Here is a 72,089-nt window from a genome sequence, read left to right on the forward strand (position 1 = left end):
GGCCTATTTAGCCTTTTTGGGGAGTGATAGAGAGCAACTTTGGGGGCATGAGGAATGGGTGGTGAATTTCCTGATGTCCTTACGTAAGGCTGGGAAATCGGTGGCTACGGCCCAGAGGCATCGTGCTGCCATTTCCTTTATTGCCAGAGCACACGCTATCCAGGACCCAACAGCGTCTTTCGTTGTACAGAAAGCGCTGCGTGGGTGGCAACGCCTTGAGGGTCGCAGAGTAGATGTCAGGCGCCCGATAGGTTTGGATAGATTGTCCCAGTTGTTGGCTACACTTCCTGCCACATGTTCATCTCAGTTTGAGGCAGTGCTGTTCCGAGCCGCGTTTACGCTAGCATTTCACGGAGCAATGCGAGTTAGCGAACTAGTTGCAAGGAACAAACTGGATGTGGCGGGGGGTTTGTGCCGGGAACATGTTCAGATCAGGGGAGAAACGATGACTGTCTCCTTTGTTAGGTCTAAGACTGACCAAGATGGGATGGGTGACTGCGTCGTCGTACGCAGGATTCCTGGGTCCTCCATATGTCCGGTAAAGTGTTTAGAGGATTACCTAGCACGAAGGGTGGCATCATGGGGGGGGACGTTGTTAAGACACGCGGACGCCACCCCACTGACGAAATTTCAGTTTCAGCGGGTGCTTGCGATGTCAGTTGCCGCTGCGGGCTTGAACCCGGGCGAATTTGGGACCCATTCCTTTCGGATAGGGGCTGCTACGGAAGCTACAGCAAGGGGTCTTGATGTTGAGCAAGTGAAACGAATGGGGCGTTGGTCCTCCAATTGTTATAAAAGATATGTGCGGTTGCACATGTTGTGAAGCTGTAATTAAGTACTTTGCACTCACGCTTCTTGTTTTTTGTTTGGTTTCAGTTACGCAAGCCTACGAGGCGGGGCGGACTATGCAGTCGACCCTACACCGGGCCAGCGGTCAGACATCACCGGCTGTGAAAAAGGAGGTGTGGGTCGTGGGCCACTCATACGTGAGGCGTGCCGCGGACGTATTCAAAGCAGGTGACATGATTCACGTGGCTGGGGAATACGGGTACAGGATGTCCTTCTACGGAAGGGGCGGTCTCTGTATTGACCAGTTTCAAGCATTCTTTGAGGGTTTGTTAGGGCGGACAAGGTCACCGCCGTCTATAGTAATAGTGCATGTTGGGGGCAATGATTTGGTCACCATCGGTAGACGACTACTCCTGGAGGCAATGCTTTCCACTGTAAGTTGGTTGGCGAGGAGAGTTCCGGGGTGCACATTTGCATGGTCCCATTTGATTCCACGAAAGGTGTGGCGGGGGGCTATCTCTATACCTGCTTTGAATCACTCTGTTAGAAAACTTAATAATAAAGTGAATAGGTTGTTCCGTTCCAGGACATTGCATTCTATTTCTCATAGCTGTATTAATGATGACAGGATGTATTCGGGGGATGGTGTGCATTTGTCTTGGGTGGGGAATGAGTTGTTCTTAGGGGACCTCTTAGCATGGTTGAAATCTTTGAAACATGACCTTTAGGTAGGAGTTTTTTGGGGGGTCCGGATAGCCGGTCAACTATCCGGCCTGTGGCGGTAAGGTCATGATCGGTGAGCACTAATTGGAAGATCCCTATGAGTGGGCGTCACCCAACACGGATGGGAATGCTCGGGGGAGGTGGCCTTTGGCCCCTCAACGGGGAGGCGGTCCCTTCTAAGGATGGGTCGCCGGAAGAAGAGGAAAGGCGGTCAAGGCCCCTTCCTGTGTAGGAGGGGTTACAGCCCCCTCCAGGGGAATTTCCCGGGGCCAGGGCCATCTGCGACGGCAGATGCGGTAAGTTGTGTGGGGTTGGGGGGAGGTCTACGATACCTTCTAGATACCTCACACGAGTCTTCGAACGACCTTTAAATGGCGTCGAGTTGATAAGTGCCCCCGTCAAGACAAGGGAAATTGTAGTAGTTGCACGTGAGTACGCCTCAGTGCTGTCGCCCCTCCCAAGTGGGCGGGGTATGTCTGGTTAGGGATCTTGACACCGGTTACGACCTTGCCGTTGGCCCTTAAACGTTAGGATGTACAATTTCAATATTTCAAGTAAATGTTTTGTAGGATGTTAGATCGGCTAGGAGAACCTCTGTATTAGAGAATCTGTTAAGGTTAGCCAAACATCGCAGTGTGGTATGAAATTGTACATTAATGTTTAAATGTTTTAATATTTTGTTTTAATAAATACGGCCGGGAGGGTCACTCCCTCCCACTTCCAAAAACTTCAAGAACTGTTTCCGGTTTCCCTCATTTGGGGATTGTGTTGAGAGGGGGTGGCGGGTATCTCAGCCATATGGAAAGGGGCGACCACTCGGTCCCCCCGAACGTATGGCAGAGTGCCTCGATCCCCCCGGGAAGCCATTTTGGGCGGGAGGCGCGTCTCGGCTGGTATGCCCGAAGCGGCGTAGCCGGGGCGCGCTTTTTTCCCGCCCTTGAGTGGGCTGGCCTAGACACGGACGCCGCCGGCCACGCCCTCGGGGCAGGCAGGGGCGGGTTTACGCCCGCCCTGAAGATGGATAAAAAGAGACGCAAGACCAGAAGACATCCTCTTGTTCCTGTGCTCTGAAGCTGCACCTCCCCGCTGCACGTGAGCTCGAGACGGAACGAAGAGCCAATTTTGACCCACCCACCAGCCCCTGAGGACAGCTAGTTGTTTTAAGAAAGTTGATCAGTTAATCTATTTCGTTTTCAGGTTGTTTTGGTGTTATGGTGATATTTGATGTGTAATAAAGATTGGTGTAATGTTACAAGTTGATGATTAAAGAATGTCGGATTTAAAAGTCCATTTAGACACAGGTTTTTTCGGTCATAGTGGCCAATGTAGTTTCGTTTAGTTAGCACTTGTCGTATTTATTTCAGTCGGTAGGCGGTAAGGTCATGATCGGTGAGCACTAATTGGAAGATCCCTATGAGTGGGCGTCACCCAACACGGATGGGAACGCTCGGGGGAGGTGGCCTTTGGCCCCTCAACGGGGAGGCGGTCCCTTCTAAGGATGGGTCGCCGGAAGAAGAGGAAAGGCGGTCAAGGCCCCTTCCTGTGTAGGAGGGGTTACAGCCCCCTCCAGGGGAATTTCCCGGGGCCAGGGCCATCTGCGACGGCAGATGCGGTAAGTTGTGTGGGGTTGGGGGGAGGTCTACGATACCTTCTAGATACCTCACACGAGTCTTCGAACGACCTTTAAATGGCGTCGAGTTGATAAGTGCCCCCGTCAAGACAAGGGAAATTGTAGTAGTTGCACGTGAGTACGCCTCAGTGCTGTCGCCCCTCCCAAGTGGGCGGGGTATGTCTGGTTAGGGATCTTGACACCGGTTACGACCTTGCCGTTGGCCCTTAAACGTTAGGATGTACAATTTCAATATTTCAAGTAAATGTTTTGTAGGATGTTAGATCGGCTAGGAGAACCTCTGTATTAGAGAATCTGTTAAGGTTAGCCAAACATCGCAGTGTGGTATGAAATTGTACATTAATGTTTAAATGTTTTAATATTTTGTTTTAATAAATACGGCCGGGAGGGTCACTCCCTCCCACTTCCAAAAACTTCAAGAACTGTTTCCGGTTTCCCTCATTTGGGGATTGTGTTGAGAGGGGGTGGCGGGTATCTCAGCCATATATGAAAAAGATAAAAAGTGGTGGAAGGAAGAGAGAAATGCAGACAGTTCCAATTAAATTGAGAAGTTGTGAATGAAGTGCAGTAAAGAAACAGCGATGAAAAAAGAGTGTAAATTAGTAAAGAGAGGTAAATAAGGGTGAAAATGGAAAATTAGTGTGAGACAATGTGAACACAAAATAAATTACACAATGCAAACTACACAATAACTTCTACAATATGTTACATTATTTATTTTTGCTGTTCTCAGAATATATTGAATTTCACTTAAATTAGTGAGTTCAAAGTCTTCATCATTTAACAGCGGGAAAAAAAACACAATCTAAAAGATTGTTTTAAAAAAACCCATTCAAACATACATCTCATATATGTACACTAATCTTTGATTCACTTACTTTTCCGTGAGGCCAAATAGAAGATAGTGAAGGTCCTTTTGGTGGAAAAAAAGTCTGCTGTGCTCTATAACTTCCATTTCATCGACTTCCTATGAAAAAAGATCTGAGAACATCATACCTTACACTTTCCTCATGGCCAATTTGTGTCAGATATATCAGTATTTATTACTTTGAGATCCACTTAAAGTATGTACATGAGATACATAATTTAAAATATTAGATTAACTAACTAACTAACTAACTAACTTTTAGTATCTATTCCCGACTTCAAAGGCCAATTCCCTTTACTAAAACTTTGGTTTTAAAAACACTAGATAATAATTTGTAGAGTCATAAGGCAAACGTTTTTTATAAGTTAAATGAGAATCATTGCAGTAACTCCATCCTTTTTCAGATTTTAAGTAGCATGTATAATGTCCTGAGGTTGTCGAAGAACCGTCATGATAAATAATATCTTCAGTTGTAAAGGTTCTTCCTGAAATTGTTAACTGAGAAGCCACAACATTTTTAATAGAAGTTGTCAATTTAGTTCCATCAGGTCTACATCATTGCAAAACTAAAATGATATACTGCCCATAACTTTGTTTAAATAATGTGGACAGTATTGTACAGTTACATTAGGTACACACCATATTATGATCTGCTGCTTTAACTACATTTTTAAATGACACTGATTTACAGTCAGGTAAAGTCAAATATATAAATCTTTCAGTGTCTATTCTAGTAGTACTTGATAAACTACAATTGTGGCAGTCATGCTGCCATTGAAAAGAAAGGCTGAAAAGATTTTCTACATCTACACCTTCATCTTCCAAAACACCAAACATATACATTAAAAATTCCTGACAATCCTGCTGAATGTTCTGTGAAAATGTATCTTGACCAGAACACATATCTAAAATATTTCGAATTTCTGTTACACTTTGTATTTCTGCTGTATCACTGCTACATTTGTCAAACACAGAATTCAATAAACCACACAATCTTTGATCCCGATTTTCAACAATCTGTTCTTGTAAACTTTTAAGGAAAAAAACAACATTAACCACTACATTAGCATAGCAGTTGACACCAGAACTATTTTCAAACTGAAATCCAACAACATTTTCTTCACAATTCTTTTTCTTCCTGTTTTCAATTACAATTTTCTCTACTTTTTGTCTTTTGCAACTACCTCACTGCAATTATCCTCATTTCTTCTTTTTCGGCCTACCACACGTTTTTCAAACAGAGGATATTGAGGCAAATGTGGAGCATATTCTCTTCTTAACCTATTGTATTCTTTAACACAATCTAGATCTGCACAAATTTTTGTCTCATCACACTCAATCAAGTACAATCCTGATAAAGTTCTGACTCGGGATAATGCCACATATGCCATACCCTCTTTAAACACAGATCGTCCAATGTTCACTAAAGCATTATCTACACTTAAACCTTGAGATTTATGAATTGTTACTGCATATGCCAAACATACAGGAAACTGTTTTCGGTGAACATATAAGTCTTTTACAAGTAAAAATCTAGCAGAACCACAACTTATTTGTTGTACTTGTTCAATGCCATCAAATTTTATTTTTAAAAATTCAATTCCATCTCTATTTCTGTAATTCACAAAATCAACAACATAACCCATTGCTCCATTTACCAGACCTCTTTCAACATTTAAATTCCTTCTCAAAATGATACGACAATTTAAACACACATTCAGAGTCTTTTCAAAACCAGCTGTTTTAGAAATACTTTTCTCTAATGAATCCAATTTAGTTTTCAAATTTTCAGACAAAACAATTGTTGCACCCATGTGCTCTATTTTATCTATTGCTTCCAGTTTCACAATCTATTCATTTTCTAACTCTAACATTTTGTTGTTGAAGATGGAACATTCTTGCAGAGTTGGCATCAAACATATCCCAGATTTCTTCTCAGTCATTTTTTTAAAAATATTTTCTGGAAGAATGTTTTCATTTGGATACAAATTTGAAATTAATTGATCTTGTAAAGCTTTTTTCCCAAGATTGCTTACTTTTCCAATTCTTACATCTTGTAGAATATTTTTATAATCTTCATCCTTTGCCTGTCGCATATTTTGAAGCAGTTCAGCATATTTAAAATTTAACCATATATTAATGTTTCCAATGCTTCCAAGGGACTTCCTGGTATCTTCATGTGTGAGCATTTTAAACACTGGTTGTCCTTTTACTGGAGTCAACTGCAATAGATCTCCAAAAACAATAATGTGTTTTCCTCCAAATAACACATCATACTCTGTTCTAAGAATTTCTTGCATTCTCAAATGCACAAAAGCAAGCATTAGATTTGAGACCATGCTTACTTCATCAATGATAAGAAGTTTCATTTTCTTCAAGACTCTTGAAACTTCAGAACAAGCATCTCCAGATAACTTGTTGTAATGCAATTTATTATCATGCTCAACTGGCAGCATCAGTAAACGATGTAGAGTAATCCATTTAATATTATGTGCAGCTAAACCAGTTGGAGCAGTTACAACACAAGACAGCGGTGAATCAGTCTTTTTCTGTAGATAACTTGCAATGGCTTTAATTAGAAAACTTTTTCCTGTCCCTGCTTCTCCACTTACGTACAGTCGGACAGGGTCAAATGATGTGCATGAACACTCTTTTTTCTCATGTCTGAATCCATGTTCAATTTGCTCTGTGACTTCGTCATATATCTTTTTCTGCTCAACGTTTAGTTGCTTTACCAAATCTTCTAAGTTCACTCCATCCTCTTGAGCTTGTTCCATAGCTCTTTCCACCTCATCCATGTCAGTGGCAGCTTCATTTTGGATAATAGGTCCTCCTAGTGGATCCTGAGACAATGAAGTAGAACTCTGACTATCTTGAGAACTGTCTCTAGCTATCTCTTCAGCAATTGTGGTTTCTTGCTCCATTTCTTCATTCAACATTTGCAGATAATTTAGAAAAATAGGACATACTATGGTATCCTTAGTTGCATTAAAAGAGTCTTCATAACAGAGAAAATCTCCAAGTAGTTCCTCTTCTGTACGCCATGGCTTAAAGAGTTGCAAAAGAGCTAAATAGTAAAATTCTCTTTTGTCTGGAGCTTCACAACTCAATTTTCGATGATTAATCAAATGGCCTTTTTTCTGTTTCACTAGACATCCTTCATAGCCAATGACTGCATATTTTCCATTATTGATATCTTCTGTGATGTTCCTCTTATAACTGTAGTTTTGCAGAACTTCATACAAACAAGTGTTCTCAAGGTGAGTACTTCTATTTGGATAGTATGTATCCAACATATTTGTCTTCAAAATATCTGTACTGTTTGGTTCTTTTTCCGCCAAATATTCAATTTCTTGTACAGATTTCAAAACTCGGTTTCGTGTTGCAGCAAGACCTAGACTCACCCAAATGATTGTTCTTGATTTGGCATAGAGACTTGCTGATGATAACCGATCAGAACATTCATATGCTCCAATTTCTCGATGCGACAACATCTTCAGACTGAAACTGTATAATTTCTTGCTTAGACTCTTTTCATGTGAAATGTCCTCCCACATTTCCTTCAGTTCTGTCTTTTCTTTTTTGGTGATGTAAGATGTCACATATCGAGCCACAGCAATAGAGTTATCAGCAACGAACTGAATATCCATGTTAGCATTCCACATGGACAAAATCACTGGGTTGTAATCGTTGATGTACTTAGATTCTTCATTTCTTTTCAAATTGTATGTATTTTTGGGAGATTTCCTCGTCACAGTATGTCGTAGAGATGACATCAAATTATTTACTCTTCCCTTAGAAATCACTGGTCGTGGAAATGCAAAACGACATTTCGTGTAGTACTTTTCCTTGTTTTTAAATTTTCGACGACAGTACTTTCCACAACGATGAGATTGAAAACGTAAAACTTGTTGCCTTAAACTATTTTCTACAGTAGATTTTGGAACAGCACATGTTGAATACTCTTCAATGAAACTCATCACTGTTTCATCTGAATCTGATCCAAATTTGGGTGCATCTTTAATCCACAACAACATATGTATATGAGGAGCACCTCTCGCTTCATATTCCTTCCTCCAAAAGAAATCCAAAACCTCTCCAAGGGGAGGATTTTTTTTGTTGGTAATAAAAGACATCATAGCTTCAAATCTATGATTAAAATATCTGCAAACATTCACTGGATCCAAAGAACACAGTTCTCCAGGTGTTTTCAATTCTATATTTGGTATGTTTCCATTTGCCTCTCGTAGAAATTCAAGTAAGTCGTCCCATGCATACTCAGCACAGCTAAGAGTGAGGAACCATGTAGGAGTTCCTAAGTTTCTTAGCATACATTTCAATTCCCCATGACGACGGAACCAATACTCAATGGTTCCACGTTGACATGCCATGAGATTGATTAGCTGAGATTCCAAAATACTATCTTGCAGATTAACTTTCTCCATAAAGTCCCTTGCAGAAACATTTTGCAAATGAGCTCCACTTTTTAGTATATGATTAACTGCATAAGAAAGCCCAGATAAATCACTTTCAAACAGTAGATGAAACAAATATGGAATGCATTGACGAAACCTTGGATCTTCAGCATATAATCTTAAAGTCCGGTATTCAGCTGCAGGAATTTGAACTGGTCAATCATCATATCGTCCACCACGACCTGTTGGAAATAATTGTGGAAAACAACGAGCTTCCAAACTTTCTTCCTATACACTAATGGGACTTCCTTTTGCTGCTTTCATTTGAAACAAGTCAATTGCATTTCCCATTACTTCTTTGGAATGCAAAGGATGAACAGTATAATGTTCATATATTTCTTCACTTCTAGACACATCAACTTTTTCAATTTGACCAACTGAACAATCACTGTCTTCTTCTGTAGCTGTTTCCTCTGCTCCAACACTTACATCTTTGTAGTACTCATTGTTTTTGACCAAATACAACGTTGCCTTTTTGACTTTTCTAACATCCACTGAATCTTGCCAGATTTTCTTACTCTTTATCGGAACCCCATTAACTAGAATAACTAGAGGATCCTCTTCTACTCTTTCTATACCAATTGTATCAATATTTTTCTTTACATCTAGAGGCAAATAAACAACTCTTCCCTTTAATCCTCTCTGTAAATCTGATGGAGGCAATTTCCCTGTCTTAGGTTCCATGCGTACAATAGCCTGAAAAGGATGGACACATTGAATCAAAATAGATTCATAAGTATTTAGATCCATCAATTCAGAAGGAATATCTATCAACTGAAGATTATTATGAACTGCTCTAGCAGGCATTCTATTTTCATTTAACTTTTTTAAACAATAATTACAAATACACTGATCAAAACTCAAATCAAAAGAATTCTCCACCAACAAATAACTTACAAAATCCTTCCATTCACTATTATTTTCCAATTCACTTTTTGCATATAAATCAACTAACCTAGTCTGAATCTTATCATGAGTCCGTCGACAACACACACAAGTTAAATTAGGCCTTTCACTTGATTTCACCTTAAACTTGGTAATTTCCTCGTCAAACTTTTCTATACTTGAAATCTGTCCATTGTCTTCCACATTATCATCCATTACTATATCTATTTCTACACTGTCCTCTTTGTTCCCAAAATAACAAAACTCAATTTCTTCACAAATAGTCTTCACATCCACTTCAGATCCATGCAAAAGAGCACTGTTTAACTGTTTAAGCTTAAGTGCTGGACTTTCTGCATAATACAACTTTCTAACTAATTTCCTCACCTTATTATGATGCACTGCTAACATCCTAAAATGATGAAAAACACTCTGGCATACTTTTCTAGAAAGACAAGCTAGTGAATGCCCATGCAAACCTGTGCTTTCTCTCACTCTGCAAGGATCTAACTCTTGCAAGATCTTCATTTTTTGTTTGAGACTTTTCTTACTATATGTACGTAAGAAATTTCGAAGCAAATCGATTGAATCCTGTCGCACACTACAAACACTACTACACTTCTATGTGTACACTGGACCCTTAGTACGTCTCCCTAAAACTTCATCAGCTAACACCTCTTCTGCATCTCTAGACACAAGTTTCTCTTTTTCCATCACACAACCATCTTTCACCTCATATGCTCGACCACTGGTGTCAACTGCATGCACCAAATCATTTTCCTGAAAGTAACTCTCCTCATTGAAAAAAGGCTCAGAACTTGAACTATGCATCCATTCACCAGAAAATACTTCACAAAAATTACTCCGATTAATAATTCTTTTCCATCTACTGTTCGATTTGAAAACATCAATTGCCTTATTAAGTATCCTAATTCTATTGATTATTAAAATAAATAATTTTTTCTTAACTTCAAAAGCCTGATCAACAATCTTTTCTACACTTTTCTTTTTCTTGTAAAAAGCAGCTCTCAGTTTACTTTTCTTATCATTTTTTAGCAATTTTAAAACTACCCTATTGCGAAACATTCGCCTACGAATGTCCCTAAACAGATTTACCCTTCTATTGCTATCCATTCTCTTCTCTCCTGCTGCAATCGAGACATTTTTTGTGGGCCTCTCCTTCCTTTTTAGATTTGTTGACTTTTTCTGAATATTCACATTAGCAATATCATTTTTTTTCTACGACATATGTTGCGAAGAAAAGACTTAATTGGCTTACCAGAAGCTTTTCTGGTGTTTTTTGAAGTTGTTGTTGTAGAGGATTCCATAAACTCTGTTGTTGATGTTCTCCTTTTCCGTATGGTATTTTTGATAATTCTTTGCCTTGAAGGCATTTTTGCTTGCTTTTCAGAAGTTGATTTGAATCTGTTGTTCTGTTAAAAAAAAACACATGAAAGACCACTATTAGCAAACAACAAAGTAATGTCAAAAAGCAAACAATATAAACAATAAATTGCAACATATTTAAGTTTATACAATAGCAACTCAGGGCTTTATTTATAAAGGCCTTGCGCCACCAGTGCGTCACTTATTACCCATGTTTAAAGTGATGCATCAGCTGCACAAGGCAATCATAAAAAAGGTCCAAATGCAAATACCAATCAATTGCACCCAAAAATCGTTTTTTGAATAACATATAAGAAACACTGCGCAGAACCTATGTACAACCACTCAATATCAGCAAACAAAGTCAGGGCCTTATTTATGAAGGTCTTGCGCCACAAGAGTATCACTTATTTCCCATGTATAAAGTGATGCACCAGTTGCATAAGGCAATCATAAATAAGGGCCAAATGAAAATACCATTCATTTGCACCCAAAATCGTTTTTAGAATAACATTTAAAATACACTGCGCAGAACCTATGTAAAAGCACAGAATATCACTTTTGAAACGTCACTGTTTCCCCAAATACAAATCCTCTATCTTTCAAATATTGATATCAAGCATTATCAAAAATCCAAAAACAAATCAACAGCAAACAAAGGGGTCGATTAGGATCGCGGACGGAAACGTGTTCCGTCCGCCGAGGAAGGTGGCAAGATACTCCGGACCTGTCCGCGGAAAAACCGCAATAGCGATTAGGATGAAATGTGATAGAAACGCCGATCGCGGCGGACGGAGCACAACAATCTCCGTCCGCGGCGGTCGAAGTACACCTGAGGCCGCGGCAGGCGGACAGAACCTAAAAAACACCGACCGCCGCGTACGCACATGACCAGGAGAACAACAACCTCCCCCGCGATACCTGCGTAGTGTCCGTGTCCGCAATTAGGATAACTCCGCAAGTACCCCGGTAGCCACCGCGATCCACGTACCAATGCTAGGAGAAACCGTGCACCACAGCGGAAGTCCAACATCCCTACAGTCAAACCAATGGCATACATAGCGACAGAATTCATCACCAAACACAGGAAAATGAACGACCACCCACCTGACACATCTAAACCAAACACAAGACACAATGACCCACCCCCAAGAACTGCATAAACCACACCTGCCAACACACCCACCTATCACCTGACTGCCAATCAACATTCACACAGGGCCAACACACAGACTATAAATTAACTCCCACCCACTCCAGAAATCCTCTGCATCACAGCATAGCTGCTAGCAGGAGACACCACTTAGCCAGCAGCATAAAATAGATATCATACACATAACACACACCCAAACACACCCTGTACACAAAGACTCACTACACCATACCCAAACACCACACACCAGCACCTCCTAATTCACACAAACACACACCCCGAGCACCATGGCACCCAAGAAAAATCCGAAATTCACCGACACCGAGCTCAGGGTTATGGTCGATGAGATTATTCGTGTTGAACCCCACATCTTTGGATCCCTAGTGCAGCAGACCAGCATAGCTAGGAAGAACAGCCTGTGGGACCGGATCGTCACCAGGGTCAATGCCTCCGGGACCGTCCCGAGGACGAAGCACGAAATCCAGAGGCGGTGGCACGACCTCAAGACCCGGGTGAAGTCCAGCGGAGCCAAGAACTTTCTCCGGGCCAACCACACAGGCGGTGGAACCCCCCCGGAGCCCCTACCGTACACCGAGTGGGAGGAGAAGGTGCTGACCATCCTGCACCCTGAGACCCTTGATGGACTTGATGAGGGAGAAGAGGCTGGTAAGTACCAACCAAGCACCACAAACACAACAACACGGTGTGCCTCACACAACTCTGAAGACACATCTCCCAGACCCCAGCCATGCATGCAGTCCACATACTCACCAATGTCTAAACCACTCCTACAGGCCCCCATGTCCTAAGAGAGGGTGGTGATGGTGGGTGGGGTGTGTGAGGGGTCACTAGTCCAACTCCCAACAGGCCCCCATGTCCATAGAGAGGGTGGTGGTGGTGGGTGGGGTGTGTGAGAGGACGGAACTACAACTCCCAACAGGCCCCCATGTCCATAGAGAGGGTGGTGGTGGTGGGTGGGGTGTGTGAGGGGTCACTAGTCCAACTCCCAACAGGCCCCCATGTCCATAGACAGGGTGGTGGTGGTGGGTGGGGTGTGTGCGGGGTCACTAGTCCAACTCCCAACAGGCCTCCATGTCCATAGAGAGGGTGGTGGTGGTGGGTGGGGTGTGTGAGGGGACGGAACTATAACTCCCAACAGGCCCCCATGTCCATAGAGAGGGTGGTGGTGGTGGGTGGGTGTGTGAGGGGACGGAACTACAACTCCCAACAGGCCCCCATGTCCATAGAGAGGGTGGTGGTGGTGGGTGGGGTGTGTGAGGGGTCACTAGTCCAACTCCCAACAGGCCCCCATGTCCATAGAGAGGGTGGTGGTGGTGGGTGGGGTGTGTGAGGGGTCACTAGTCCAACTCCCAACAGGCCCCCATGTCCATAGAGAGGGTGGTGGTGGTGGGTGGGGTGTGTGAGGGGTCATTAGTCCAACTCCCAACAGGCCCCCATGTCCATAGAGAAGGTGGTGGTGGGTTGTGGGGTGTGTGAGGGGACGGAACTACAACTCCCAACAGGCCCCCATGTCCATAGAGAGGGTGGTGGTGGTGGGTGGGGTGTGTGCCATTGCAGACTGAATGTCAAATATAAATAAATGTACACGTTTTGGCCACATGACTCATCCTCACATTTTTGTTTTGCAGGGGATCCTAATCTGACAGCTGCAATTAACACCAGGCCTCCAGCATCCCCACACTCTGAACTTTCAGGGGACGATTGGCCAGCCACCTCCGGGGCTGAGGATGGTGCCGGCTCAAGCAGCCAGCCAGGGACATCTGGCTCGCAGGTCACACCTGCACCAACAACAACTACGGCCTCTGGCATCACCACAACACCGGCTACTGTGACCTGCACAGCTACCTCCAGCACCACCTCCACCACCACTACTACCACCACTTCTGCCCCTGCCACCCTGCCCAACCCACCGCCCAACGCTGTGCCAGCGCCATCCCAGCCACGCAGGGAGAGAGTGAGGCAAACCACAAATGCAAGGCCAGATCCTGCAGGCAGGAGCACAGCAGAAAGAAGGCATGATGAAACTACACCCAATGCCGGGCAACAGTGTCTAGAAGCACTAGTCAGGGTGGAGGCAAACTATCTACGTGGCCAGGCACATGCAGACCGGGCCCACCAGGACTTTGTGGACAACACAGCGATGTTGGGGGCGATCGAGAGGCGGCTTGGCCAACTCGTGGACATTTTTAGCACGAGGATATCCGCCAACACCACCCACCCCACACCCCCTCAAACAACGCCAGTGCCACCAACACCGCCACCGCCACCTGCGCCCCTGGCGGCGGATGTGCCACCTGATCAGCCAGCGCCCCCAGCTGACTCCGTCCCGACACAAAGACGGAGGGGCCGTCCGAGGCTGGAAGTGGGCGAGAGCAGTGTCGAAGCTCCTGCCACACGCTCCAAGAGGAGCCGACAATGACTCTTTTGAGTACCTGAGCCTGCCATTCACCCTGCCAACTATCCGGTCCCACCTGGCACAGCCCTGCTGCACTAGGCACACACCACCCTATGTGGTGTCTGCACGGACATCTCATCTGCCATAACCTAGGACTCTCACTCCCCCACCCCTTCACTCATTTGTAAATATGCACCTACACCTATGCACAATCTGTAAATAAATAACACTTACTCACTCAATGATGTGTTGCCTCCATGTTTATTCACATGATTGCATCAGAAACAGACGTAACCAGGTTCAGGGATCCAAGTGGTACAGAATCATGGCTCAAGGGAGTTACCTAGGGAAACATACGTTAGGAAACACCATCACACTCATCCCAACGCACTGCAGTGCAACTTTCAACAAACCACACACATCACTACAGGAATGGATGAGACTACACACATCATGGAGAAGTGCATGTACTCATAAATGAAGAGACACACACACATGCATACATCACATAACAAAACACATAGATGATGCCCAACACAATGACACAAGAGCAGCAAACCTACACAGGGCATACACAAGCAGCCCAAGAGGGGCACACTCACAATCAAGGGAAGTAGCGTTCAATGAGCTGGCGCCTCTGGTCCACACCTTCCTCCTCACCACTATCCTCATCAGTCGACATGGGTGGGTCGGGAGGGCGAGGAACTTGCTGTTCATCTGGGTCCAAGATCAGTTCAATGTTATTGCGCACAGCCAGGTTGTGGAGCATGCAGCAGGCAATCACAATCTTGCATACTTTGCCTGGTGCGTAAGGCAGAGCCCCTCCAGTCTTATCCAGGCACCGAAACCTAGACTTAAGCAGGCCAAATGTTCGTTCCACCACTCGACGTGTCCTACCATGGGCATCATTGTATCGCATTTCTCCTGCTGTAGTGGGATTGCGTATTGGACTTAGAAGCCAAGGCCTGTTTGGGTAAGCCGAGTCGCCTGTGTTTGTGGAAATCAGAGAGAGAGAGAAACATCACTACCTGAACATGTGGCCACACAAAGCCACACAGATATCACTCCTGTCACCACAGCATAGTCACCAACAAGCCAGGCTTGTGCCGGACGCAGATTTGCCATCAGTTGGGGGACAATGCTGCTCCGCATGATGTGGGCGTCATGTGCAGAGCGAGGAAATCTTGCACACACATGTGAGATTATGTTGTCGGCCTGGCACACCACCTGCACGTTTAGGGAGTGGAAGTGCTTCCGATTCCTAAACACCTGCTCACGTGCCCGTGGTGGAATGATCGCAATATGCGTGCCATCAATGGAACCCACAACATGTGGTATGCGACCCAGTGCATAGAAGTCTGCTTTGACCGCTGCCAACTCTGCCGCCTGTGGAAAATGTATGTAGTCATTCTTGTACAGCATCATGGCTGTCAGTACATCCCGAAGTACCGTGCTGAACATGGCCTGTGACATTCCCCCGGCATGTCCAACAGTGTACTGAAATGTGCCTGTTGCAAAAAAATGGAGTGCCGCCATCACCTTTTGGGTGGGTGAAATGGAGCCTGGATAGGTTCTTCGCGGCTGCAGGTGAGGAGACAATTGGTTCACAAGCTCCAGCAATCGACGTCGATCAAGCCTGAATTTCCTGATCACCTCCTCGTCCACCATTACCTCCAGCACAGTGTATGGGCGATGGACATTTTGAGCCCTCCTGTGTGGGAGTAAATGGAATGGAAGTCAATTCACATACAACGCATGTCTGTGCAACTCACTCACATGTCATCGCACTCTATCCAACATGTAATAGGCAGTGTTCAATTAGCATATGTGTGACATCTCTGATTGTCACAACAACATGGATTGACGTAGCAATGTGCACCCACTAGCTACATGATGTGTTGCAACATGTGCAATGCACTTTGTCTCACCTCAACATCACTGCCAACAAGACATGTGACATGACCCAAAAGTGATGGACATTTGTGGCACACCGATGGGCATGGTATGGACACACATGGGATAGAGCATGAAGTGTGGAGTCACGCAATCACGCACACAACCGTCATCATGCAGCTGCAGACAATGAAACAAGGTGCATCGTCAGCTGACATGCAATCATTGACCCCGCCATGGCGGTGCACTGCTTCCGCTGTTTACGTCTGGCCATACGCGGCCCGCGTTCAACATTCCCATTGTCTGCATGTGCACAGACCGTCACGCTCACACACCGACAAGTGCATGTGCTAGACACCGGGACGGATGCATCATTTGCAACAAAGTTCCAACAGTGGCGCCTCCATGGCGGGGCACGTATTCGGCGGGGGAGGTAGAGGCTAAAACATCCATAAGCTGATGTCCATGCACATGGCAGTTCATGACCCCCCTTACAGTGACATTGCATCAGCCAGCCTACACCGGCCGGCCCAGCCCTGCCCATGACCGCCGTGCCGGCCATGCCAACTACCGCCGTTTCAGGCCAATGGGAGGTGTGGACATGGGCCACGGTTGCCCAATAGCAAGTAGCGTATGCTGTTCACCGCAACACCAGGGCCAATCATTGGCCCAATTCCAAACACGCTTTCACGGCTGACCAATGGCTGGCGCCGTATGCCACTGACATGGCCACAGGGCCCTATATATGTGTGATGTGCAAAAGCATACCTTCTACGATGACCACCAACTGCTGCCTGTGACCATCACCTCCACCTGCTGCTGCGGAGCTGACCACCGACTGCCGCTCTAGTGCCATACTCCGTGACCTTGGCATGTCGAGACTCAAAGAGATCCGGTCTCGTCCCTTCACCGCCGCGGAGCTTGATGTCCTCGTGGACGCTGTGCTCCGCAACTACAGACGCCTGTACGGCGCACCCGGACAGGTGGTAAGTGGAGTGGGGGATAAGTTGATGTGCATGAGGTGTCATATGACACCTGGGCTCTGGAAACTTGGCGGTGTGATGTGTGACCAACAAAAGATTCGAAATGTGCATGGCTGCAGAGAGAAATGTGATGCCCCTATCTGTGTGACTGGCCAACTGTCCACTGACTTCCACCCTTTTGTCTCCCATCATGGTAGGTCAAGCTGCACCTCCGCAAGGACGTGTGGAGGAGCATTGCACGTGATGTACGAGCAGCAGGGGTGTCCAATAGACGACATACACACTGCCACAAACGCTGGGACGACATTTCCAGACTGAGCAAGAATGTAGCGGAAGTGACACTAGGGATGATTCCAAGGACGGCACGTCTGGCCCGACGCTCAATGACCCCTCTCATGCACCGTATCATAGCTGTGACGCATCCTGACCTGTCCGAGCGGTTGCGTGTGGATGAACAGCAACGTGGCGGTAAACATACTGTCAGCGTATGTTGCTTTTGAGTGCAATGCATGTATTGTTGGCCACACACATTAGTGACTTCCGTCTATCGTGTGGCTCGTTCCAATGGCATGTTGGTGACATTGGCGCAGTAAAATTTCACTTCCCGGTGCGACATGTTGAGACGCCACCCGCTAAGCGGTTCATTTTTCATGCACATGCTGTAGTGCTCCGTCACCCCTTGGCAACACTTGTGTGCAGATGTAGTTTCTCATGCCCAGTGTGCATGCTGTACATGTATTACGGCCAACGCCACTTAATTCCTGTGAGGATGACTGGTTGGGGTGGGCCGTGTGCAGGTTGGGGGATCGATGGACATAGTCATCAGTGGCTTTAGGGATTCCGTAGCAGTACTGTACGACGTGAGTGTGCCCATGACTTACACCAATTTCCTGTGCATTTCAGCTTTGGCAGAGGGCACTCAGCCACAGACGGCGGAGATGACAGAAGGCAATGCATCCGGATCAGACGTCGCGCACACGCAGACTGACACCGAAGGGCCCAGCGCCGGAGAGGGGGACAGGACCGTCCCGGAGGACTCTCATGTGGAGACAACATCGTCATCATCTTCCGACAGTGTTGGTGAGTCAGCACTGTTGTCACAGACTGGGAGTGGGCAATCAACACCATCGGTCGGGACACAGCACACAGGGCCCACCCTGCCGCCAACTGCACCATGTACTGTTCGTGCACGCAGGAGTAGGGGGGAGCAGAGTGGCGTTCGGTGTCGGCACCGCTGCCCCAGCCTCGGTGAGCCAAAATGCACTTTGTGCATAGGCTGTTGATCTGCTGCGACAGCTGTGTGTGGGGCAGACCAATATGATAAATGCATTCCAAGACCACGATAGGAAGTTGGGGCAGGTGGTGGCATTCATGGAAGGGATGCATGGCGATCTTGCTGGTCTACACAGGACAGTTCAGTCATTGTACAGTCGCATGGACTGGGTGGTACTTCTGTTCCACCATCTACAACACTGGATGTCTCAGGGGGGAGTGAATTTTCTGACCAGGACTCTAATACAGGTTATTGCACTAGAAGCAGCGTCAGCCAGCACGTCAAGGTACGGAGGCCTCAGACATCATCCCCTAGGTCAGGTAAATCTGTTCACAAGGACAACGTCAGATATAGTGAAGTACACACACGTGAAGCAAAAGAGGGGTTGGGTGTAATGGCTACACATGCTGCTCAGCCATCCCACACACAAGGTACTACCAAGCCAAGACTCACTCCCATTTCCATTGACACTACCTTGTATGAGGACATTGAGAAGACGAAAAAATCTCTTGAGGGCTCGCATACTCCCAGTGCCATGGAGACTAGGAAGGAAGGAGCCACTCCCAAGGGCAGGGAAACCAGGAAGGAAGGAGCCACTCCCAAGGGCAGGGAGACTAGGCAGGAAGGAGCCACTCCCAAGGGCAGGGAAACTAGGAAGGAAGGAGCCACTCCCAAGGGCAGGGAGACTAGGCAGGAATGAGCCACTCCCAAGGGCAGGGAAACTAGGAAGGAAGGAGCCACTCCCAAGGGCAGGGACAAGGACAGTCACAAGACAAACGCACCTAAGAAGAGCACGGACACTCCCAGGGGCAGGGACACACACGGGGAGAAGGTGTGTCCTGGGGATATGTACACCACAGATGACAAGTCTGCTGCCTGGAACAGGGCACCATCCAGGGAACAGGGAAAGTCCGCAGACAACAGTACTCCTACGGAAATGGAACATCCAAGGCCCAAGGCATCTCCCATGGACAGTGGCGCTGTCAGGGACAGGCATACATCACCCATTGTTGCAGCTGTTTTCTGGGAAACGGAATACAGATGTCTCCGCAGTGGAGTCACCACTTACCTCCACTCCCATCAGGGCCCGTCAGGGACGGATGCAGGTGGACCCTGTAGTAGCATCCCCCATGACACATGTTGCAGAGGCCACAAGGCAGCCACACAGCAAACGACAAGCAGGCTCCAGCACGTCCCCAGATAGCATTCCCCCCCCAGCAGATGCACCTCCCATGGTGGGTGAAATTTCTTCTCAGTCCGGCCCACTTGTCAGTCCTGTCCTGTCCAGGGTGCAGGCACATGTCCAAAAGAAACGTAGACACACAGCATTGACACATGCACAATCCGATGTCGGCCAATTGCAACTATCCCCCGCTCCCAGAGCCACCTGTCAGACGCAGTACCTGAATTGTCCTAGTTTCCGTGGGAGCGAGTGGCCAAGGCTTCTACGATGATATTTCCTAATTCCCAATCACCCCTGCACCCGGATTGCTCCAAGCCCAGGAATGGAAGGGAAAGGGGAAGTGGATAACAAACAACAAAGAGAGGCTTCCACACTGGTGTCTTCGTCACTACCTCTGGGATGAGTGGCTGGGGAACACCTGCAACAGTTAACAGATCATTACTAACGTTCAAACCTTTTTTGGGAAAAACACCATCACACACTCCCTCAGCTCACTTCTCTCATACCTGATTCTATGTGGAAATTGCTGCTCTCTTGCGGAGCCCAAAACGTTCATATGGGAGATTGAGGACTCTTGTTGTTGTTTGTGTTGATTGGTGGAATGTTGTGATGAGAAGGGTAGAGGTGGTAGACAACAGTATTACCATATGCATATAATATATACTCTCATTTACTTGTTGAATCACACTGAAGCGGACTGAAACTCCGAAGTGTCTTTTCTGTAGCACTGAATATGTCCTTGCAATTAAACAGTTCTAATTGGAAACCAAACTTCACTTCAGACCATGAAAACTCTGACGCTGAAGAAACCCAATAGCACTGGACAAGGAATGCACCACCAGAAGTCTTTGAGGATAGAATATTCTTACCGCGTAAGGCTGAGGAGATGCGGAAGAATTACTTGCCAAGCTGGAAAAGTTCTCTGGAGAATGCCGCTGACAAGAACGAAGCCGACACCGCCGAACACTGACAAGCGGAGCTGCGGCTAATGTTCCGGAATGCTGGAATCAGACTGAAATGGAACGAAACACGCTCCCAAAGTCCCGAAATGAAGTCTCTGAGGATACTGACTGGGAAACGGGCAAAACTTGGAAATTACGCGGTGATTTGACGGGAGCCAAAATCAGGGCGTCGAACTGCCTGAATAGAACAGTTGAAGTGCGCCACATAGAACGCGCGGGATAAGGAAATGGCGGACTGATAGGAAAGACTAGAACGCTAACCCAACCAAGCGGTGGCACAATCAGGAAGCGCAACTAATCCTCACTCTGACTGTGGACATGAACTAATTTCTGAATGGAGCCCCAGAGTGGAAATGGTTGCCAAGCAGAAAATCTTCTCTTAACAGTGGGGACAGGAAGAGGTCTCTTTATGGAGCCCGGCATGGACTTGACAGTACCCCCCACCAAAGCCCCCTCCCTGGGTTTCAGAGGATGAGTCTTATGGAATTCTGTGACCAATCTGGGAGCATGAACATTACTGCTGGGGTCCCACGACCTTTCCTCCGGGCCATAACCCTTCCAGTCCACTAGATAAAAGATTTTCCCTCTTTTAAGCTTAGAATCTAAGATTCTTTTGACCTCAAACTCTTCTGAACTCTGCACTTGGATTGGAGCTGGTGGTTGGACACGTCTGAAGTTTGGAGGGTTTCTTTTAATCAGCGACACATGGAAAGTTGGGTGGATCTTCAAGGACTTTGGGAGAGCTACCCTGACACTCACCGGATTGACCATTCGAACCACAGGGTAAGGACCCACAAACCTGGGTTGGAACTTCCGATTCCCCCTCAACCGCATGTGTCGAGTGGAAATCCAAACCTTTTCTCCGGACTCATACATGGGACTCACTCTTCTCTTCTTATCTGCCTGCACCTTGTAAGCATCTTTTGCCTTCTTGAGATTGGAAGAGGCTACCTGATAGGATTTCTGAAACTCTTGTATCACCTCCCCCGCTGCAGGGACCTCAGCATCCACCCGACCCACTAGCATGTTGGGATGACGACCAGAGTTCAGGAAGAATGGAGAAAAACCTGTAGAAGAATGGACTGCATTGTTGTAGGCAAACTCCGCAGTGCTCAACAAAGAGGGCCATTCCCCCTCCTGATCCATCAAATATAGCCGGAGATATTGTTCTAAATCCTGGTTCACTCGTTCCGTCTGTCCATCCGTTTCTGGGTGGAAACTGGTGGACAAACGAGAGTCGACTCCTAAACCCTTAAGAAAGGACCTCCAAAATCGAGAAACAAATTGAGGTCCCCGATCTGAGATAACCACTTTAGGAACCCCATGCAGTTTGACAATGTGTTCTATGAATAGTGTAGCTAACTGAGATGCTGTGGGGAGCGCCTTCAAAGGGACGAAATGACTCATTTTTGTAAACTGATCCACCACCACCCAAATGACTGAATAACCCTGACTAGTAGGCAAGTCGACAATGAAGTCCATGGAGACTGTGTGCCAGGGGGATGGAGCTACTGGTAAAGGCATTAAAAGGCCCTGCGGGGATTGTCTCAAACTCTTGCCCTTAACACACGGTTCACAAGTGGCAATGTACTGCCTCACCTGAGCGTTCATGCCTGGCCAGAGGAAGATTCTCTTAATTAACTCCAAAGTCTTCTTGGCTCCTCTATGGCCTGCTAATGGATGGTCATGAAATTGCTGAATGACTTCATGTTGCAACTCCTCACTGGGAACAAACATTTTCTCTTGCAAAAATGGTTTCCCATCTCTTACACTGCGATCTGGACCTTCCAATTCCCATTTGGAAAAATCTGTTTTAGCAAATTCTTCTTTAATCCGAGTCTCCAATTTATCTTCGACTGCTATGGCAACAATTTTTTCCTCCGGAATGATAAATCCCTCCACTTTGGTTTTGGCTTCTTCTCCCATACTCAAACGTGAAAGGGCGTCAGCTTTTCCATTTGAAGAACCTGGCTTATAAGTTAAAACAAAATCATAGTCTGCAAAAAAGAGTGGCCTGGGAGTTAACGTGCGAGCTGATTTTAGGAATTGCAAATTTCGATGATCAGTGAAGACTGTGACTACATGTTTCGCTCCCAACAAGTAGTGTCTCCACACTTTGAATGCCTCCTTGACTGCCAAAAGCTCTTTATCAGCGATGGAGTAGTTGACCTCAGCAGGGGTACGTTTTCGAGAATGGTATGCCACTGGATGAAGTTGACCGGTGCCCTTCTGACGTTGAGACAGAATTCCTCCTATCGCCAAATTGGATGCGTCAGCTTCGATGAAGAAGGGTTCATTCAAGTTAGGATGTTGCAGAACTGGAGCTGTAACGAATGCTTCCTTTAACTGTTGAAAAGCCTCCTCCGATTCACGTTCCCAGATGAATCTTACATTCTTTTTCAGAAGACGGGTAATAGGGCTCACTTTTTCAGAGAAATTCAGAATGAAACGCCTATAAAAATTGGCGAATCCCAAACAGCTTTGTATCCCCTTCACTGACCTTGGCGCTGGCCAAGACTTGATTGCCTGTAACTTGGAATCATCCATGGATACTCCTTCCGGGGATAAAACGAAGCCCAAGAATTCCACCCTGGAGGAATGAAAGACACACTTCTCCAGCTTGATGAACAGATGGTTCTCCAGCAGCCGTTCCAAAATAGCTCGTACGTGGCTAACGTGTTCCTCTCGACTGTTGGAATAAATGAGGATATCATCGATGTAAACCACCGCAAAGCGGTCCAAAAACTCTCGAAGCACGTCATTCACAAAATGCTGGAAAGCAGCTGGGGTGTTACAAAGCCCAAAGGGCATCACTTGGTATTCGTACAAACCAAACCTGGTTCGGAAGGCAGTTTTCCATTCCTCTCCTTCAGCCATGCGCACCAAATGATATGCCCCTCGTAAGTCCAACTTAGTATACACACACGCATCCTTAACCTGATCAAGAAGTTCCGAAATGAGGGGTAGTGGATAAAGATTGTTTTTGGTGGCAAGGTTCAAGGCTCGATAATCGATGCAGGTTCTCAAGGTCCCATCCTTCTTAGGGATGAAGAAGAGAGGCGAAGACACAGGAGACTGGGAGGGGCGGATGAAGCCATTGGCTAAATTTTGTTCTATGTAGTCCTTCAAATGGATGTTCTCGGGTTCCGATAGTGCATAGATTCGGCTGCATGGTAGAGAAACCCCTGGCTCTAATTCAATCGGACAGTCATATTCTCGATGAGGTGGCAATTTCCGAGCTTCTTTCTCATTGAATACTTCTTTCAAATCCTGATATTCTTCTGGAATCTCTGGAGCCTCCAAGGCGCAAACCATTTGAACTTGATTGGCCAAATTTTGTGACAACGTGGAACTGGTATTCGCTGGTGAGGACTGGAAACAATGCTCTAGACAAAAATCTGAGTTCATTTCAACTGAACGTCGAGACCAATCAATCCTGGGGTTATGCTCGGTGAGCCAAGGCAGACCCAATATTAGTTGAAATTGAGGAGCATCGATGAGATTGAATCGAATGAAGCTCCGATGCTCTCCTGGTCCCACTACGGTTATCAGTTCAGTGTCATAAGCTATTGGCCCCGAAGACAAATTGGTGCCATCCACTGCTCGCACAGGTTCTGGTTTTAACTTCTTTTCAAATTGTATTCCTAAAGATTTGGCAAACTGGATGTCACAGAAATTCCCAGTAGCCCCCGAATCAACCATCACGGAAACTTCCTCCATCTGAGTCTTCCCAAACCCAATTCTACATGGCAAATTCAGATGCAGGGCTGCTGATTGCAGGGTATTAGCTGAAAGTTGTGGCTTTGGAGTTGGCTCATCACTCGCTCTCACCAGTGCAACTCCGTCTACTGGTGGAGCCGGTCTTTTAACCACGTGTTGGCCTTTGATCTCTTCGGACATTCCTTGACAAAATGGCCTGACTGACCACAATACATGCACAACCTGCCTTGACGTCTCTTTTCTCTTTCCTCCTGGGTAAGAGGACCTCGAATCGTTCCCACCTGCATTGGTTCTTCTTGGCTTTGGCCTTCGTGGTTCTTAGCAAACTCCGACCTCGACCGATCAAATCGTGGTGGGAGAGTACGGACATCCTTCCGACATTCACTTCGTCTTTCCGCCAGCCGCTGATCTATCTGTAATACTAAATCTATGAGTTCCGATACATCAGTAGGTCTTTTGGGAATCTGGGCCAATCCGTCCTTCAGCTCATCTTTTAAACCTCGGTAGAAAATGGCCGCCCTCTTAGACTCGGGCCAACTAGTTTCAACAATCAATTTATTAAATTGTGCCAAATAGGCCACCAAGTCTCGATTCCCTTGCTTCAACTCTAGAAGTTCATTGTCTGTGGTCTGTGAGACGTTTCTTCGATCAAAGATTCGCAAGAATTCGGCCTTGAATTCTTCAAATTTATACAACACAGGATCGTTGCTAGCCACCAGGGGCAATGACCACGCTGCTGCATCTCCGCTCAGGTAGGACAGCACAAACGCCACTTTAGACTGATCCTCCTTAAACAAAATGGGCTCACAAAGGAAGTGTAACGAACACTGAGTAAGGAAAATTTGGGCCTTATGGGGGTCTCCTTGAAATCTCTCGGGAGGGGCCAATGGGATTGTAGGGGACATTGCGTGCACTACCTGTGTGGTTAACTCCGTAGAGGAGGAGGAAGAAGGCGTGGAACCAAAGGCTGATGACTTAATACTCCCAAAATTGGGACGCGGACTCTCAGCAAGCTCATCAATTCTCTGACGCAGATAACTAGCCTCCTGATTAGATTTCCTAACTTCCTCCCTGGTCTCACTCAACTGTTTCTGTAATCCCTCTAACACTGAAGCCAAGGCTTTGACATCCAATCCTTCTGCCATCTCGCCCAGACGGAAGGTAATAGAGGCACTTCAATCTGTCAGAAGCAGTACCTGAATTGTCCTAGTTTCCGTGGGAGCGAGTGGCCAAGGCTTCTACGATGATATTTCCTAATTCCCAATCACCCCTGCACCCGGATTGCTCCAAGCCCAGGAATGGAAGGGAAAGGGGAAGTGGATAACAAACAACAAAGAGAGGCTTCCACACTGGTGTCTTCGTCACTACCTCTGGGATGAGTGGCTGGGGAACACCTGCAACAGTTAACAGATCATTACTAACGTTCAAACCTTTTTTGGGAAAAACACCATCACACACTCCCTCAGCTCACTTCTCTCATACCTGATTCTATGTGGAAATTGACGCTCTCTTGCGGAGCCCAAAACGTTCATATGGGAGATTGAGGACTCTTGTTGTTGTTTGTGTTGATTGGTGGAATGTTGTGATGAGAAGGGTAGAGGTGGTAGACAATAGTATTACCATATGCATATAATATATACTCTCATTTACTTGTTGAATCACACTGAAGCGGACTGAAACTCCGAAGTGTCTTTTCTGTAGCACTGAATATGTCCTTGCAATTAAACAGTTCTAATTGGAAACCAAACTTCACTTCAGACCATGAAAACTCTGACGCTGAAGAAACCCAATAGCACTGGACAAGGAATGCACCACCAGAAGTCTTTGAGGATAGAATATTCTTAGCGCGTAAGGCTGAGGAGATGCGGAAGAATTACTTGCCAAGCTGGAAAAGTTCTCTGGAGAATGCCGCTGACAAGAACGAAGCCGACACCGCCGAACACTGACAAGCGGAGCTGCGGCTAATGTTCCGGAATGCTGGAATCAGACTGAAATGGAACGAAACACGCTCCCAAAGTCCCGAAATGAAGTCTCTGAGGATACTGACTGGCAAACGGGCAAAACTTGGAAATTACGCAGTGATTTGACGGGAGCCAAAATCAGGGCGTCGAACTGCCTGAATAGAACAGTTGAAGTGCGCCACATAGAACGCGCGGGATAAGGAAATGGCGGACTGATAGGAAAGACTAGAACGCTAACCCAACCAAGCGGTGGCACAATCAGGAAGCGCAACTAATCCTCACTCTGACTGTGGACATGAACTAATTTCTGAATGGAGCCCCAGAGTGGAAATGGTTGCCAAGCAGAAAATCTTCTCTTAACAGTGGGGACAGGAAGAGGTCTCTTTATGGAGCCCGGCATGGACCTGACACCACCCTGCCTCCTGGACCATACAGCCCTGTGGCTCATCATTTCAGTGGTCCCAGTGGCGCTGGTGCAGTTGACTCGCATGTGTCTGTTAGTGGCAGGGTATCAGTCGAGACCTATCCTGTATCAGGTGCTGACAGTGTATCTGGGTCTATGGGCCATGTGTCAGTCACTCGGGCTGTAGCTGTGTCTCACACTCCTGTATCAGGTGCTGGCAGTGTGTCTGGGTCTATGGGCCATGTGTCAGTCACTCGGGCTGTGGCTGTGTCTCACACTCATGTATCAGGTGCTGGCAGTGTATCTGGGTCTATGGGCCATGTGTCAGTCACTCGGGCTGTAGCTGTGTCTCACACTCCTGTATCAGGTGCTGGCAGTGTGTCTGGGTCTATGGGCCATGTGTCAGTCACTCGGGCTGTGGCTGTGGATGTGTAAATATGTATGAAAATCTCGAATTTTTATTTTATTTATTCCTTTTTACAAACTGTGTGCAAAAAATAAGAGTTTTTCGCTCTGAATAGCTGTAACCTAACAAGAGCCTCTTTATTTTCCCACCTATAAGTAAGTGGAACATAATTTGAGAATATCAGTCTTCACCCATGTACAACCTCTGCCTACTGGACAGTTGGTAAATAACACATGTTCCGCTTTGACAATGATTTATACATCTTCATAAGCGTCCCTCCGTATTTCCATTGGCAAAAAAACCCCCCCAGGCTCCTGATGAGCAGCGCGGAGGAACACCTCCCTCCCGCGCATGCGCGACAAGATAGTCACTATGCAGCTCTACTGCGCATGCGCGGAGTGTAGACACTTCACCGCGCAGGCGCATGTGTCGCCTGACACGCAGATACTAGCATCAGAGCGGACCTGGGATGTATCCTAGCATTCTACCCACCCCCTCCGCCAACTACTACCTATCGTAAGGGAAATGCAACCGACCCTTGCCAATACCTATCCCGGCCCAGCCGACCTCGGACATTTAACAATGGCCGCTCTGGTCACACGCCCAAACCACTCGACCGAACACGCACATCGGTTTCGAGTTAATTAATTAAGGCTCTGCTAACAAGCCACGGCCTCACTATATAAGACCCGCCCTGCCCCGGCTTACCATTACCACGGAAGCCACTGACGAAGGAGGAAGCACTGAGGTGTGGGGGTTGAGTAAGTACGGCATAGCCGACAGTCCTGACCTGGTATACACTACCTTAATTCACTCAGGGTAAAAAGCTAATCTAGGTCCTGGCATTATCTCTCCATGTCTCCCCACAGTTGGACCCTCTATACCCTTCGCCCAGCTTGGCTCATGGGGCATTGTCTCATCATTCAATAAGTATGTATAAAAAGTGAATAAGCATCTCTTTGCTAGTTTTTGATGCTTTATATTGGTGTGTGTATGTATGTATACATTTTTATGTGTGTTTTTTCCTTCCCATTTGCACCCTGTGAAGTTACCTGGCCCCTCCGGGAAATCCTCGGCCAGCCAGGCAATAAGCCCATGAATGCTTTTCTCCACAGTTCTATATATTTTGTCTTTTCCATATCCGGCTATCCAGGTCCCCCTAAGAAGTCTTTGGCGTGACATGTAACAGCCTAAAGTGTGTTTTCTTCCCCTATGTGTATTTTCATTCCTTACAGGTATTCATTAGTAAAGCGCATTGGGATCCGCGCTCTTTCTAAAATCCTGTGTTCTTATCCTTGCAGGCTTACATCATCAGTATTACTGACCGAGCTTCTTTCACGTGTATTTAAATTATTTATACACATTGATCAAACACAACACTCTCTATCTGTGGGAGCGCATTAGTGAGTGACAGGGGGATCTATACATCCCGGTCCTGACGAAGGGGCATGTCGCCCCGAAACATGTTGACCCACACAGGAGAGCAAGACTAGTAACCCGATCTTGCACTCCGCCTCACCCCTTTTAACGATACCAGCCAGTGCCTATTAAATAATTTTTTCTAAACACCAGGCCAGGTATTTTTTAACTTTAATTTCACTGTTCATCACTTCTGACCTCACTGACACTCACTCCATTATCACTCACATAGTACTCACAATTAAAAGGTGCTCCGGCGTAGCCGCTTGTCGCAGCACTGCCCCGTCCCGCAGCGGGGGCGGGAAGACCCCGATGATGAAGCATGACACCAAGGGCCCTTTTGGTGTGTGAGGGGTATTTTAACACACTGAGTGTATTCCAACACCATCGGAATATGTATTGTATGTCTGTTTCAGGTGGTCTTTGTTGATTATTTAGACGTTCATAAGAGGAGGATTAGCCCACCGCGGTGCCTTGTTGCACCACCTCTTCACTCCCTTTGTTGATATTTTTGGCTGTGTCTCACACTCATGTATCAGGTGCTGGCAGGGTATCTGGGTCTGTGGCTCACGTGTCAGTCACTACATCTGTGGCTGTGTGTCACACTCCGGTTTCTGGTGCTGGCAGTCTGTCCGATGTGGGTACTTCACGCAATCCACCTGATAGTGTGATGTAAGTTGCTGTTGTGTGCCCTCATATGTACTGCCTCTGATGGACCTGTGCCTTGCCATGTTCTGTTTGTGCACCTAGCCCCTCTCATGTGCTGCCTCTGATGTACCTGCTTTGGTGTCCACACTGCCCTGTTGCTGTTCTGATACTGCTGTATGCCCTCTCATGTGCTGCCTCTGATGTACCTGCTCTGGTGTCCACACTGCCCTGTTGCTGTTCTGATACTGCTGTATGCCCTCTCATGTGCTGGCTCTGATGTACCTGCTCTGGTGTCCACACTGCCCTGTTGCTGTTCTGATACTGCTGTCTGCCCTCTCATGTGCTGCCTCTGATGTACCTGCTCTGGTGTCCACACTGCCCTGTTGCTATTCTCATACTGATGTACTGCCTCTGATGTACCTGCTCTGGTGTCCACACTGCCCTGTTGCTGTTCTGATACTGCTGTATGCCCTCTCATGTGCTGCCTCTGATGTACCTGCTCTGGTGTCCACACTGCCCTGTTGCTGTTCTGATACTGCTGTATGCCCTCTCATGTGCTGCCTCTGATGTACCTGCTCTGGTGTCCACACTGCCCTGTTGCTATTCTCATACTGATGTACTGCCTCTGATGTACCTGCTCTGGTGTCCACACTGCCCTGTTGCTGTTCTGATACTGCTGTATGCCCTCTCATGTGCTGCCTCTGATGTACCTGCTCTGGTGTCCACACTGCCCTGTTGCTGTTCTGATACTGCTGTATGCCCTCTCATGTGCTGGCTCTGATGTACCTGCTCTGGTGTCCACACTGCCCTGTTGTTGTTCTGATACTGCTGTATGCCCTCTCATGTGCTGCCTCTGATGTACCTGCTCTGGTGTCCACACTGCCCTGTTGCTGTTCTGATAGTGCTGTATGCCCTCTCATGTGCTGGCTCTGATGTACCTGCTCTGGTGTCCACACTGCCCTGTTGCTGTTCTGATACTGCTGTATGCCCTCTCATGTGCTGCCTCTGATGTACCTGCTCTGGTGTCCACACTGCCCTGTTGCTGTTCTGATACTGCTGTATGCCCTCTCATGTGCTGGCTCTGATGTACCAGCTCTGGTGTCCACACTGCCCTGTTGCTATTCTCATACTGATGTACTGCCTCTGATGTACCTGCTCTGGTGTCCACACTGCCCTGTTGCTGTTCTGATACTGCATTGTGCCCTCTCATGTGCTGCCTCTGATGGACCTTTTCAGTGCAATGGACTGCTGGTGCACTTAGCCCCTCTCATGTGCTGCTTCTGAAGGACCTGTGCCTTGCCATGGACTGTTGGTGCACTTAGCCCCTCTCATGTGCTGCCTCTGATCGACCTGTGCCTTGCCATGGACTGTTGGTGCACTTAGCCCCTCTCATGTGCTGCTTCTGAAGGACCTGTGCCTTGCCATGGACTGTTGGTGCACTTAGCCCCTCTCATGTACTGCCTCTGATGTACCTGCTCTGGTGTCCACAATGCCCTGTTGCTGTTCTGATACTGCATTGTGCCCTCTCATGTGCTGCCTCTGATGGACCTTTTCAGTGCAATGGACTGTTGGTGCACTTAGCCCCTCTCATGTACTGCCTCTGATGTACCTGCTCTGGTGTCCACACTGCCCTGTTGCTGTTCTGATACTGCATTGTGCCCTCTCATGTGCTGCCTCTGATGGACCTTTTCAGTGCAATGGACTGTAGGTGCACTTAGCCCCTCTCATGTGCTGCCTCTGATGGACCTGTGCCTTGCCATGGACTGTTGGTGCACTTAGCCCCTCTCATGTGCTGCTTCCGAAGGACCTGTGCCTTGCCATGGACTGTTGGTGCACTTAGCCCCTCTCATGTGCTGCCTCTGATGGACCTGTGCCTTGCCATGGACTGTTGGTGCACTTAGCCCCTCTCATGTGCTGCCTCTGATGGACATGTGCCTTGCCATGGACTGTTGGTGCACTTAGCCCCTCTCATGTACTGGCTCTGATGTACCTGCTCTGGTGTCCACTATGCCCTGTTGCTGTCCTGATACTGCTGTATGCCCTCTCATGTGCTGCCTCTGATGTACCTGCTCTGGTGTCCACTATGCCCTGTTGCTGTTCTGATACTGCTGTATGCCCTCTCATGTGCTGCCTCTGATGTACCTGCTCTGGTGTCCACACTGCCCTGTTGCTGATCTCATACTGATGTACTGCCTCTGATGTACCTGCTCTGGTGTCCACACTGCCCTGTTGCTGATCTCATACTGATGTACTGCCTCTGATGTACCTGCTCTGGTGTCCACTATGCCCCGTTGCTGTTCTGATACTGATGTACTGCCTCTGAAGTACCAGCTCTGGTGTCCACACTGCCCATGCTCGATCCTAGACTGTGATGTTACTCCGATTATGCGTAAATAAAATTGTCAATCATGTGTCGTGGGTTGTCGGAGTCATTCTTGCGTGTGTGATGCTGGTGTGGATTTGTATTTACTTGAGGGCGGTGGGTTCAGATACATGTCACTCCCCCCTACCTGGGTCACGACCCTTGGAGGCGTTGCCGTACACAGGAATATGTCGATTCCGGGACATGTCACTCCCCCCTCCCTACGTCACGGCCCTTGCAGGTACTCCTCTCCAGACAGCGAATGGTTTGTAGCCTACCTGCGTCGTCCTCGATGGTGGGCCAAGACTAGGACGTAGTGGATCGCGAAGAGTATCGGGTAAGCGTGTAGTGCAGGGTCCATGTCGGCGAGCGGATCGTGGTGGGTATGGTCGCTGTGGGGCATCCGCAGTGTTCAGGCAGGTTGTTTTTCTGCAGCGCTTTTATGTGTATTTTCCGCCATCTTGATTTGGAGGACGGTCCTAGACGTCAGTCCGTACGGCGGCGTCTCTGGATAGGTTACGTCCGCCGCGTGGTTGGGTCTGGTGGTGCGGCGGACCGTGTTCTACCGCCGCGGACGGAATTTGGCCCGTATTTCGTATCCTGATGTGGCGGACGGAGTGTCCGCGACGGGCGCACGGAAAATAGGCATGTTCCGCATGCTCTGGGTCTGCGGAGGCACTTCCGTCCGCCATCCTAATGAGCCCCAAAGTCAGGACCTTATTTATGAAGGCCTTGCGCCACCAGTGCGTCACTTATTTCCCATGTATAAAGTGATGCACCAGTTGCACAAGGCAATCATAAAAAAGGGCCAAATGCAAATACCAATCAATTGCACCCAAAAATCGTTTTTAGAATAACATGTAAGAAACACTGCGCAGAACCTATGTACAACCACTCAATATCAGCAAACAAAGTCAGGGCCTTATTTATGAAGGTCTTGCGCCACAAGAGTGTCACTTATTTCCATTGTATAAAGTGATGCACCAGTTGCATAAGGCAATCATAAATAAGGGCCAAATGAAAATACCATTCATTTGCACCCAAAATCGTTTTTTGAATAACATTTAAAAAACACTGCGCAGAACCTATGTACAAGCACAGAATATCACTTTTGAAACGTCACTGTTTCCCCAAATACAAATCCTCTATCTTTCAAATGTTGATATCAAGCATTATCAAAAATCCAAAAACAAATCAACAGCAAACAAAGTCAGAGCCTTATTTATGAAGGCCTTGCGCCACCAGTGCGTCACTTATTACCCATGTTTAAAGTGATGCATCAGCTGCACAAGGCAATCATAAAAAAGGGCCAAATGCAAATACCAATCAATTGCACCCAAAAATCGTTTTTAGAATAACATGTAAGAAACACTGCGCAGAACCTATGTACAACCACTCAATATCAGCAAACAAAGTCAGGGCCTTATTTATGAAGGTCTTGCGCCACAAGAGTGTCACTTATTTCCCATGTATAAAGTGATGCACCAGTTGCATAAGGCAATCATAAATAAGGGTCAAATGAAATTACCATTCATTTGCACCCAAAATCGTTTTTTGAATAACATTTAAAAAACACTGCGCACAACCTATGTACAAGCATAGAATATCACTTTTGAAACGTCACTGTTTCCCCAAATACAAATCCTCTATCTTTCAAATGTTGATATCAAGCATTATCAAAAATCCAAAAACAAATCAACAGCAAACAAAGTCAGGACCTTATTTATGAAGGCCTTGCGCCACCAGTGCGTCACTTATTACCCATGTTTAAAGTGATGCATCAGCTGCACAAGGCAATCATAAAAAAGGTCCAAATGCAAATACCAATCAATTGCACCCAAAAATCGTTTTTTGAATAACATATAAGAAACACTGCGCAGAACCTATGTACAACCACTCAATATCAGCAAACAAAGTCAGGGCCTTATTTATGAAGGTCTTGCGCCACAAGAGTATCACTTATTTCCCATGTATAAAGTGATGCACCAGTTGCATAAGGCAATCATAAATAAGGGCCAAATGAAAATACCATTCATTTGCACCCAAAATCGTTTTTTGAATAACATTTAAAAAACACTGCCCAGAACCTATGTATAAGCACAGAATATCACTTTTGAAACGTCACTGTTTCCCCAATTACAAATCCTCTATCTTTCAAATGTTGATATCAAGCATTATCAAAAATCCAAAAACAAATCAACAGCAAACAAAGTCAGAGCCTTATTTATGAAGGCCTTGCGCCACCAGTGCGTCACTTATTACCCATGTTTAAAGTGATGCATCAGCTGCACAAGGCAATCATAAAAAAGGTCCAAATGCAAATACCAATCAATTGCACCCAAAAATCGTTTTTTGAATAACATGTAAGAAACACTGCGCAGAACCTATGTACAACCACTCAATATCAGCAAACAAAGTCAGGGCCTTATTTATGAAGGTCTTGCGCCACAAGAGTGTCACTTATTTCCATTGTATAAAGTGATGCACCAGTTGCATAAGGCAATCATAAATAAGGGCCAAATGAAAATACCATTCATTTGCACCCAAAATCGTTTTTTGAATAACATTTGAAAAACACTGCGCACAACCTATGTACAAGCACAGAATATCACTTTTGAAACGTCACTGTTTCCCCAAATACAAATCCTCTATCTTTCAAATGTTGATATCAAGCATTATCAAAAATCCAAAAACAAATCAACAGCAAACAAAGTCGGGACCTTATTTATGAAGGCCTTGCGCCACCAGTGCGTCACTTATTACCCATGTTTAAAGTGATGCATCAGTTGCACAAGGCAATCATAAAAAAGGTCCAAATGCAAATACCAATCAATTGCACCCAAAAATCGTTTTTTGAATAACATGTAAGAAACACTGCGCAGAACCTATGTACAACCACTCAATATCAGCAAACAAAGTCAGGGCCTTATTTATGAAGGTCTTGCGCCACAAGAGTGTCACTTATTTCCCATGTATAAAGTGATGCACCAGTTGCATAAGGCAATCATAAATAAGGGCCAAATGAAAATACCATTCATATGCACCCAAAATCGTTTTTTGAATAACATTTAAAAAACACTGCGCACAACCTATGTACAAGCACAGAATATCACTTTTGAAACGTCACTGTTTCCCCAAATACAAATCCTCTATCTTTCAAATGTTGATATCAAGCATTATCAAAAATCCAAAAACAAATCAACAGCAAACAAAGTCAGGACCTTATTTATGAAGGCCTTGCGCCACCAGTGCGTCACTTATTACCCATGTTTAAAGTGATGCATCAGTTGCACAAGGCAATCATAAAAAAGGTCCAAATGCAAATACCAATCAATTGCACCCAAAAATCGTTTTTTGAATAACATATAAGAAACACAACACAGGACTTATATACTAGCATACAATTTGACTTCTGAAACATAACTATCTGCTTCCAAATATTCTCCATAGAGCAAACAAGTCTCTATCTAAATTAAATAAATCATTACTTACCTTTACAAATGCTTTGGGAGATTGAAAACAGTGTCAGACACACACACCAATTTCTCTTTAGCAGAGCAACAAGTGTGCACTCAATACACTGAAACCAAGACTGGCATAGAAAATCTCTAACTTTGTACACATATGCCTTAATTCAACCAATCAAAAGTCTTCCCTCACTATTTTCAAACCAACACCCTTCCCCCTCTCAGATCTTTCTATCTGTTACCATAGCAACTCCCTCCTAACTGAACTCTCAGGTTCAAAAGTTTATTCTACAATGTTGCAAATTAACTCAGCAAGGATGTTTGACCTCTCAATACACCAGCTTATCCAGGGTATTTTAGCTTTTAGTGACTTTTTTTAACCATTCAAATTGCTTCTTTCACACAACACAACCATGCACCCTAACTTTCAGTTTTCAACTATTTGAATTCACCAATCATTGCTTGTGATTCAAGAGCAGTGAAACTCCGCAATTATTTTTTTGTAAACTCCTACTGTTCCAAGTGCCATTTCATTCCTACACTTCATCTGACTGCACCAGAACCTTCTCACATCATGTATTCTGTATGGATTATAGGACATAGCTACATCCACTGGACTCAAAGGTATGCAACAAGCAGAAATTATCACAACCTTGATTTATCAAATGTGGAAATCAAGTGGATTGGCCAGAGAGGATTAAAATGTCATCAATTGATACCATTAGTGAAAACCTTTTTGCATCTGCCAAGCCCAGACCTCTTAATAGTGTACTGTGGTGGAAATGATTTGGGCACTATGACTGGGGTTGGTCTGGAAATGCTCTTAAAGGACACCTTTCATCAATTGATGACACTTTTTCCACAAACTGCCTTGGTATATTCAAATATATGCCAAACACAGAAATGGAACTGGTCCAACCAATTTTGTCCACAATTTGAGAAAGCACGGAAACATGTGAATAAATCTATTTCTGCTTACATGAGAGACTATGGAATGGGTTCAATGTACAATAATAACTTGCGTTACAACATGCAAGACATCTACAGAGGAGATGGTGTACACTTCTCAGATGAAGGAAATAGAATATTCCTCCTGAATTTAAGACTGTGCATTGGAACCTAAATCAGCCACAGAACCCAAAAGCTCTTTTCAGAGCTACCCTACCTCTGATCATTCAAAACGTTTATCTTTTTCTAACTTTTTTCACTATTTTTCACCAAAGTACGCTTTCCGGTACGCTTACCGGTGCGCGTACCAGGCGCTTTCCCCGCGGAAAATTAAAGAATTTTTTTTTTTACGTTTATGAGCCTCCTAAGCCCCCCTCAGAAAACCTAGAGGGTCAAGAAGTCTCTACCGTGCCCCCTTCTAGCCATACCGAACATTGTTTGCCCTCCATCTTGTGTCTCGATTGTACCGAAACACAAAATGGAGGACTTCCGTTACGCTGCCGGTGCGCGTATCGGAGCGCGCACCGGTGCGCGTATCGGAGCGCGCACCGGTAAGCGCTCCATAAAAAAAGGTGGGAAAGTAATTTTCAGAAAAACCACTGGAGACACTTTCATCAAATATAGAATAAGCCTTACTACATAGCAGTCCCTACCATTTGCCCAAATTTGGTGGAATTCCATTGAGACATTTAGGCTACAGGCCTGTCTAAATATCCTGAGGTAAATTACATAACAAAAACACATATGAAATGTTAGAATTTACAACCAATTAAAAAGTTTCTTTCATTTTCTACGATTATTTCCTGACATTTGATTGGTTATGTACAAAAATATATATAAAAGAAGAGAGGGAAACACAGCCATTTTGACTACTGCTTCCAGAAGTACATTGGAAAACAAATAACACTGACAACTTTAACTGATTTCTCCAAGGTAAGTTGTTATTTTGGAAGTATGTTGTACATTTTAAGTTAATTTCTGAAAAAATATTCTGTTAGTTATATACTATCCCTCTGTAATAGTTATAGATAGAGATAAACTTCTCTGTAATAGTTATGGATTGAGTTACGCTTCTCTGGTATACAGTACCCTAACTCTACTAATATAGTTAATTTGTATGCAATTTTCAGAAAGAAAATGGAAGGAGAAAATAAGGCAAATATTACTTCTATCGAAGTAAAGGTGGAAAAACCAGAAGAGCAAAAAGATGAAGTTGATTTCATGGATGACTCTTTGGATCAACAGTTTCTTGAATTTTTGGAACAAATGGAATCATGTACTTATAATTATGAGGAAATACCAGACAATATTATGTTACAAGTTTTATTAAATTATGAAAAAGAATCAGAGGAATAAATTTATATTTAATAATTTTAAATTGTTTGAGACAATATTCATTTTTAAATGTCATTCATAAAGTATTACAAAAATAATTACATTATAAAATGAGACTTATAGTATACTGTGCAACTTTTTTTCTGATACAAACTAAGTTTACTCATAGTTACTACCTTTCTCCCACTATATTATCACCTATGTATATTTTACACCTCTTTTTCATCATAAGGGATCAGGATAGACTACCCATGATCCCCTAGAAATTCTCAGGGAGTGCTTAAAAGATCTGTTTCTGCTTTCCTGACAGACTATGTTATGGATTTGATATACCACAATAACTTCTGTAACAACACGCAATATATCTACAGTGGAGATGGTGTACATTAAATTTAAGTCTCTGCATTGGTACCTACATGTAGGTACTTTTATTAAAAAAAAAAAAAAAAATATTGATGAACATTAAAAAATTTTAAGGTGATTATTTTTCCCATAGTACGCTCTCCGGTGCGCTCCCCGGTGCGCGTACCGGGCGCTCCCCCCGCGAAAATCAAAAAACAAAACAAAAAAAAAACGAGACCCCGCGGGGCCCTTTAATAGCCCCCACATCAAACCTAGGGAGACAGGGGGTGTCTACTCTGCCCCCTTATGGTCTTTTACCCCTTTGTTTTGACAACCTCTCATGTCTCGATCCTACCGAGACACAAGATGGCGGCCGCTCCAGACTGTTTAGAATGTTTACAGACACCCAACAGCCAATAAGCTTTCTGTGCGCAAGCCGCGTGGCGCGCCCGGTGCGCGTACCGAAGCGCGTACCGGGAAGCGCCTATAGATATATATATTTATTTTAACCTAAATTACTCAAAATCCACTGGAGCACATATCTTGAGACATAGCAAAGGCACATCGGGCTACCAGTCCCTACAATTTTGCCAAGTTTGGTGGAAATCCATTCAGCCGTTCGGGCTAAAAGTGAAATCGACCGCCCTATGGAAATTAACATTGGGAAAACGTGTTTTGGAACCCCCCTTTTATCTCGGCCCCCGCTTTACGTATCCCCCCCCAAACTTTCAGGGAAGGACCGGAGCGCCGCGAGGCAATTTTCAGGAAATTTTCAGGCAGATTCGTCAACCGGCGCCAAAGTTATTCCAAATAGAATTTTGAGATTTAACATTGAAAAAAATCCTAACTATAACTACCTACTGGCGACCGCCAGTAGGTAATATATATATATATATATATATGTATATATATATATATATATATATATATATATATATATATATATATATATATATATATATATATATATATATATATATATATATATATATATATACATATATATATACATATATATATATACATATATATATATATATTCAATGAAAAAACCATAGGTTATAGACCATATATAGTTAGGAATTCGCATTTACAAAACCTTATTTTACTCGCACAAAACCATTGAAATTCCATATATAGTTAGTTGCACTAACTATATATCGCGCACCCGCAAACTTTACTTATTCAAACATATACTAACACATATTTACTCTCTTATACAATCCCTGATACAAGTTCACAATGATCCATACAGCCACTCACACATTCACTGGCTCTTATGCACAGTTATTTATATATGTCAACTCTCACATGTACTGTGCTTTACATATGTACTTACTTTGACATGTAGCACTGAGATATCCATTCACTCACCAATACACTCATGCACACAGTCAACCGCCCATACAGCTGTTTCCACATGCACTTTTGAAACCATACATCTAGTGAATCAACTGCTCACACATCTATGCACAGAGTCATACACCTCCCAGCCACCCACAAACACACACAGTCTCCCATACAAATACTTGGGCAACCAATCAATAACCCATATAGTTACTCATATAGCTACTTATCAACACATGCAACAGTTTACAGAACAACAGACATAATGATGCACAAATTAAGACAGTTTAGTCACTAACCCATGCACTCAGTGAGACACATTTAATCACTCACTCATACAGTCAGTCATGCACCTACTAAATCCTTCATCCAGACACTTATACATCCACTCATTCTTCAATATGTAAGAGATATTTTAACTTTACAGAAACATACAGTCACTGGATGTTGTCATCAGTGATGTCATCAGTCATGTCATTTGAGATGTCATCAGTGATGTCATCAGTGATGTCACTGACCATGTCATGAATGATGTAATATGTGACATCATCAGCAGTGGATTGCGGGTGCGCGATATATAGTTAGTGCAACTAACTATATATGGAATTTCAATGGTTTTGTGCGAGTAAAATAAGGTTTTGTAAATGCGAATTCCTAACTATATATGGTCTATAACCTATGGTTTTTTCATTGAATTTCAATGGTTTTTTAATAGCAAACATCAAAAGCTGTCAAATGTCAAGTACGTGATAGGTAAAAACATTTTCGTGTTTATGCACGCTGATGTGCTTTGAACGCTGCCCCCCCCTCTTTTCTCTTAGTAGTACTCTCTCTTTGCAGATAGTGAAGGGTAGTTAACGCAGGCCTTTGCCCCCGTTGTAATCCATCGTGCCTGCTTGTCTCTCCATTTGATTGATTGTTATCCAAGCATTTACTGTTTTATAATTGATTCTCTTTGGTTCATTCTCTATTTACAAACAAGCACAGAGTCGCAATACTCTGTTTAGTCTTTGCAGATAGTGAAAAATCGTGTAAAAAAACAAAAGTAATCGAGCAAAATCAGTAGGCCACTAATGGGATCTCTTTTTGACCTCGCTAAAATAGAAACATTAGGAACAACCCTTCATGAGAAATACGAAACTAGTGAGATGAACTGAGCTCCACACCATGATGGCTGCAAGACAGCTCGGCTCCGCCACCCACCCCGCCCAAAATAGCGATAAACTCTATGCAAATATTATAAATATGTACAACACACCAGCAAAGTAACAGGGTAAACATTTTATTAAATAACTATTTACATAACTATTTTATACTTCCACAAAATTCGCTCTCCGCACATATAAGCCTCCTCAGCCACGCTCAGAAAACCTAGGGGGTCAAGATAAGTCTACCATGACCCCTTCTACCCATTCTAAACATTATTTGCCCTCCATCTTGTATCTTAATGCGAACGAAACACAAAATGGTGGACTCCCGTGACGCTTAAGGTTCGCTAACCGGGCAGCTTCCCGGAAAGCGGTCCTAAAAAAAGGCGGGAAAGTAATTTACAGAAAAACGACTAGAGACACTCTCACCAAATATAGATTAGCTCATACTACATAACAATCCCTTCCATTCTCACAAATTTCATTGAAATTCCATTTAGCCATTTAGCCTGTAGACCTCTCCAAGTACCGTGAGGTAAATTACTTCACAAAACACATCTGAATTGTTGGAATTGACAACCAATGAAAATGTTACTTTCATTTTCTACTTTTATTACCTGACATTTGATTGGTTATATACCTGTATATATATAAAGGGAGAGAAGGAAACACAGCCATTTTGACTACTACTTCTTGTTGTACCTCCTATTTCAAAAGCTTCAAAAAACTTCAACTTCTTTGTGAAGGAAAGTTATAATTTAATATATTGTGCACTATGACTTAATATAGTAGACTTTTTCTGCTAGATATACACTATCCCTCTGTAGTAGTAATGTATTTAGATAGACTTCTCTGTTATAGTTATCAATGGAGTAAGGCTTGTCTTGGTTAAATCACATACACTTTTTTATAGTCCTATTTCCACTCTCATACTATACACTGCCAAAAGATAAATTCACTGATAAAAACTGCCTATCTAAAATTAATCCCAACAGTGCCCTATCTCTACTAATATATATTTTCTTATTCAAAATTTCAGGCAAAATGGAAGGCGAACAACAAGTTTCATTTTCGATTGAACTGAAGGAGAGCAGCCAAGACAAACTTGATGACTTTATGGATGACAGTAGAGACCACGAACTTCTACAATGTGTTGAAGCAGTAGACAACTTGCTTCAAAATGAAAAACAATTACACCCTATAATAAATTATGACATTTCTGACAATGAAATGTTAGAAAATTTAATAAAGTATGAAACACAATCATAATAAAAAAAAAAAATAAACAAAGAAAACAAAAAAAAACAAGAAAAACAACAAACAATTAACATACAGTATTAGAAAAGTCTTTCATTCTTTTATCCATAAAGTTCGCTGCCCAGAAAGCTATCCGGTTCGCGAACTTGGCGCTTACCACGCAAAAAAAAATTTTTTTTTTTGGACCCTCCTAGGCCCTTTTAAAACCTCCACATAAAACCTAGGGGGTCAACGAGGATCTACTATGCCCCCTTATGGTAATTTCCCCCTTTGTTTTGGCCTCCTCTTGTCTCTCGATCCTACCGAGAGACAAGATGGCGGCCGCTCCGGACTGTTTAGAATGTTGACAGACACCGGAGGGCCAATCAGCTTCTCATCGCAAAGTTCCGTTACGCGAAAGGTTCGCTAACCGGATAGCTGCCCGGAGCGCTGTTACAGATATATATCTTGATTTAAACGTTAATTTCTCAAAATCCACTGAAGCACATATATTGAGACCTAGCAAAGGCACATCAGGCTAACAGTCCCTACAATTTTGCCAAGTTTCGTGAAAATCCATTCAGCCGTTCGGGCTAAAAGTGAGTCCAACCGCCCTATGGAAAATAACATGGGAAAAACGCGTTTTGGGACCCCCCTTTTTTCTCGGCCCCCCCTTGACGAACCCCCCCCAAATTTCCAGGAGCTGCTCAGAAACAAAATGTGCCATTTTCCTGAAAATTTCAGCCAATTCCGTCCACAAACGCCAAAGTTATTAGGCATAGAATTTTCAAAAGTCCCATAGAGAAAAAATCCTAACTATATATACCTACTGGCTATCGCCAGTAGGTAATATACATATATATATATACATATATATATATATACATATATATATATATATATATATATATATATATATATATATATATATATATATATATATATATATATATATATATAAATATATACATTTATAGGTATAGGTATAGATAGATAGATATTTTTTTCCCAAAAGAGTAGACGCTGCACTCCCTGAGGCAGTTTGTAATTCATTTATTTAAACAACAGCTTGCTCAAATAGATCCCATGACGCGTTTCGACATAGTGTCTTTATCAAGTGCATGTTGACTGTTTGCTATTGCCATCATTTAAATGCTCACAGGCATTGTGGGATTCGTAGTGCAGTAATGTTCAATTCTTCTTAGTTCTTTAATTTTCTTATCATTTATCCCATGACAATGCACAATTCATAACTGTATGCAGTTTCAGCAAAGAAAGGCTTCTGGCCTCCTGGCCCTTTCTCCCAGCAGCAATAATGGGCAGCATCGGTGCTGTAAGGGCGATTAATTAGTGCACTCCCTATTGCTTAGAGAGCTTCAGACACATCGATGAAGTTGCGCTACGCGCTAGTAGAAGTTCTGACGTTAGGTCAATTGTAGTCTTCCAAAGTTCAGTACTAACACCGGAGATTAGTATCTCCTCGTCAACTTCCTTTCGATGTCGTGCCCAACACTGGGTGCTGCTGTTGATTCAAATTGCTACACAAAGTGGTCTGCAGACGGCGCAAGCTGACTGCCGGTTCAGCGTTGGGGGTAAGACCACCAAACCCTTTACCAAAGGAGAAGGCACTGCACTCCCGAAGGCAGTTTGAAATTCATTTATTTAAACAATAGCTTCCTCAAACAGATCCCACGACACGTTTCGACATAGAGTCTTTATCAAGTGAGTGTTGACTGTTTATAATTGCATCATTTTTATGCGTACAGGTATTATGAGATTTGTAGTGCTGTAATGTTCAATTCTGCTTAGTGCTTTAATTTTCTTAATATTTATCCCATGACAATGCACAATTCATATCTGTATGTATGGCCTGAAAAGTGTTTTAAAAAACTCAAAAAAGTTTCATGGTTTTATTTAAAAACTGCATTATTGCAAACATGTTGTGACAATTACTATTATTATACATTACAAATTGTGAATTATAAAATATACATTTGATTATAGTTAGTGGTGACTTTTTGACAAAAACCAATACGTCTGCTTTATATATGTTGATGTGCTGACTCCTTGATAAAGCCAATAGGCTGCCTGCTTTTTATGTTTTTGTGTTTTGGACCCTCGTTGTGCCTTACTTAAAATGACACAGTTTATCGCCTGCAAGGGGTGGGTTGGGCATGGCCAGGTCCTGCCACAACCCCTTCTGCCACTGGCCTCGGGCCAGACCCTGTGCCCAACCACACACAAGGCACAGCTGAAGGCCGTGCGCGATATTGTGGGCACATGTGGGACGAAGTGTTGGTGCATGGTGGGCTGTGCACAGCAGGTGGTTGAGCATCCACAGGACGTAGGACAGGCCCTGTGCCCAACCCCACACCATAAACGGCATGGACATCTTACTTAATGTTAAAAAACATAGGAATTCAACAAAAAAAGGGTACATTGATGGTTAGGAATAGTGTCTTACTACTCATTAAAAAAAAATCTTAGAACTTCACTGAAAAACCCAAAGGTTAACGGGATGTTATAGTTAGGTGAAATTGGCAGTTAAAACAAACTATTTCCATTTAAACGACCAACAACATTGAAATTGACTAGTTATAGTTATCTCAAGTAATTAATACTCCTGCCCTAAAGCACTTTAGGTTTCTCCCATGCCATGCACTGCTAATTACCTCCCATATTACATCACTCATGACATATTTTATGACATCACATGATAACATCACTGCAACATCTAAAATGACATCATTGATGACAACACTGTGCATAAGGGTAGCTCGAATTATAGAAAATCCAAAGAGATTATGTTTGAACAGTTTGGCTGCCTCCCCTTGGGTCATTTTATAGTTTTGATGGCATGTTGTTGCTGTTTTGTTTGTTGGTGGTAGGATCAGTGGTGGCTCCTCCGCTAAGGCGGGGGACTGTTGCCCCACTGCACAAAAAGGAACAATAAAATTACAATAACGTATCGTTATTGTCATTTTGTTTTTCCTATTGCATGCAGCCTGTGTGCAGTGTGGGGCGGATGGGTGAGGATGGCCAGGTTAGGATTGGTTTGCACTCACAATGTACGCATGAAACGATTGGCCGGCCCTCATGGGCCGACCAAAAAGTTCATGTGCACTTTGCATGTTCCTACCAGGCTGCATTACACAGCTTGGTCAGAAACATGCACAGTCTCCCTGTTCGAGTCTGAGCGCCGATACACTGTGCTCAGACCAATCACAATGCTGCATTGCAGCGTTGTGATTGGCTCAGAGGAGCCTGTGTGCTGGGTGCTTCCTACTGCCGGCCAGTCTGCAGAGGAAGATGGAATAGGACTCCGGGGAGGCGCCGGCCGGCCAGCCGTTCTAATGTAAATATTTATTTATTAATTAACATCCCCATCCCGCCTCACCACCCCATCTGGTAGCAGTTGTTACTGGATAGGATTGATTTTTAACAAGGTGTTTTACCTTAGAACAAAAGAGATAGGGTGACTTCCCTCTGTCAGGCTGAGGTTGCAAGTGCACTCATGAGAGAGGCAGAGCCTACTATAGTGCCACCTGGATGTGGTGGTGTGATATCTTGCCACATCATCATCTCCTTCATAAAATGAAGGCACAGTAAATTGAGAAACGCTCCCGATTTTTAAGGTATGCTTCATCTATGCATCATCGTATGCTTCCAAATTACTCTGTTGACCCTTACTGGCAAGAAATGTTCCTAGCTCTCCACAACGCACTTACAGTCAAGAAGAAAAAATAAAGAGGGCAACCTGTCACCCTTGGATATTGCTGTTGCAAAACAAAATACAATTTAGACAGTACATAGTTAAACATAAATGTATTTCCAATAGAACAAATGCCTTTCCAGAAATTTGGAATGAGGCTGACAGTCATCTAGTTAACCACACCCTACAAGAAACCTATGCCAGAGCTAGCAGTACAGGCAAAAATAATAATAAACTAGACTTAAACAGATAGCCAACCCAAGATCCATACCCATGAACATCATTTAGGTATCACTGGGGGGTCACACCTTCAACCGCTTGGCATGTCCTGTGGAACCCCTGGCACTGCCTTTATGAGCCCTGGGCTGAGTGGTCACAAAGGCAACGGCAAGAACAGAAAGTATAAAGTGCCCTGATAAACACTCTTTACGTTCTGTAGCTCTCATTGTGACCTAGGATGTTAAAATTTTAATTCAGTTAAGCAAAATAATTCAGCAGTGCAATAACATGCTCCTGATTAAACTAAAAAATGATACACAATTTAAACAACTTGTTGCCGGTTTTAAATAGTGTGAAACATGTAAAATTATGTTTGAATAAAAGCTTCACCTCTGTGCTTTGCACGGATGATAAATAATGCCTTACAAGTGATCATAATGAGCATGCAATAAATATGAAAAGGAATGTCAAGTTAATTACATAGCTCACATTAAAAGTGTGGTCTACGTGAACTGTTACAGGTGGCCAAAACCATCATTGTTTTTATGTGTCGCCTTGTGATTTACCTGTAAATTACATCCTTAGGGCACAGGGAGCATTCATTAGAGGAAACACTAAATCATGGCAGATTGTGGTATAAATAAGTTGAGTTCCCAATGCTTCCTCTTTTCACAAACCCCAAATTTTTCATGAAAAGTGTGCAATGTTCCTAACATGAGAGCAACCTATTTAAAATATTCGTAGCATATAAAGTAGACATTTATATGTGCTAGAAGCTGTTGCGTTATTATATAATCGTCCACGGGGCTCTTAACACGTGCATTGTCAATTCTATGCCAGGACCGGAGGCTCAGATTATGCCTTCTTCCTTCGCTTTATTTTAACAGCAGCATATTTTCAACAACACAATAACCAACTACATTTCCCATGAACACTAGGGAAACACAATTCCAACAGGAGTCCTTCCTCGCTGTCTGCACTCCAGCCAGCCAGTATAGTCCCTTCACGCTGTTTCCTCTTCCGCTTTCTTCGCTGCTCAGCAGCAAATAAGTCGATTTTTCTTTATTCTCCTGTTATGCGGGTTGTTAGTTGGCTAATTTGGTGGCGTTTGCTAGCGCTTTGCATATTTTTCTGTTTGCAAAGACGCCCTTTAGTTAAGTGATGTTTTTAAATGTACCTCACATGACTGATTCACTGTGAGGTGCGGTGTGGTCCTCCTGCTGCCAGGGGGCGTAGTGCACTCTCTATGGGCAGCACGAGTCAGGCACTAGCATTAGAGTCCTGTCGAGCGCTGCCCCGTGAGAGCTCAGCCTTGCCTCTTGCCACCCGGTTGTACGCCCTGTGGGGTCTGTATTTTTCCCTAATATTCTGTAATGTTAATGTTAATGTTAATCAGAATTTATTAAGCGCTCGTACGCCCAGGGGCTTCATGGCGCTGTAGGAAGGAACATGGCGCATCAGTCAACAGTAGAGATGAAGCAGCTCAGTAATGTGCCTGAGAGAAGAGCCAGGTTTTCAGGGCATGTCTAAAGCTGAGGATGTTATCATTCAGTTTAAGATGAAGGGGGAGAGAGTTCCAGAAGGCAGCTGCAAGATGGTCAAAGCAGCTGCCTCCGAGACGCTTCCTCTTGTAGGGAGGGACGATCAGAAGGGATTTATGGATGGACCGGAGGTTGCGGGAGGGGCTATATCTTTTGAATAAGTCTCTAATGAATAGAGGGCCAACGTCATGTAAAGACTTAAATAAGATGCACCCGGCTTTAAAAGCTACACGCTGCTCAACAGGCAGCCAGTGTAGCTGTTTCAAGCCAAGTCTAACAGACTGCCTCTTAGAGAGATTCAAAAGAAGTCTGGCTGCCTGGTTCTGAACCAGCTGGAGGCGTTTAAGCTCTCCAGTTTGAAGCCCAAAATAAAGGCTATTGGAGAAATCCAATCTGGACAGGACCAGGGAGATGACGATCTGTGTGAGGGCAGCCGGAGAGAAGAAGCAGGCAATTTTCTTAATTTTCCTCAACTGGAAGAAGCTAGATGACACAACTGCTCCTACCTGTTTTTTTAGGGAGAGATCCTCGCTGATGAAGATTCCCAGGCTCTTAACCGAGGATGACTTAGATGGAGGGGCGCCCATACTAGAGGGCCAGAAGCTGGGATTCCAACTGAGTGTACTCTGTCCAGGCAAGACCAGTTCGGTCTTGCCTGGATTAAGTTTCAAATGATTGCAGTTCATCCAACTCAGAATGTGGGACATGGTGTTTTGGAATTCTACCACTGAGTCCTTGGTGTTCAAAGGGAAGATGAGCTGCAAATCATCAGCATAGTTGAAGATGGTAACTTTCGCTTTCCTGAGGGAGTATAAAAGAGGGCGTAGATACAAATTAAAAAGCAGAGGTGATAAAGAGGAGCCCTGAGGTACTCCGCAGATGGTAGATATAGTAGGGGCAGTGAAGGAACCCAGTCTGACCGATTCAGTTCGGCCAGTGATGAATGAGCGGATCCAGCTCAGCGCAGGGCCCCTGAGACCTGCCTGCTCGACACGGTCGACCAAGATGGTGTAGTCGACCGTGTCGAACGCATCAGAGAGGTCCAGTAGCACCAGAGCCTGGTGGATCCCTTCGTCCGCGTTCCGCCTCAAAGTGTTCTGCACCGAAAGACATCCTTGAACACATTGCGGGGTCGCAATTGCACCGTGACTTGTGGTGCCTGTGGGACACTGTCCCGGCTGGCTGCCCTGTGATCAGAGGGCTGGTGTGTCCCTAGGGCTATGCCCATTAATCGTGTGCCCTTGGCCACCCTTATTTGTCTGGGCTCCCTTCCAGCTTGTAAAAAAGCTGCCTGTGCTCCTAATTTACTTACTTGTACTACACCTATATACTTATCTAAGACTATGCAGTCAGAGCAAGATCAGTACTAGGAGAAGGATCCCTTGGCGTACCTCCCCTGGGATGATGACTTTTACCACGCAGTTAATGACTCCATCTACAGGGCTGTCAGCCAAACCATGGAGCCTTTGGAGCAACACCTGTCAGCGTAGATAGCGAAAGAGTGAACCAAGTGGGCTGCTCCTGTGACAGTTACCCCTAAGTCCCCTCCTGCGCCTCAGCCTGGTTCTCCTCCTGTCTTCAAGGGGTGGATATAGATGCTTTTGCCCATCTGAAACAGGCTTTCTTGGCGCAGGTGGCCCCGCAGCCTGACCCGGTGCCCCCCTGCAGACTTTACCCCAATGCCTCTGTGCACCGCTTCCCCTGACCCATTTGATAATGGTGACTCCCCCGGGGACACAGACGAGGAAACAGGCTCCTCTAGGTCTTGGCTCCCGACGCCCACTTCTGTCCCAGGGGGGCCTCTGATATGTTGGACCCGGACAACATTGTTCACTCCAGGTATATGGAGTGGGTTCCCGGGGATAAAGTGGCCCAGTATGTGGTGAGCTGTCTGTGTAAACCAATGGACAAGGATGCTCGCAATCTCCTTCGGGGGCAGTGTCCCAGTTTGGAAGAAAAGGTTACCCTAACACCCGAAATAGATCCTAAGATGGCAACCTTCCTAGCAAAAATCATACGGGACCCTAAAAAGGGCATTGATCGCTCCTGGCGTACGTGCCAGGACAAACTGCTAGATGCAGTGGGACCTATCACCAAAATTCTTTGTATTGGCCGAAGACGCCAAGGTGTCTGGTGTTCTTATCTCCTGGAGGTTCCTTCGAGCTGGGCGCAGCACGCAATAGTGTTTATTGGAAACGCGTATTGCGCGCTTTCCACAGAGAGAAGGCGGTCGCTCCTAATTAAGCTGGACCCCAAGTTAGGTGACCTGGCGTCCTCGGAGGCAGGTGCGGTTGCCTAGGAGGGCTTATTTGGTGACCCGTTCGTCAGAGTTAGGAAAGTTGTGGTGACTTTCACCTCTATTGACAGAGCCCAGTCGAATATCAGGAAGGTTTTTGCTCCCCCGGGTTTTCCAAGGGGCTGGTCGTGGTGGGTCCGCACGAACGGCCGCTTCTCCAACTCTGACAGGGGGCAAGGCTCCGGGCGAGTACAATATCAAGACAATGCCCGCTTCAACAATTTCTATCCCGCCAGAGGGCAGAAGTTCCATGGCTATGGAGGCCAAAGAGGCCAGCAACAGGGAGCTGGAAGTGGTGAGTGTAATACTCTAGGCAAGCTTGCAGGTGGGGGGGGGGGGCACTTGGCGCTGTTTTTCCCGGCTTGGGTTTCCCTCACGAGTGATGCTTGGGTGCTGCAGATGGTCCAGGTCTGCCGATTGGAGTTTCATGGCCGTTCACGTCAGCTAACCCGTCCCGTCCCATTTCCTTCTCGCAACCCGATACTGAGCTGGTAAGCGAAAAGGGCTCCGTCCTCCTCAAAAAAGGGGCAATTTAACGCCAGTGGAGCATTCCGGTGGTTTCATCAGCAATCTTTTCTTAGTCGACAAGGTCGATGGCAGCCAGCAGCCGGTCATCATCTTGAAAAGTTTCAACGAGTGGATGGTTTACCACCACTTCAAAATGGAGGTGATCCACCTCCTCAGAGATGTTCTGGGACCACTCGACTAGATGGTCTGGCTCGACCTGAAAGATGCGTACCTGGTGGTCCCTATTTCCCCCCCATATCTGCGCTTTCTGCAGTTCAGGTGGGAACGGCAGGTTTTCGAGTTCACCAGGCTAAGTTTCAGGCTATCCTCCGCTCCGTAGTGCTTCACAAAGGTTCTCAGACCCGCGGTGGAGTTCCTGCTCGCGCAGGGTGTTCGAATGATTATCTACTTGGACGACATGGTCTTTCTGGATCAGTTCCCCAGGAGGCTGTCCAACCAGTTGAAAACCACGGTCAACCTTCTCCAAGTACTTGGGTTTGTCAAAAACGAGAAAAAGTCCCTTTTGGTTCCGGTCTAGTGTGCAACCTTTTTAAGTTTCAGTGTGGGCTCTGTGTCTTCGACTCTGAGTCTCCCCCAGGAAGATGGTGAAGATCAGGCATGAACTGCACCAGAGCTTGGAGATGATGCAGATTTCCTTGTGCCAACTGGTGCATCTCGTAGGTCTTCTCTCCTTCTCCATACAGGCCATATTTCCTGGGCCTTTGCACTACCGTGCCATGCAGCGCCTGAAGGCGCATCACCTCAGGAAGGGATTGACATACTCCCAGTCAATACCTCTGAGGGACGATGTGAGAGACGAGATGGAATGGTGGCTCCCCCACATGGAGGCGTGGAATGGTTGGGCCATATTCGGTTCCGCACCGGATATTGTCATCGAATCCAACGCCAACTGATCCGGTTGGGGAGCAAGGTGCGGAGAGTTCTCCGCGGGTGGAGCCCGGTCCACTCACAAACAGTCATTGCACATCCACTGCCTGGAGCTGCTGGCATGGTCATCTGTGGTGCAATGCTGGATGAAAGACAGGGTACAATTGTGCGTCCTTCTCAGGAAGGACAACATCTCTGCGGTCCAGTACATCAACCACCTAGGTGGCACCAGATCCAGGATGTTGGTGAACCTAGCCAGGGACTTTTGGCACTTCTGCCTAGACAACCAGATCTCAGTGATGGCCGAGTACCTACCGGGGTGGGAGAATGAAGTGGCCGACTGGCACTCTCGTCACCTCTTGGATGCCAGCGCGTGGAAGCCGAACCCTCTGGTCTTTTCTCAGTTGTCGGAGAAATGGGGCCCCTTCTCTGTAGACCTTTTTGCTTCACAACTAGATTGTCAGTGACCGAGATACTTCAGTTGTCGGCAGATCCGCAGGCAGAGGTGATGGATGCGTTTCTCCAGGAATGGCAGCAGGAGCGCGGTTATGTCTTCCCTCGGTTCTTCATGATCACGCGAGTGTCCGCGGTGCTTCACCGCCAGCAGGCGGAGGTGGTGTTGCTCACACCCTTGTGGAGGTCTCAAGTCTAGTTTACGGTTTACTGGAACTTTCTTGGGATTTTCCAATCCGACTCCCCCACTTTTCTCACATTCTCCTCAATCCCGATCTCGTTCCCCATTGGCTGGTGGTGGAAGGAACGTTGAAGATGATGGCCTGGCGGATCTCCGGCATCGCTGGTCGCTCCCAGGACTTTCGGGAAAAAGCTGAGGACTTGCTCACCAAAGCATGGGTAGACAGAACAACCAAGAGATACCGGTGAGCCTGGCACAGATGGCGTTGTTGGTGTGTGCGATGGAGTGTCGATCCAGTGGGGGCAGATGTAGTCCACGTCCTTAATTTTCTGGTGAGTCTGGCGGAGGATGGTCTGGCCTATAGGTCAATCAATACCTTCAGCTCTGTGATTTCAGCCAGTCACATTATGGTGCAGGGCTCTCCGGTGGGCGAACACCCATTAGTTTGCTCTCTTCTCTGATGGGTTCCCCTCTCTCTCCCTCCGGAACCTCGATACTCTGTCCTTTGGGATGTGAATCGGGTGTTGAATCTTTTTATTTCTTGGCAACCAAAAAGGTTTCTGTCCCGTAAGGAAGTAAATGGGCAATGCTGTTATACCTGGTCTGGTGCAGACGCGTCTCAGACGTAAGTGCTTTGGACATTTCAGCCAGAGTGTTTTCTCCAGAAGGGGTATCATTCAAGGTAAATAGAAGGACCAAGTGTAATACCAGGGTCATTTTGTACCCAGCGTTTCCAGATTCCCCTAAACTGTGTGTAGTCCAGTGCCTCCGTGCTTATGATGAATTGACTGAGGAAACTCGCCCTCCGGGTGAGAAGCAACTGCTCATTGCACTACGTTAACAGTACAGAGCAGTCTCGTCCCCGACCATCGCAAGATGGGGCGTTGGGTGATGCAGGTGGCGGGGATCGATACAAAGCAGTTTGGTGCTCACTCGGCGTAAGGAGCGATGGCCTCCAAGGCTTAATCGTTAGGTGCGTGCTTTTGAAGATCTGATGCGTGCAGCCGGTTGGTCCTCTGACTCCACCGTTAAGAGGTTTTATTTCAAACCAGTACTGGAGGTGGCAAGGCTAGTAGTCGACAAGCTTTGAAGTGGCATAATCTGAGCCTCCGGTCCTGACATAGAATGAAAATGTACCTAGCTGTTGTGCGAGTAAGTTTCATTTCTATTAAGGACACCGAGGCGAGGATCATCCCGCCTAATGACCTCTGAAGATGTGGACCCTCCCGTTCTAATGTAAGTAAGCCATTCATGGGTCTTTACAAAGTGGTAATGAGTTGTTGAAGTTCTTTATATAGTGGTATTTGCTGGTGTTTTACTGCAATTGGTTCCAGCACAGTCCTCTGACACTACCTATTTTGCAGGAAATGATGGATCCAAACAAGAAGCGTGAAAACCGACAAGAAATGGTTTGCGCGAAGAAAGAGGAAGAGCGTGAAGGGACTGTGCTGGCTGGCTGGAGTGCGGACAGCGAGGAAGGACTCCTGTTGGAACTTTGTTTCCCTATTATTCATGGGAAATGTAATTGGTTATTGTATTTTTGCAAATATGCTGCTGTTAAAATAAAGTGAAGGAAGAAGGCATAATTCTCGCCTCCGTGTCCTTAATAGAATTGAAACTTACCAGCACAACACTATGAAAATTTTTATTAGTGTGTGGACATCAGGATCAAGGTCATGTGACATCATTTTCTGGGAGGACCTAGGGCCTTGTTTATTTTTTTTGCCATAGGGCAGTGCAGCAGGCCTTGCTGCTGCGCTGTCCTATGGCAAAAGAAAAGGGCAGGAATACACAGTATCTTTTAGATACGGCGTATTCCTGTCCTTTTCCCCTGCGCAGGCACACAATGAGCTGCAGTGCACCAACGCAGTCACCTTTGCACCATGATGCAATGGTGCCAGCGTTGCAGGGATGATTCGTTTTGTGCAGGAAGGGAAACTTTCCTGCACAAGAGCAATCACAAGAGGCATTTTCCTCTTTCTATGTGTGCTGCAGAATGCAGCACACATAGAAAGAGGAAAAACCAGGAGAAATAAAGATATTTTTCCTTGTTATGCCGAGGCGTACATTTTTGGCGCTGCCTCAGACTTACGATTTCTTGTAAATCTGGGGCAGTGTCAAAAAGCCATGGATGTTGCTGGGAACGCCCCCAGCACCATCCATGGAACCAGTGGCGGCTCCTCTACTAAGGCGGAGGAGCATCGCCCCTCTGCCTTCCAGCAGGAAAAGAAAGGAAAAACTAAATGATAATACCATAATGTTATTGTCATTTTATTTTGACCTCCTGCTGCGGCAGCATGCGTGAAGAGGCGGGGCAGGGCTGAAGAGCAGGGGAGGAGGGTACAAGTGCGCAATGACTGTTTGGACCCAAGAACCACTCCACCGGACTCCACTGGACAGACCACAGCTGCGTCCACTTCGCCTTCAGGAAAACCACTTCCCACCTTCACCCGCCACAGGCCCCCCGCAGAAGCTGGAGCAAGATCACCGCCGACCAGCTCACCACCTCCCTCAGCCAGAACCCTCCCACCATCACGACGGACCCCAACGAAGCAGCCCACAACCTCGCTCAATGGCTCGCCGACTGCGCCGACGAACTCGCACCACTGAGGAAACCACCCAGCGGGCCCCACAGCAAGAAAGCCTTGTGGTTCACGGACGACCTCATAAACTCCAAGAAAACCTGCAGCTCCCTGGAAAAAATCCTGGCGCTAGAACCAGACAACAGAGAACATGACAGCCCTCAAGAACACCACCCGCAAGCACCACCAACTGATCCGTACCGCCAAGTGAACCACCTACAAACAGCGCCCGGACAAGAACACCCACAACAGCAAGGAACTCTTCAGCATCATAAAAGAGCTCTCCAACCCCAGCGCCTGCAACACCGACATCACACCCTTGCAAGACCTCTGTGACTCCCTCGCCTCGTTCTTCCACCGCAAGATCGCCATCATACACAACAGCTTTGGCGCACAGACCAACGACCCAACCACCAAACCAGAGCACCCAACCGCCACCCTCTGCACCTGGAACCCGGTCAGCACCGAAGACACCGCCCGCACCATGAGCACCATCCACTCCGCTCTCCCACCGACCCATGCCCAAACTACATCTTCAACAAAGCCGACTCCATCATCGCACCCAACTCTGCGACGTTATCAACAGCTCCTTCACAGCCACCACCTTCCCAGAGAGCTGGAAGCATGTCGAACTCAGCGCCCTCCTGAAAAAACCCACCGCAGACCCCACGGACCTCAAGAAATTCCGACCCATCTCGCTCCTCCCGTTTCCTGCCAAAGTCATTGAGAAGACGGTCAACAAACAACTCTACGCCTTCCTCGAGACGAACGGATCCCTCGACCCGTCACAGTCTGGTTTTCGAGCTAACCACAGCACTGAGACCGCCCTCATCACAGCCACCGACAACATCAGGTCTATGATCAACAACGGGGAAACCACCGAACTCATCCTCCTGGACCTCTCAGCAGCCTTCGACACGGTATGCCACCGCACCCTGATACAACGCCTCAGCGACACCGGAATCCAAGGCGCGGCCTTAGAATGGATCATCTCGTTCCTCGCCGGCAGAACCCAGAGAGTCCGCCTCCCCCCGTTCCGGTCAGCAGCTACCGAAGTCATCTGCGGCGTCCCACAAGGATCCTCGCTCAGCCCCACCCTCTTGAACGTCTACATGAGCCCCCTCGCGGCCATCGCACGCAAACACAACTTCAACATCATCTCCTACGCTGACGACACACAGTTGATACTCTCCCTCACCAACGACCCCGCCACCGCCAGAGCCAGCCTCCAGGAAGGAATGAAGGACGTCGCGGAATGGATGAAGCTCAGCCGCCTGAAGCTGAACTCAGACAAGACGGAAGTCCTCATTCTCGGACCTTCGCCCTCCGCCTGGGACGACTCCTGGTGGCCACCTGCCCTGGGCACCGCACCCAAGCTTACGGACCATGCACGCAACCTGGGCTTCATCCTGGACTCCTCCCTCACGATGACCAAGCAAGTCAATGCCGTCTCATCGTCCTGTTTCAACACCCTGCGCATGCTCCGAAAAATCTTCCGATGGATCCCCACCTCAACCAGGAAGACAGTCACCCAGCCCTCATCACCAGCCGCCTGGACTACGGAAACACCCTCTACGCCGGTACCACAGCCAAGCTCCAGAAAAGACTACAGCGCATTCAGAACGCCTTCACAAGACTCATCTTGGACATCCCCCGCCACAGCCACATCTCTGCCCATCTGAAGAATCTGCACTGGCTCCCCGTCAGCAAGAGAATCACATTACGACTCCTCACCCACCTACACAAGGCTCTCCACGACGCGGGCCCCATGTACCTCAACAACCGCCTCGCATTCTACACGCCAACCCACCAGCTTCGCCAGCCTCGCCCTCTCCACCGTCCCACGGATTCGCAAAGCCAACGCCGGAGGAAGATCCTTCTTCTACCTGGCAGCCAAGACATGGAACTTCCTCCCTGCCCACCTCCGGCTGACACAGGACCATCTCGCCTTCAGGAAGCAACTCAAGACCTGGCTGTTCGAGCAGTAGCGACACCCCCAGCACCTTGAGACCCTAACGGGCGAGTAGCGTGCTCTACAAATTCCTTGATTGATTGATTGGTCGGCCCTCTCATGCTACCCACACCAGTCATGCGCACTTCCCTATTCAAAGCAGTGTTGTGATTGGTCAGGGGAGTCTGTGTGCTGGCCAACCTGTTCCTGGAAGACGAGAGCAGGAGCATAGACGCATGACCCGGCGCAGGAAGTTCAGTGGTTTCTTTTTAAAGTTGTGTTGTGACCCGTGCTCCCTCCCACCTCCCCAACCTCTAGCGTCCAGCCCGCCACCCGAGACCCGTGCTGGCTGCCACTGCATGGAACGCCCCTTTCACAGTTTTCTGCATAAAAAGTGCACATAACGTGACTTAACGTTGCCTTCTAAATATGCCAGTGGCACATTGCACCACCAGCAGCCGCGGCCGTTGCAGGTAAGAGCGGTGAGGCGGTGCGGCCAGGTGAAGGGGATTTTGAGAGACAACCATGAGGGAAAATTAATTATTTATTTAATTTTCCCTTGCTGTCGTCGCTCAAAATCTTCCCCCAGCCAGCCCCACTGCCCACCGCTTTTACCTGCAGCGGCCGCGATTGACCACCGGAACATCATAAAAGTGACATTCTGGCGGCACAATAGTGCCAGTGGGGCCTCATAAATGAGGCCCTCAGTGTCAAAGATCATATAGATTTTACTTCCTATGATATCATAGGGTCAAAGACTGGGTATATGATTTCACCTCCACTGCCCCTGGTGAGTCAACTTCCATGGCCATAACATATGCATAACCTTGGAAAATTTACTGTATAAATGAAAGAAATATCTGTTACCGCTCAGGCCCTTCAAATCTCGAGCAGGGACCCCAGAAGACGTGCCAAAAAATTACTTAAAAATGTAAGTGCCACCTGAGGCCCGATTCCATCCTTAGGACTCCAAGGGGAGCTAGAGAATCTCTCTGGAAAATATATGGAGTCACCTTGGTCCGTCAAATTGAGCAAAGTATTCATAACCCCCAGATCCATAGCTGACACATATTAGCAGTGTCAGAAAAATCTAAACTGAACTCATAGGAAACCACTATTGAAACCAGGGAAAGTATTTATGGTTACAGCTGTCCCTCTAATATGCCTAGGATCCAATAGACATATATAGGCCAATTCATAAAGGTAAATGTATTCATAACATTGAGTTTACATCCACGTTTACCTTACTTGCATCTGCCACGGACTCTCAATGGGATTCCTGGCTGATGTAAAAGTTTTTACGGGTGCAGAGTTCTCCACCACGAGTGGGGAGATTTCTGAACTCATAAATCTAACTCAAGGGGTATGACTGATGGTATTTCTCAAAGTAGGCATTTCTGACTTAATAAATGTGCTCTAGAAAGGGCAACAAAACGTACAGGTCGGATATGCTCCTGTGTATAAAAATACACTTGTATTTTTATATGCCCCCACTCTGATCCTATTTCCAATTATCTGAGTTAGATCGTATAGAGCAGTGATACTCAAAGCAAGGCCCAGGTACTCTCCTGACCTTTACACAAGGCCCCCTGGTCAACCGCAGCACTGCGCTGATGTTTACTCGACTCAGCACTAACATTAAAAAACACACAAGCTAAATAAATGGGCAATACTTTATTTAAAGGTTAATTGAAGTTAAAGAAAGGAAGTAAGTAAGGTGTTCGGCCCCTTTCATTTTTTTTCTTTTTAACTCATTTTCTTTATTTGACAGCATATAAAGTGTGCGTTTAAGCTTGCATTTTGCATTGCAGATTATTTTATTGAAAAGGCTTGTGTACAGTTTCCTGCTATATATTCATATTAAAGGTTATTTTCAGATATTTTATTTGTTTTACTTTTTTTATTTCAAACATCAACAAATTGTTACAATCATTACATATAAGTAATCTATTAGTGCACCTGATTACGACTTTAACTTTCTTGACACAGAAGGACAGGGTTTAAACATATATGGTAGGTCGTGGTGCATACAACTAATGCGCAAGAGGAGTGTCTGTAATCACCGTGCGACGGTGCCACAGGAAGGGGTTAACCCTGAACCCCCCAAAAAATTGACCAAAGGTCATACAAAATTGCAACAAGCCTGTGCACATGTCTACAGTATCTAATGGTATTTTGTATAGTCTAAAGATAGAAACACAGTATTGAATATATACAATGAAACAGACAATGTATGGTCATGGGTAGTATTCTCTTTTTCTTTTTAATCCAGAACCGTTGCCCAGCCAACACGTGTTTAGTCTGGGGGAGTACTTGTTTCAGCGACGGCCCCCTGTTCACAGCGAATGTGCTCACAACACAGTGAGTTATTATTATGAACCACAAAACGATATATGCATCCAATATTCCAGGATTAGGATTGTCAAAGTGGAATTTTATTCATTCACTTCAGAAATCTTAGTAATGTAAGTAATCCTTCAGGATAGTGCTATTCCATCATCAAAACATCTTCACAATATCCCAAATCCTATGCATTTCGGGCAGAACGCCCTACATCAGGGTAATAATCTGCAAAAATAAAACAGCGTATGAAGCCTAAGGGGGTCATTAGGATAACGGGCGGACTTTGTCCGCCCGTCATCCTAGCGGGATATGGGACCGCCCGCCATAAGGGCGGGGGTCCCGGGGGTGGTATTAGCATGTGCCCGCCACAGTGGCGGGCACATCCTGTATTTTTAGCATTGTGGCGGGCGGTACTCTCTGCACCGCCCGCCAAAATGCTAGAAATGCTTTTGAGCATTTGCATAATCAAAGCGGCAGGCACCGCGCGGTGCCTGCCGTTTTGATTATGCAAATGCAGGGGGGTACCACAGGTACCCCCCGTGTGAACACCCCTACTTGCCTTCACTCTGGTGGCCCGCAGGGGGCCCCCAGAGTGAAGTCCGCATGCCTTTCTGCTGAGGCAATGCCGCCACGGAAAGGTATTGTATTTTGGGCATTATAATATGGCTGGCGGTGTCTGATAGACACGCCACAATATTATTCCTTTTCTGCCCCAGCCGCAAGGCGACCAGGGCGGTAAATTGGCGGACGGTATTTCCGTCCGCCGAGGTCCCCCCCGCCATACTAATATGGCGGGGGGAATTCGAGAGATGATGGCGGGCGGATTTCCCCCTTCAGGCTGGCGGTGGCCACCTCCAGCCTGGCGGGGGCAATCCACCCGCCATCATAATGGGCCCCTAAGTGTTGTCACACACCAACGTAAATAGTGAGTCAATGTATCAGCGTTCGTCTCGATTAACAAAAAAACAACTGCGAAATGCATGGTTTGTAATCAACTAAAAGTTGTATGAAAGTGCTAGAGCTGTGATCCAAGGAAATAAACGTGCTGTAAAAAATGTGTGCACCTTCTATACAAGAACATGTCACGTTGAAGCTTTAACCAAGTGCCCAAAGTGTCAACTACAAAAACATCTACCCTTTGTGGACTGCCTCATCGGATGTGTGTTAGAAATTGTATGTGTGGGTTAAATGTGGCAGTGAGTGTCAGTAAGACAATTAACAGAGTGATTAGGGATCTTAAAAGTGCTCGCGGCGTGCAGTGAAGCTAAAAATCCAATGCTTGAAGATACAACGCTGGACCATGAAAGCAATGTGCTGCGTTAGTATTAAAGTGCTGTAAACCAAAAGCAATAGAATCGCCGGCAAAAAGACGACATGCCGGTAAAAGTATATCAAATTTAAGGTTAAAAAGTGAAGTGCTCATTGTAAACTCCGCAGCTCGGCTGTGAAAGTCGAGTTCTAAGTGAGCGACCAGATGATATAGTATTGCCGATCAACACGGCATAAAAGACGGACTGAATTACCCTCATATGAATGTGCGAGGACAATGGCGCCATCTTGTGATGGGGAAAACATTAATCAAAACCATGCTGAAAGTAGGGGTCATGGTCTGTGAAACAATTATAGGGTACTCACATAATGCAAGATTAAAAAACAAGAATGCATGAGTCAAACTCGACCCACTGTTAGCAAGAAAAAGAAAAATGTGCAAAAACACACGGACGTGTGTAGAAATTGAAGGTTAATAAAGTGTGATCAGACATTAAAAAAATATATAGTCATACGCTGTGCCCATGGGGCCGTCCCTGAAACCAGTGCTGCCGCTTTTTGCAGTTACTCGGATACCCCAGTCAGGGGGTGATACCCCAGGAGCACACAACAACTTTACAGATCAGTTTGAAGCATTTGGAGTGCGTGTCCAATCTATTTTGATTTTGGAACCTTACTGACCCATCACACAGCACCCATCTCTATCCTTTGTGCAAAAATTGCATTTGATGATATAACGTCGCTTACAGATATGAGAGCAAAGACCTTTGCATTTTCCACTGAAGACATTGATAAGATCTACGCGTTGATGCTGGAAGTTACCACACACCCCACTGTCACTAAAAACAAGGAGAGCTGCATCAGGCAATTACTATACCTTACAAAGAAAGAGATTAGTCAAAGACTGCACCCCAGTATGTTAATACGTTACCACCGTGTGCAGAGAATACCCAGAGGCCTTTGTATTCTGTTGAAACCACTACTGTGCAAGAACAGTTCTAAGTTTCTAGAGAGATGGTATTCCATCTTGAACAAATGTTCAATCGACCGTATACTTCTGATCATCGAGGAGCTTTCTAAATCATTGGATGAACTCAACCGGGATATTGTACAGAGCAAACAAGATCTAACCGAAATGATGACCACAGAGGAATGGTCCAAAATATTGGAGGACATAAATCAACAACTAGAGAAACACACACAAGGAATCAATGAGAGGAATATCCAAAAATACAGACGTGACACCATTGATTATAAACTCGGAGAAGTTTACTCATGGGCAGAGGTGTACGCGAGAGGCCGACAGAATAAACCGTACAAATCAAATACAGACACAGAAACTTCATCTTCTGAAGAAGACACCAGGTGCACACCATAGTCTCAGTCTATCACCACACAGCATCCTATGACGAGTGCAGCAGGTAATATAACATCAGCACATACTACTGGTGTGCCTTTTTTAGATAGAGGCCCCTAAGACAAAGACGAGCCAGGAGGGGTACATGAAAAAAAGAAGGAAGTAGAGAGGGACACAAGGAGCACTGCAGCATTGAAGAAAGGATTGAAAGGGAAGAAGAGAGTAACCTAGTAATCAACATCTCCTCTTATGAACTCCATAACAGTGAAATCATGACTTTACAAAAAGGTACTTCTTTTGCGTCAACAAGCAACACCCATGAACTGGAATTAGAGATCAGCCTTTTTAAATTCATGTGTAGCTTACACTTAAGACATTTCTTTGAGAACGTGGTCACTGATATTAATCCCACTGAAGAAGTTCCACTAAGAAGATTGCGTGGCAAGAGCACATGCATGGCACCTGTCAGCCATAAGAGTTTCAACACTTTTGAGAAGTTGGTTAAATCTGATCTACACAGGAGGAGGAGCTACGCTGGCAAACAAGATGGCTGCTTAGGCTCCCGGCTCCCGGCTCCGCCGACCTCCGTATCCCGCCACAAGATCCTGTACATTATCCTGATTTTACGCCCAGCCCCTGTGTGAATGAACTGTTCCACACTCCGATGGGGAAATCCGGAAACATTTATCGGCTGGTTTGACGAAGCTGCATCGAGTTTAAGATTGTGGCCTACTCCAGCGGTGAAACTGAGGCCTCGAGTATTTGCAAAGCCAAGCTGCAGTGCAACAACATCGGCCGAGAGACCCAGGCAGGGTCCGGTCAACCGTAGTGGAGGCTTCTTTTATGCCTGAATTTGGCGGCGATTGTTTCCTTTGCTCAGCATTGATGGAGGAGTGACTTTGCTTGCTGCTGACTGTGTGCGGGGGTCCCCGTCCCGCAGACCCGGTGTTGGTCCCCGCCGGGGTTCGGTGGGATGGGGCCCCGGCCTGCCGTGTTAATCCGGGTGACCGCAGCTGCAGATAACGACTGGTCACCCTCCACATCTGCCCTTTCGTGATCCTGTTTGTCCCCCCCCCCCCGGAGATGCCAGATTCACCGGGGGAGGTGATTGTGATTGGTATCGTTCAATATTGGCAGAAATTTGGGCGTTTCACTCACAAGTGGATGTTTTATTGAACAAATTGGATGCAAGCCTATCCGAGATGCTACTTGTGGTACCGGACCCTGCCCCACTGTTGGAACAGCAATCTGCAGCCATCTGCAGCCATTCCCCACGGCCATTTTTACTCCGTGCGAAGATCCCGTGGGGAAGCCATCGGATGGTGCCCTGGAAGACGGTGTTCCCGAGGTCGTGAGTGTACCACCAAACCTTCCATCACTATTGACTTTGGAGGTATCGAAAGGCATTCCCCTCCCCCGGAGACTTGTGTTGTTGACTCTACTTTCATCTTGTGGTCGTCTTCTCCCTTCTTGGAGATTTTACGACTCCGGGGCAAGATACATCGGGACTATCCATCTAGGAGAAAAAGACTCTCTGTGTCTGAAGTTCCCGTGGACTTATTTATCTACGAGTTGTAACTGATTGATTCTCGATGACTTCCTTCTCCTCTATGACTCCTTTGTGTGCTTTGGGGTCTCGCTGGGGGGGGGGGTTTGTGTGCTGGTTCGGAAGGGTCAAGGTTAAGATCAATTAGATCAGGATGGTTTGGAGTGGCTATTATGGATGTTCGACCTGCAATTGTTTGATTTAAGAGGCTGGGCGGTGTATCACCGTGCCCCCTAATTTCTTCTATAAGGGTCGTTCTACATCGGTCTTTATGCGACAGAGGGTGTCTGTTTCTGGCGGGGGGACTAAAGGGGCTGGGAGCCCATACGGATATGCCCTCCTCCATTCTTTTTCCTACTTTTAGGGTTTTAGTTACTTTGGGCGACAGGCACGCTGCTAGTGGGGTTAGGCTGTAGCCATCTGCAGGGGTGCAGGGTGGGCGGTTGGAGGGGTTTTTTATTTTGCCTTTATTAATTACTATGGCCTTTTTCTTCCTTCCTTTTCTTTCCTTTAGGATCAGTATAGCTTGCAAATTATTCAGATTTTTATTGTGTTCTGGAGTTTAGTGCTCAGTGCTTCTTACGTCATCCGGATTTCCGGGTGGGCAGGCCCGGAGAACTGGCGCTTACGAAAACGTATATTGTATTGTTGTTTACTCCGATTCATATGCTTTGGCGCCAGAGTTCCAATTATAGCTGTTCCTAGGTGCATATCCTGTCTCTTTGCATGTCCCCCGTATTCTTTTGTTTGATTGTATGGCACCTGATCCGTTTATTTAGATAATATAAAATAAAACCTCTATCTCATCCTGGGACTTAGTTGTGCGTTCTAATACAAGTTCTATCCTGAATCGCTGCCGGATCTCAGGGTTGTCGGCTGATGAGCTGTGTCGTACCGTGATATAATGGGTCCTAATTTTTTTTAGCGGCCGGCCCCTGCGGTTGTAGGCCAATGCTTGTATTTTATGAATGCTGCAATAAAGGTTTTTCAAAAACAAGAAAAAACTAAAAAATATCTGATCTGCACAAATTCAATCACAAATGCACTTCTAAACATCGCAATCTTTGCCATATTGAGGAACTTGACTAACAACCCTGATATCACCTGTCAGTCTGCTGATAAGGTAAGAGCTTTGGTTATAATGAATTCCAGTTTCTACCGAGAATAAGTAATGGAACATCTCTCTGATTGCAACACTTACTGCACCATTGATTATAATCCCATGGAACAATTCTCTGATATTTTGCAGAACATTGTTCAACAAGCTGTGGATACATGTGTCATCAATGTTAAAACGGCGAAATATCTTATGCAACTTGATCTCAAAACACCGAGTTTATATATGCTACCAAGGTACATAAGGACATTTTACATCCCCCTTTCAGGCCCATCGTATCAACTAGGGGCAGCCTTCATGAACCCGCCGGTAAATTTATAGACAGGTATCTACAACCATTTGTGGTTAAAATGAACACCCATAAGAAGGATACGACTGATTTTTTATCCAAAATTGACAAAATATTTATTCTCCAATGATGAGTAGATTTGGTTATGTGCTATAGATGTGAAATCCCTATACACGTTAATTCCCCATGATCTAGGGATGAAGGCATTAAAGACACCTTACTACATTCTGATTTTAATTTTGATTTTCAAGTATTCTTAATGGAGTTGGTACATTTCACTCTGTATCAGAGTTATTTCAGATGGGAGAATCAACATTATATACAGATGTCTGGTACATCAATGTGCAATTGTGCTGCGCCTTCAAACGCGAATATCTTTACGAAGTTCTTTGAAGAAAACAACATCCTGAATCTCACCACATGGATGACACACACTACCGCTTCCCTGAGATACATTGACGGAATTGTCGTCCTTTGGAAGGGACTCTTAAGGAGCTGCAGAGAGCATTGGATGCGCTCAATAACATAAATAAAAGGATTCAATTCACACATGAATATGATGCACATTCATTCACCTTCCTGGATGTCCGGTTCACCCGATCAGGCACCGTTATGGAAACCAATATATTCAGAAAATCCACTGTTAGAACTGGCTATTTCTGGTAGGCTAAGGCTGACGCCAAAGCCAGGCAGAAACCACCATTCTAGTCAGGGCAAGGGAGTCACACGCCAAGATAAATCCTGCTCACCCCCTTGGTAGCTTGGCACAAGCAGTAAGGCTAAACTCGGAGGCAATGTGTAAAGCATTTGCGCCAGCGCACAACAGCAACAACATACTAGGCACACCACAAAAGAAACTCCACACAAGGTTATTATAAAATAACTTTTGTATTGTCAAAACATATCAGATAGAATCACACATGTACATTGTGCCAACTGGCACGGGCGATATTTACAAGGGATTATTCACAAGACAGGGCCACATGGGCCACTGTCATAATCAGCACTTAGTAGAAATGAAATACTGTCAGAAATCAGAATAAGAGAATATAAAATCACTGTAGCACAAAGTAACAGTTATACATCACATCCAGTAACTACTGGGAACAGGTAAGTACACACTACGCAACCCTAAACACCTTAGGAGCATGTCACGCAGGGAACCAGGACCTCACTAGGACCACCTGTACTAAAAAGACCAACCACCTAAGTACCACACAGCATTTAGGGGTCTAGGAAAGAACACATTACCCATGATGCATAAAGATACATTCAGAGGAGTAGTAAAGGGAACACATGACGCATAAACCTACACATTCAGCGGTTTTTAAGAACAGAGCACATGATGCAATAATATACATTCAGGGGTGCAGCGCAAGAAGACACATGATGCCTAAAACATTCAGAGGTGCAGCGCAGGGAAAAGGAAGACACATAATGCATAAAAACATTCAGAGGTGCCAGAGCAATCCAATAGCGCAAAAATCACATGAGGTCTAAAAACATTCAGAGGTGCAGGAATAACCCGTAATGCAAGAGAACACTTTCAGAGGTGCCATAACCCTACAATTGCGCAAAAACTCACATAAGCCACTACCTATGGCAGTCCCTAGGCCAACTGGCTTTGTTGGGGCTCAGGCGCCCTGAGTCTCAATGTCAGGGTGCACTGCCATGCAGCGCCAGTCTCAAGAAAAGAAAGCCTAAACATAGCAGCTGGCACTAAGTGCTGCGCAGCTGTGAAGGCCTGGCACCACTGTGCCCTCTGTGTCCCACATAGGGACTCTCTCCTGAAATTGCGCCTAAACGGTGCAGCTGCCCACTAATTGCTGGGCAGCTGGAGAATCATAACTGCGGCAGGGCTCTCTCTAGCCCTCAGGAGCAAACTGCGCCCACTGTTGCCGCCAAACATGCCCAACGTTGGAGCTCTCAGGCTCTGGCACAAAACATGCCCTCAGGGAGCCTCTCGGGGCTCTGGACACATGCTTCTCGCAGGCAGGAGGGGGCAGGCACCGGCAATGTGCCCCGACGACCCCGCTTAACTAACATGGCCCCCAAGAGCCTCAGCAGGCTCTGAACACAACTTAGGGCCGTTGGAGTCCCTCACAGGGGACTCGAGTCAAGAAAACGCCCTTCTGAGCCTCAACAGGCTCACTAAACAACATGCGGGCACGAGCCTCTCACAGGGCTCCAAGTAATATGCCCCGCGATCGTTGGGGCGGCCCTCTGCCAAGCGGGGCCGCCCAAAGCATCCTCGCTCCGTTGGAGTCCCTCACGGGGGACTCTGACACAAATACTGCCCCCGGGTTATGGGAGCCTCCACAGGCTCTGCGCGACGTTGGGGCGGCCCACTGCCATCTGGGGCCGCCCTACATGCACCAGCGTCCCAGGACCGGTCAAACGCCCGAACCCCACTCACCGTTCTCCTGGGGCGGCAGCTGCATGCGGGGGCTCTCTGCTCCTGCCACCGGAGCCCCGCCTGCTCCTCCAGACGGCGGCTCCTCCTGCCGGCTTCGATGTGCGGCTTCCACTGGCGGCGGGGGAATCTCCGGTCTCCCTCTGCACACGGGAGACAAGCAACGACAACCCGGAGCTTCCCCCAGGCAGGGGGACGCGGGAACAGCCTTCTCCCGGCCACCACGCGTCCTTCCTCTTCTCCTCCTCCCTCAGGGCGGGACTTCCGGCTGGCCGCAATTGGATTGGCCGGCCGGCCGGGCACTTCCGGGTCGCCGCGGGCAGCGCGGCGGCCCGATTCAGGCAGGCAGGCGGCCAGGCATTAAAAATATCGGCGTGGGCAGCCGAAGGTCAACAAAGGCACAAATAAGCGAGGTGGGCACTCGCCAAGCACGCAAAAGCGATCACAAGCGCTTGGTGAAAAGCACAGCGCTACACATCGCGGGGGAAGGAATCAAGCGCTCTCAGCGTCAAAGGCACGAACAAAGCGCTCCCAGCGCTAGGGACACGAAGAAGCGCTCTCAAGCGCTAGAGGGGCACAAGGCAAAGCGCTCCCAAGCGCTAGAGCAAACCAGCAGTCCAGCAAAGTCCTCCAGGGGTCCAGGGCAGGGGGACAGCCAGGAAGAGTCCCCCAGCCGTCCATCAGAGGTCCAGGGGTTGGGCAGGGCCCAGGGATTCCCCTGGACCCAAGCAGCAGCACGCCCCTGGTGTGTTTCAAGTCCAAAAACAAGAACATTTTGGAAGGGGACACAGCCACTTCTTATACACAGAAAAGTCTTTGAAGTCCTTTGAAGTCTTTGTGCAAGGGGGCCCTGAGCCCGGTCTAAACCAGTTCTGGGGTTGCTGGAGCACTGGGGTGTTTCTGGTTTCCTTCAGCCTGTCAGTATCAGGGTCAGATGTGACATTTGGCCAGCAGGAGGGGGAGCCAGCAGGGTGGTCAGGCAGGCACAGCCCTGCACTATCAGATGCGACTGATTGATTGATTTCCTCCCACTCCCCTGGCAGCAGATGCTGCCTTTCATCCACGGGCTGACTCAGACAACCTCCGGGACTCTGCAGCCCCTGTCACCCTCAAACCAGACAGTTAATCCACAGCAGGCCCAGGCACCCTGGGCCAAGCTCACCAGCCAATCACACGCCAGAACCAACGTACACAAATATGCCAACTTCTAAAAGTGGCGCTTCTAGACTAGACACAATCATGCCGCATATACCATTACGCAGCATTCACTCTCACAAGTTCGTACATATCAAACTCGACCCTGCACTTCCCACACATCAGGAACTACCATGGGCATACATATTCCCCATTCATTCCTATGGGAGGGCAGGTCACTCACCACCCATACACAGAGAGCTCAAGCACTTTACACTGTACCACAGTGGAAAAGTGCGCAGAGGCCTAAAATCACCAACACCAGGTTCCATAAACAGGCTAGGAAAAAGCAAAAAGTCTAGGGGTGAACCTGCCTAAAGGACCGGGTCCAACATCCACTGATCTCAATAATCTATTGCATTGCCAGAGTTTTCATCAGTCCACTCTTTAAAATCATCTACCATATTCATAGTTACTGAGAGTGAAAAGAATTGTATCAAACCCTGTTAAGTTTGACCAGCAAGCATAGGAAATGTTAAACGAGTTTCAAGAAAGAGGCTATCCACCCGATATTTTAAATTCAGCCATGGAACGCTGCAAGAAAATCAAGACGTCTGATTAATTGACTTTCAAACACAAACAAATATCCAAACGCCCCGTGATAGTGTCCACATTTTCTACAACCAGTTATGCATACAAGAAATCCATCAAAAAACACTGGCCCATTATAGCATCTGAACCAGATTTTAAAGATATTTTTCAAGGACCACCGATTTTTGCATTTAATTGTGGAAAGAATATTAAAGATACCATCACCAACATTACAATGCCCACCAGAGAATCCAGTTTCAAAGGCAATGCACAATGTCACAACTGCAACAACTGTAACAATATCATAAAAGGACCTACAATCACACATCTCATGATGGGGACTAAAATTAAACTCAATTTGAACGCTACTTGTGACACCAAAAACGTCATCTATGTCCTGAAGTGGAAAACTGAGAGAAAGAATAAAACATGAATTAATGAACATAAACTTAATATCAGAACTGACAGCGTCAAGTCCACAATAGCAGTACATTTCAAGGAACATCAGCCAACTGCAGTTTGCGGTTATTGAAGTGGAGGAGAGACGTGAAGGTCGAAACAACAACAACTTTCTCTTACAATGAGAGAATTATCGGATTAAATATTTGAACTCAATGAAAGCCAACGGTCTCAATGATCGGATGGAGTTTTCATGTTACCTCTAATGTTACTGTCACCTTGTCTAATCTTTAATGTATTGGTCTATTATTTTGCTTTTTAGCTTGTTTTATTGCAATTTTCATTTTAATTTTTATCTTTATTTTTCTTTGGTCGCGACAAATTATTTAATATCTGATCACACTTTATTAACCTTCACTTTCTACACACGTCTGTGTGTTTTTGTACATTTTCCTTTGTTTTGCTAAAACTGGGTGGAGTTTGAATCATGCATGCTTGTTGTTTAATCTTGCATTATGTGAGTACCGTATAATTGTTTCACAGACCGTGACCCCTACAGTCAGCATGGTTTTGATTAATGGTTTTCCCATTACAAGATGGCGCCATTGTCCTCGCACATTCATATGCACGTAATTCAGTCCGTCTTTTATGCCGTGTTGATCGGCAATACTATATCCGGTCGCTCACTCAGAGCCCGACTTTCACAGCCGAGCTACGGAGTTTACAATGAGCACTTCACTTTTTAACCGTAAGTTTGATATACTTTTACCGGCGTGTGGTCTTTTTGCCGGCGATTCTATTGCTTTTGGTTTACGGCACTTTAATACTAAAGCAGAACAGTCCTTTCATGGTCCAGCATTATATCTTCAAACATTGGATTTTTCGTTTCACCGCACGCCGCAAGCACTTTTAAGATCCTTAATCACTCTGTTATTTGTCTTTCTGACACTCACGGCCTCATTTAAACCACACGTACAATTTTGAACACACATCCAATGAGGCAGTCCACAATTGGGTAGATGTTTTTGTGGCTGACACTTTGGGCACTTGGTTAAACCTTCAACGCGAAATGTTCCTGTACAGAAGGTGCACAAATTTTTCACAGCACGTTTATTACCTTGGATCAGAGCTCTAGTACTTTCTTACAACTTTTAGTTGATTACAAATCATGCATTTTGTAGTTGGTTTTTTGTCAATCGACACGAACGCTGATACATTGACTCACTATTTACGTTGGTGTGTGACAACACTTCGGCATCATACGCTGTTTTATCTTTGCAGATTATTCCCCTGATGAAGGGCGTCCTGCCCGAAATGCATAGGAATGTGGGATATTGTGAAGTTGTTTCGATGATGGAATAGCACTATCCTGAAGGATTACTTACCTTACTAAGATTTCTGAAGTGAATTAATAAAATTCCACTTTGACAATCCTAATCCTGGAATATTGGATGCATATATCGTTTTGTGGTTCATAATAATAACTCACTGTGTTGTGAGCACATACGCTGTGCCCAGGGGGCCATCGCTGAAACCAGTGCCCCCGCTTTTTGCAGTTACTAGGACATCCCAATCAGGGGGTGATACCCCAGGAGCACGCAATAACTTTACAGATCAGCTTGAAGCATTTGGAGTGCGTGTCCAATCTATTTTGGTCTGGGGGAGTAACCCACGACTTCTTCCGGGCTTATGGCAAAGTGCACTGAGATGGTTACCTCTCTGCCTGTTGTAATTCCGTTCCGGCTGGCAAAGGAAATTGCGAATAGCTTCTATTAGGATAGGTCAACAATTTAGGGACCAGCCACTTGCGATTGTGGCGATAGACGCTGCCAAAGCTTTCGACCAAGTGAACTGGCCTTATTTATGGAGCGTGATGAAGAAATTTGGCTTTCCTGAGATTTATATAAAAGGCGTTGAAACGTTATACAGGGGCCCGAGAGCTAAGATTTTGGTGAATGGGGGTTTGTCAGAGTGGTTGAATGTTTGCAGAGGGACGAGACAGGGATGTCCCCTGTCCCCATTATTGTTTGATATATATATCGAGCCCTTTGTCTGTGTTTTAAGGCAAGACCCCATAATCTCTTCATTTAGTATTGGAGAGCTATCTATTAGGACTGCGCTATATGCAGATGACCTTCTCCTTTATACCTCTAATCCACTAGTAGCAATCCCAAGATTATTTAGTCTAGCTGAGGATGTTGGTTCTGTTTCTGGTTATTCCATTAATCGGGATAAAACTGATGTTATGTGTTGGAACATCCCAGTTCCTATTCCAGAAGCCAAACCAAAGATGAGATATCTGGGTATTCATTTAACCCAGAATTTGGAGGAAATTTCTAAGACTAGTTGGGAAGAAGTAATAAAGGAGATTAAAAAACTTTTGTCCAGGTGGAATGCACTTCCTTTCAATATTTATGGTAGAGTTAATTTAGTTAAAATGATTATCCTACCTAAGGTGACGTTTTTGTTTAATTCTATTCCTTTAATATTTAACAAAAAAGATATTACTAATCTGCAAAGTAGGATAGGATCCTTTATTTGGGCAACTAAAACTCCAAGGATAGCTTGGAAGAAGCTGAGGAGAGGATTGAAAGTAGGTGGGCTATCTCTTCCGGACTTATTATTTTATTGTTATGCCTTTCAACTTAAAAATTTTAGGTTATTAGCCAATAAATTGGACTCAACTTCCAACAGTTTGCTGTTTCAGGCAATGCTGCAAGACCTTCCATATGATGCAGACTTTTTTTTGTTTAAATTTGGTGATAAAAAATTCTTCAAAAAGGTTAGACTAAAGCTTTTGAAGGCCGCTTTATATTATTGGACACAGAGCTGCAAGTTATTACATATTCCCTACTACCACTTATACGCCCCGATTTGGGATTCCTCCGGCACCCCTGAATGCTTAACTGACCAATTGGCCCTTCCCCTGAAGAGAGCTGGCCTTTCTAGATGGGGAGATTTTTGCGATGAATCAAGAGTTTTAGATTGGGACTTTCTGGTTGGTATAACTGGCGGTACTCTTACGAGATTTAAATTCTATCAACTCTGTGCCTGGTGGGAAAGCCAACATTGGGGTACCGAGGACGAAAACCTTTTTTTGAGATTTATTAGTAGCTGTAGTGGTAGGAAAGGAGAGACCGCTCAATGTTATAAAACTTTATTAGACTACAAAGATAATCTGGAATCAGAAATCACCAAACTATGGGGTCTTAGTATGGTCCCGATCACTGATAACTTGGAAAATCTGGAAAAACTGTGGATAGACTCTTTTTCGATATCTCAGAAAGTAATCAAACCGTCCAATTTAAGAAGAAATCATTTATACACAATGTATAGAGTATATTGGACTCCAGCTAAACTTTCCAAATTGTCAGTAACCCAGTATCTTTGTCCCAGATGTAACTCACAAGATGAAAATGATATTCATATGTTTTTGGATTGCCCTAATATAAGCAACTTTTGGGGACAAGTGTGTAAGTTCTTGGAGGAGGTACTATCTTTTCCAATTATATGTACCCCCAGTTTGGTTTTTTTTGGTCTTATTCCGGATTATGTTGTCAATAGTTACCTATCACAGTTTATTTTTTATGTAATAGTGATCGCTAGAAGAGAGATCTGTAAAGTTTGGAAGTCGGCGCTCTCTCCGACGTTTGCAGACTGTCTCAAAAACATCATGGTGGTGAGTAAACTAGATACTTTATGTGGGGGTGAAAAGTCTGCTAAATTGTGGTCGGTGCTAAAAACTTGGAGCGAAAAATAACCTAATAGTCCAATGATTATGCCAGAGGTCTTGTGGTCCTGTCCTTCCTACGCAGCAAGCACCATTACGAGAGGAAGTTGGACGGGTAACAACCCTACCTCTGGGCAATCTTCAAAGGCTATCCACAACCACAAGGGCCGTAACAGAAGGTGTGTCAGTGGCTTGAAGAGCGCTAATTCA

This window comes from Lissotriton vulgaris, chromosome 7 (assembly GCF_964263255.1).
Source record: "Lissotriton vulgaris chromosome 7, aLisVul1.2, whole genome shotgun sequence".
In the NCBI taxonomy this organism is placed as follows: Eukaryota; Metazoa; Chordata; class Amphibia; order Caudata; family Salamandridae; genus Lissotriton; species Lissotriton vulgaris.